The sequence below is a fragment of the Argentina anserina genome, chromosome 2 (assembly GCF_933775445.1).
Source record: "Argentina anserina chromosome 2, drPotAnse1.1, whole genome shotgun sequence".
Taxonomy (NCBI): Eukaryota; Viridiplantae; Streptophyta; class Magnoliopsida; order Rosales; family Rosaceae; genus Argentina; species Argentina anserina.
In genome coordinates, this window is record NC_065873.1 from 6,575,565 (window position 1) to 6,639,280 (window position 63,716).

General features: G+C 38.0%; 3 protein-coding genes across 5 annotated transcripts; 2 read left to right on the plus strand and 1 right to left on the minus strand.

Moving 5' to 3' along the window:
- The first annotated feature begins 11,265 nt into the window (after window positions 1–11,265).
- Window positions 11,266–15,297, plus strand: LOC126782973 (uncharacterized). Of its 3 annotated transcripts, none has more exons than XM_050508341.1 (4): window positions 11,266–11,381; window positions 11,684–13,072; window positions 13,309–13,334; window positions 13,655–15,297. In XM_050508341.1, exons 2-4 carry the CDS (start codon window positions 11,746–11,748, stop codon window positions 14,432–14,434), a joined length of 2,133 nt encoding a protein of 710 aa, XP_050364298.1. In that variant the 5' UTR covers window positions 11,266–11,381; window positions 11,684–11,745; the 3' UTR covers window positions 14,435–15,297. The 3 variants fall into 3 exon arrangements, with proteins under 3 accessions (XP_050364298.1, XP_050364299.1, XP_050364297.1); XM_050508342.1 differs by having other exon boundaries at window positions 11,285–11,464; XM_050508340.1 differs by having other exon boundaries at window positions 11,285–13,072.
- Window positions 15,298–25,797: 10,500 nt separating this feature from the next.
- LOC126784411 (uncharacterized) lies at window positions 25,798–26,928 on the minus strand. Its single transcript, XM_050509877.1, has one exon. The coding sequence runs from the start codon at window positions 26,605–26,607 to the stop codon at window positions 25,921–25,923; it is 687 nt and encodes a 228-aa protein (XP_050365834.1). The 5' UTR covers window positions 26,608–26,928; the 3' UTR covers window positions 25,798–25,920.
- A 17,106-nt stretch (window positions 26,929–44,034) lies between these two features.
- On the plus strand, window positions 44,035–48,934 carry LOC126782162 (glucose-1-phosphate adenylyltransferase large subunit 1-like). Its single transcript, XM_050507344.1, has 14 exons — window positions 44,035–44,725; window positions 44,922–45,044; window positions 45,136–45,306; window positions 45,568–45,660; window positions 45,766–45,849; window positions 45,932–45,987; window positions 46,451–46,544; window positions 46,921–47,106; window positions 47,342–47,422; window positions 47,725–47,811; window positions 47,886–47,990; window positions 48,091–48,197; window positions 48,294–48,354; window positions 48,460–48,934. Exons 1-14 carry the CDS (start codon window positions 44,510–44,512, stop codon window positions 48,559–48,561), a joined length of 1,566 nt encoding a protein of 521 aa, XP_050363301.1. The 5' UTR covers window positions 44,035–44,509; the 3' UTR covers window positions 48,562–48,934.
- Window positions 48,935–63,716: the final 14,782 nt, after the last annotated feature.

Below are 63,716 nucleotides of genomic sequence, written 5' to 3' on the forward strand. Positions count from 1 at the left end.
TAGTTAAAATTGGGTTTTTTTTTACTAAGTTACCTTTGATTAAAGTAAAACTGATAAAATCATTTAGTAAAAATAATAGGTAACTTAGGATAAAACCATAAAACTGTAAAACAATAACTTTCTATCAAGGGCAGAAATGTAATTTCACATTGACGGTAAAAACTATAATAACCACAGAATAAGGTAAAAACCAAGGAAAATTACCCCATCTTCTCAGATCAAGGATTTCGGCCTAGAAATCTAGGGCTGGGACCGGTATAGGATGATACAGGATTGTGCTCATACCGATATCATACCTATTTTATATTTCGGTATCGGTATTGGTTTGGTACTTTTTCGGTACCAAACTGGCAAATTCCACAAGATCTACATATACATAATTCACTACAATAATTAGGATCAATCATGAACAAAATTCACATAAAAGATACAATTGACACACTTCACACTTTCACAAAGCTGCAAGATACAAACTGAGAACAATTCCTACAACTGCATATGATATACTTCTACACAAATTGGGAGTTTTACACTATTCAAATTTATACTTCTGCACAAACAAAGTAAATACAAAACCCAAGCTCCGTCGATTTAAAACGAATACGAAGTCAAATCATAACTCAAAGAAAGTAAAACCCAAAACCCAAAACCCAAACTGCATATATGATTCATACTTTTAGAGTTTCACTTAAGAATTTGAGATTGAGTTAAGGCTTACCTTTAGTTTTCCCATCAAGATTCTGAGAGACTACGATTGAGACTTGATATTGAGAGTGATGGGGGAAGTTAGTGATTAAGAGAGAAATACGAAGACGCGAAGTGAATAAGGGCGATAAGTTTTCGATGTAATGGGTTCGGGTATATGGGCTTTTGTGAACCCTAAACCAAAAAAAAAAAAAGGTTTTTATAGTTTCAGGGTGGTTCAGTATATTCGGTATGGATCTAATGAAATCGACCCATTCCGATTGTATGCTTTCGGTATCGTTATCGGTTCGGTATCAGAATTTTTTACCGATTCATCCTGTCCCATCGGGATTCAGTACGGGACGAATGATTTCAGTACCATTTTTCCCAGCCCTATAGAAATAGCCAAACCAACAAGTAAAACAACAACAACGCTAGGAGACCAAAACTACAAGAATTCGAAGGAAACAGTTTGGTCTGCAACCTCAATTGAGTCTTCAACACAAATTGGAGCTGTTGCACCATGTGCGAAATTCTAGTCACTTGTGTTGCTCCAACATTGCTCCAAAGCTCCTGCTTCACGTCTGGGCCATCCTCAAGCTCGTCTTACATTCGAAGAAGGAGAACGAATGATCGTCGGAGTCGTGGACGTCACAGCAGAAAGGGACAGAGAAAGGAAGAGACATTTAGGTTTTAGGTCATTGAAAAGATGAATTGACTTACCACAAGAAGCTAGAAAAGCTCACTGGAGCTTTGAGAACTATTGGAATTTCACCGACTGCATACACATGCCTCTATTTCAATTTAGGGGGAAAACACTGTGGAGGAGTCATCCATAGACATGGTTTTGAAGAGGGAAGAGAGGGTAACTTAATGGTGGAGTTGCATGTTGCAGCTCTTGCTGGACAGCAGCTTGAAGGGGAGGAGAAGGGTGATGGCAGTGTGTTCGGTGGAGGAGGCAGAGAGAGTTCTCTCTATGTCGAGTTGGAGAAAGAAGAAGAAATGGGAGGTGTAAGGTAAGTGAAAAAGAGAATGGGACCGGGTCATGGGTTTAAATGATTTGGCTTACTTAAAAGCCTAGAAACCAAAACCCAAGCTGAAAATAAAGTCTCCCACAACATTTTTCTTAAAACAAAGTACAATTTTAGAATATTGTAAAAACAACACCGAGCGTCGGAAAAATATTTTGAGAACTCTTCCGCTCTCGTGGCGACGTGTAGTTTAATATCGATGTATTAAACTACGTTTTCAAAATTGAAGATGTATTTCGATTAGTTAATCATAATGTGTCGATTAAACGAGATGAAAAGTCTCTGGTATTACAATACCTTACCTATTTCAATAAAAATGTTTGGCATGTCTTCTTTAAAAAAATGGTGAAATAGCTATATGGTAATACCGCGTTGAAGCTTTCATTTTTAATATATATAATACTAGAATCTTGACCCATGTGATGCACGTGCAAAAATCTGCAATGACATTCCCTCAATTTTGAATGATAGTGTTAAGTTATCTCCTACATGGTTACTAAACTTTTTCGTTATTTTTATATTGAAATTTTGTTATTTAATTAATATTTTTTTCATGGATTAACTCATTTATAATAAATGGACTTAATAGGAACTTTAGTTTATTGGTGAAGCTTTGTATGACACTAAAGATAAAAAGAGGGTTTCGTATCGCATTATAGTGGTGAAGTGATAGGAGCACTTTGTGCAATGCGCTTAACATGTTTTTACCTCAATTTGTACTTTGTTTAGCCCTTATTGTTTTATTATTGAGTCATTGAGTCGTAGTAAGAGTCTTGGGGGTATTGGATGCTGTTTGTGCTTACATAAGTTAAAAACGCATAATTGGTTTAGAGTCCTAGTTTGACTAGGAATCCTTGTTAGGTTTTGAAACTAATTATCTCTTACTTATGATTTTATTTTCTTATTTTCATATTGGATTGAAGAGATAATTAAAGAAAAAGAGATGGAGCCAAGTCATGCAACAATTAAATAGAAGATGATCATTAAAGACATAAAAAATTTCATGATTTAGGGAATAAAACATGGCATGATTTAGGGAATAAAACATGACATGATTTAGGGAATAAAACATGACATGATTTAGGGAGATCAAAGCATGGCATTATTATAGGAAGAAAGAGGCAAGTTCAAACCCTTCCTCTTTCCTCTATATATACATGGCTTCACCTCTCAAATAAGATAACTTCTCCTTTGCATTCAAGAGCCAAACCTTTGCCAAAATACTACCTCAAATATCCTTCACCAAAACAGCAAGTCATTCTCCCCCATATACAAGTTCTATCTCCACCGAAATCACCATTGAAGACACACCTCCAAGGTTTCTACAACATGTGATTCTCACAACTCTTCATGGGTTTGTTCGTTTTTGATTTTTTACAATACTTTGTCTATGAAGATTGTAGTATGATATTTGTGTGGGATTATTGTTTTGTATTAAGAATCGAAATTTTCAGATTGTATTTGATATGTTTTTGAGTCTTTGCCGAATTGATGGTTTCCTATAATTAATGAGTTTGTATTTCTATTGTTGTGTTCTAATCATCTTTCTCATACTTTTAGATAATTTTCAGATATGTGCATATGAACTTAGTGCTTGGATGCAGTCCCTAAGATTGTGTTTGAGTGCTAGATTCATCAATCATATTGACACAAATCGAATCATGCCATAAGTAGGTTCGGTTTGTGTTGATTAAAAAAGTGGTAAAAATTCTGGAAATTCGCATGTGAAACCATGGTGGGTGACGCCATACATGAAACATGTCTCCAACAAAGATTTTGTGCTTAAATGTAATCTTGTTTGATTTCTACTCTAAGTGTTATTGAATTCGATTGCATGCAAATTTAGATGAGGCCGTAAGTCAATCTAAATGTTAGTTGAAATCTTGCATGATTAGATGATCCCCTAAGGCTCTAATTGTATTGGTGTCTAAAAAGTATGTAATTGGTCGAATTAGAATGCATGATAGGTTCAAACTTGTAATTATGTGGTGTAATGGTAAATTTGGTTTAAGTTTGTTAAAGAGAAGTCGATCATGTAAATAATAATTTAGGTTTTATTTTAGTAGTTAATAATCAATCTCAAATCCCTCATTATTTGCTAACAGTAAAAGTTTAGAGTTCCCTTTAATTTCCCGGACTGAACGATCCCTGCTTATTCTATACTAAAAATGACATTTTACAGGGTTTATTATAGACGTTTTAATTAACGCTCTATCATGAAGATATGAATCAATCATGTGATTGATGGTTTTAAGGCTCAATAATATATCCTAGGAAAATCTTATAAACTTTTATAGCATTGTGAGTAGGATACTAGGATTAAAGACCAAAATTGATAGATACTTCACATGAGGCATGATATCTCTCATTGATGTACATGACATTAACAAAAAGACTCCACAGATGCTAAGTTGGAAGTAAAATGAATTGTTTCTATTCAATTGAGATAAAATGAGAAATTCTTAAGTGCGACAACTGCACCACGTGACTATGCGACCACCCTCTTGTAATTAGACATCTGTTGTTTTTCTTCCAACATCAACCATCACTGAAACTTGCTAGAAAAATCAAAACACAAGTCGACTATTTGTCGAAGAACCATGGTAGGTTGCTTGCCTCATCCCTCACTCAAGGATATATATACATATATTTATCTTTTAAAAATTCAATTACTTTGAAAAACTTTATATGGATTACTCTGGAGCACGCCTAAAAATTACTGCATCTATTGAATTCAATTCTCATTAAATATACTGAAACAATGATCTATTTATTTTCACCAATATCTAATGCTCTGTGCTTTATAAACAAAATGATTTGTGGAGTAGGAGGGAGAGAAGACAAGGTGGATTTGGGATTCAATCAAGACTTGGATCTCTTCTTGGGGTTTGGAGGTATATCGTTAACATTGCAGCCTTTGTCATGAGCACAACACAACACAACAAAGAAGAAAAAGAAGAACAAGAAGAGAGTGACTTAGGCATTTCATAGTCGCGCTAGGGATTTGGAGGAACTCGGGTTTAAAATGGAGATGGAAACGTAACATTCTTCCATTCTCAAGTAAGCACATTTTTGAGCCTCAGGCTAAGGCTACGCCCGATCTGATATGCAAGATTTTGTTGCTACGGACTTTTGATTAGTCAATCTATTTTGACAATGTTTTCTGTTTACTATTTTTCAAGTATGACGTTGGCATTGCCATGTTTCTTTCTCGACTTTCACTTAAGTCGTTTATTAGAATTCGAAGTTTGGTTGTGTTGTATTAAATATTGGCATATCCAATAAAATTTCTCGTATTTCTTGTTTACAAGATGAACTCGTGAGAATTTTATTTGCCTTAAACCTAGCATGAATGGTCAATGTTTGCAACTCACGTGGTTTTTAAATTGGCCGCTTTTGGGTTACATGGGACCCCAATAGCACTACATTATGAATTTAGAGCTCAAAATTTGGAAAACAGACCTCAAAACGTCAAAATTGACGTCGTTTTTCCTGGTTACTGTTCCGGCGTATTAGCCGCCTTCCGGCCACTTGCCGGAGTTTCCGGCGCCACCATCCGGTTTCTCCCGGCGTCCCTTGTCGGACAGCAGCCCCGGCCTCCTTCTCGGCCAACTCCGACTGCCACCGGCCAGTTTTCCGGCAATTGGCGCCGCCGGTTCCGGCGTGTTTTTGGCGATTTCTCGTCATTTTTTCGGCATATTTCCAGCAGTTTTTAATGCCACGTTTTCCCAGTCCAAAATTTCACCCGGTTTTGAGTTCTTTTGACATGGTTTTCCGGTTAATTTTCCGGTATTCTCCAAGTCGTTTCATAGCTCAAACGATTTTATATTATTGGTGACCACCCGCACCAATTGGATGGTTTTTTCACCCTAATTGTTTGGTATTCAACGGCTCAAATACCATATTTTTCCAACTCTTAAGTTGAAGAATATAGTTCTATTGCCATGTGATACATTCGATGGAATTGCCATTTGTTTCAATCCCCCCTCTTACAATATCCTACGGCGTATTGTCTAGAGAAGTTCACCGTATCGTTGACTCTCTTAATTTTATTTTGAGCATGTCCCGCAGTGAAATCGAGTGTCTTGCTAATTGCGTAACCACCCACACTGTCCTACGACGCATGTAGTTGTTTTACGAATCTCATGCGGAGATTGTGTTTTATATCTTCGTGCCTTGCTAAGTTTCAAGGCCCTACATGCCAATGATGAATTTTCATCTTGATATTTGTGTTAAGAATGGAGAGGAATAAATCTGTCTGATTTCATTGACAGTAGCTTTTTCAAGCTTAGAATAGTAGCTTTGTTAGCCTGCAGCAGTAACTTTATGTAACTCAAGATTCTTTGAATCATGGGTTCGACTTTGCTGTCTTCTCGGTTTTGATATGATCATTTTTGGGTCATTTTGAACCAGATATGATGATTCGAGTTCTTTTAAATTCACATGATCATCTATTTTTCATGTTCACGAAGCGATTGGAGGATCACCTCATCCGTGCTCCACACGGTGATGCCGTGCCTATCTGTGCCATACACGGTAAGGCCGAGCCTGCCCCTCTCGGCGGCTCCATGGCATTCAGGCCGTCGGTGGCGGCATCCCCTCCTTCACAGGAGCTTGTGATGCCTCTCGTGTTTTCTAATGCCTCCATAAGAATCTCTGATGCCCATCGCTCATTTTGCAAAGCTTATTATCTTGCTAGATTTCAAGGAAGTCCTTATTTTCTAAGGTTCCAACCAAGAACATTCCATTCTTACAAAGTATTTAAGGTGACATTAGTGGACCCTATCCAACCGAAGCAGACATTTTCGGTATTTTTATGGTATAGGTTAAGAGCATCGACGCGTTGGTCACACGTCGCTTTGCTTTCCACAAGGAACACTGCATTTGCTAATTTAGCTATGATCATCATACTAAGGGCTCACCACCATTCCCATCCTCTAAAATCTATTTGATTGGATACCGTTGGAGAGTTCACTTCCACGACTTTGATGATTTCGTTTTGCATATCTACTGGGATCGTCGTTGAACATATTATTCCTCATGTTCATTAATTGCACGATCCAGCAGAGCTCAGACTTAGTTATGGATACTAACTTGCCGATTTTTGCATGGGGATATGTAATAATGTTGCATGCAGCGACACTTATTCATTTTAGACCCACAACTTGCAAAGCGTTTAATGCGTACCAGATGGTTACTGGATATGATCTCAACGTTCTTTTCATTAAACGCCTATTTGGTTAAAGTTTTTTATGTGCCTCTATTGTAGTTATCTCAATGGGTCTACTTGAAACGATTAAGTATTTTGGTTGGTTATGATTTATGAATCACCAACACTTGTCCGCTATTTCCAATCTACAACCTTGAATCTCTATCCTGCGATTTTAGCAGACGGTCACTTTGTTGAGACATACTTTCTATCGTTAGGGGAAGATATGGAATGCTCTCATTCCAGTTTTAACGCCAGAATTAACGTGGTGTGACACTATGTCTCATTAAGATCCCGCATTACTCAAAGTGAGGAAAAGTGCAACGCATTATCAACTTCCAGAAAGTCAAAGATTCAATGCTCAATGACTTTACTTATATTGCGAAAGTGATGAGATCACACATAAATGTTGTGATGTGCCGGTAAGGTTGGAACTCTCAGAATATGGGATAATTTCATATGACCTGGTCCTAGCACCGTTGACACCATCCCTGGCAGTGGGAAGGAAGCCGGTGATGGCACCATCGTACGCTGTGGTGTTGTCGTCGCTCGTGGTATTGCACCACAAAACAAGGGCTGCAAACGCAAAGATGGACTAGTAAGGGTCATAGCTTCGGTCTTTGCTCCTACCTAGATGAGGGGGAGACCATTATTCTCTGGAATCAAAACCAGAAAGAAGCGAGGTGTGTAGGCACAAGTATTTCACCCATCATCAAGAGATATTCTCTAAACATGTGTATCAACTAAGTTTATGTGGGACGCTACAGACTCCTTTTGTTGATGTTAGAGAAGAATAGAAATCTCACGAATTGATCGTATACAGTGCGTGCGTGTGTTTAATGGATTGATCTCCCATGATTGATGATGTATTCACTTTTGCTCTTATTCCGTTGTAAAGCATCAACGATGAGCAATTTGACCGAAGTGGAAAGAATCAATACAGGCTGAACTAGACTTGTTATGTTGGTTGCTGTTCGTAAGTGTAATGAGAATGATGAAGTCATGCGATATTTGCAAGACTTATGGCGCAAAGATTGTCTCATTATCCTAGTATTGACTACGATGGTTATATTCTCTCGTTATGGACATAATTGCTTTCCCCTACTTGATCAGTAGTAGTGTCCATGAAAACTTATTTGCAGCATATGATAGTGGTCATTGCATATCTGTAAAGGAATCTTGACGCAGATATGAGAATGCCCGAGGGACTTTAAATGCCTCCAGGCCATGTAGAGCTTATGTAATCAGATTGCGACGTTCGAGAGAACGTAGTACAATCGATTGCAAGAACTCATACCCATATGTGTTCATATGAAAGCTAATTCTTGATTCTCCATTCCGTCTAAGTAAAGATGATGAATGGATTCAATGAGCTATAAATTCATACATGTTGGTGTTGTTGGGACACTATTGCTTTCATTATGATGTGATTAACTATGCGCATATGCATTGTTATTGGACTTGTATTGCTCCCTTGACATGGGTTTAGTTCTACACTTAGTGAACCAATACAAATCCTATCCACACCAACGTCGCCAGTAGGTCCAGCAACATCAACGTATGCCTTGGTGTAGTAGTCGACACTGGTAGCGTAAATGATGCGTACGGTTCCGTCTCGGACTAAAATTAGTGTTTCATTGGTCTATTCCCCCATTCCTTTGTGAAAGACACATTGAATGTGACAAATCAGAATCTGTTCAGTTTCGTAGGTCAACTTCAATGAGACTTATAGGACATCCGCTTAATGAAATAAGGTGAAATTGGTACCGTTAGAAAGGTCTATGTGTCTACTTTCCAGGGACACCAACCATTTGTTCATAGCTATCATATTGAGTGAGTTATGGCCGTTTTAGCAAAGTAAGATGGTTCTGTCCGGAAATTTGCAAGTCAATCAACTTCGACAGAGTACTGTGAACTGCTCCGATCGAATTAGGTTGTGAACTTTATGTCATTGGAAAGACACGGGTGTCTACTTTCCAGAACATTTTACGGTTCGCTGATACCTATTTTAACGAAGAAGTTGTGGCCGTTTAAGTGAGTGAAGGTCATTCTACCCGAGAATCTGATTTTCATTGCAAACTCTTGTTTTGAATTGTTATGCAATCTTGTTTCCTCAGATCTAAGTTTGGCTAAATATAGCATGTATGATCTAAGGATGTGTGACTAGATTAATGATTAATCATTGGCTCAAGACTACGTTTGAGAAGCATGTAATGAACGTTGTTGTTCTTTGTACTCCATGATTATGGTACTAATCAGGGGGAGTTATTTTATAGACTTCAGAGGGAGTCTACCTCATATGATGCTATCAAATGTAAACGGTGCGTTGTGCTCTTTTTCCCTTCGATCAAGCTTTTGTTTTTACCCAAGATGTTTTTATTTTGCTTGACAAGGTTTTTACCAAGGCAACGATGTGTGTACCATGCAACCTAGGCATGTGACACAAGGGGCAGTGTTCCGGGAGAATTATTATTATACCCTTGTGTGTGTCTTAGCCTTATTAGGTTTCCTGTTAGAGATAGATTTTCATCTCTGTAATAGATTAGGACTCCGAATCTTGCGGGATTCATGTGATGTAATGCCTATATATATATATGTCCCCATATCATTCAATAATACACAATTTTCATCCTGCAACAATTAATTATATATTTTTAGGATTTTACTTTTAGGCTAAAATTTACAATTAATTATCTTTCCATATTAGTTTACGTCTACTTATTTTTTAAGTACTCTAAACCCTATATATATCGGTATTATAGTCGTTGTAAGGGAACTTATGTTTTATGATAAAAATCAATTTATTTGTGGCATGTATTTTTCCTGTTATGTGAGTTTGTCGCTCCATATTTCTGGTGTCTTTTGAAGTGAACGTTGGAGTCCCGTGTTTGATACCAATACCCCATTAACTTGTGTATGTGGCCACTGGTCAAGTGTAGATATAGTCATATGTAGTGTTTAGAAAGCTTCTGCATGGTTGTAATTAGGGCAAAGCAACTTCCATATCAACAAAAGAGGCAATTTTGAGCATGAAAATAATAATCATCTTTGTTTTCTTAAGCGTAATGTAATTGCGTTTCATCTCATGCATTTGATATGTTATATTGCCTTTTCATATATTTTTAGCGTCTCGAATAATTCATTAATACAATATTAATAAATTTTAAATGTGAGGCTATGCAGACCCGCGTTGATTTAGTATAGTTTCTGAATTTTTTGAAAGATATTTAGTTATTTTTTAAACGTCTTGAAACCAAGCATAATTATCTCATGAATTCGGTAATTTACTAATTTGTCATTACTCTCTATTAACTCAAATCATTCCTTAATATATTTTGTAGAGATGGCAAAAATACCCAGCAGGCAGGATACCCATGGGTATTCGACCTAATGGGGAATGTTTCGGGTAAAATCAGGTAGCAGGTACGGGGATCCCCACATTTTGGATAGCGGAAACAGGTAAGGGGCAGAGATGTTATTTCGATCCACATCCCCATACCCACCAAATAATATATTATATTTCTAATATAATTTATTAATATATATTTACTCAAATAAATTAGTATACAAATTAAATAAATAGAAAAATATCAAAATATATTGTGATTATTTGTACGTACAACAATCTTTGACGTAATGATATTTGATTTTTATTTCATTCTTTTATATATCTCGTATTTTATTAGAATTGTTTTATATTAAAATAAATTATTTCATGTATGAGAACTTAATCCCCTAAGAGCATGGATACATGGAATACCAATATCCTATTACGGGAATCGGGACGGGAATCGGGACGGGTACGGGGATGAAAACAGACTTGAAATATGAGTATGGTTTTTCAATCCTCTAACCCTACTCTATCCATTGCCATCCCTAATATTTTACTAAACACTACCACAAACTCATATCTAGTCATAATATAAATTTAGCACGTTGTCCACATATCATCATAGATATTTATACAAGTTCTTGAAGCTTCTTGTAACTACAGTGCAATGTCTTCCAGACACATTCCCTATGCGTTACAAATTGCATCCAATACATGATCTTGCATTTAGATATAAAAGGCTCATTTTGTCCCAATCCAATTGTACATGATCTGTTCAGGAAGAAAATCAAGAAATATAAAAAACACTACACTTAAATGGCTGAAAATTTGACCAATTGGAAAAGTGCACAAAATGGGTCCCAAGTTCGGCCACGGCTCGGAGCTAAGTCTCTCCTGTGTGTGTGGCTCTGCCACATCCACCAAGCCTCGGCTCTTACCTCTCTCCCTCTCTCTTCCGCTCCCTTTTATACTTCACCTTTTGTTTCATTTCTTCCTCAACTCTTCTACAGCTCTCTCTCTCTCTCTCTCTCTCTCTCTCTCTCCACTGTACGGTGACTGTGCACCTCTTCCTTCAAATGGTTTCTGTGCTCAAGTCATGACTACCAACTTCACCCATTTGATGGATGTATGAGTTCAATTCTGTTTTTATATGTTCTTATGACATTATCAGTTTGAATAGCAAGTACCCATGTTGGAAGACTTGTAAAGGTTGTTTCTTTCAGCAGAACTAGTACTACCCAGATACCCAGAAGAGTTTATTTCTTATTTTTTGTTTTAATATATGTCATTGGAAAGTTTAATTAGATACTTGAAATACTTTAGTAAATGCTTAGATGGTAATATGTCTAGTATTCATGTAGATGGGAATGTTTTCAAGGCAGAAAATCTAATTTTCTTGATGCACAAATTTTGTGATGGTTTTTTTAGGTGATTTCTGAGGAGACAGAAAGTTGTTTATAACGAATTGGGGATAGTGGGAAAGTCTGTTTATGATGACTGATTGCGTAGTTAGATCATATCAGGAGAGTGAAGGAACAAATGACCAAGCTTCTTATCCTGGTGAATCTGTTTATATGGCTCATTGGATGTGTACAAGCTGCAAGTCAGAAACCAAGACATGTGGTCATCATGAGGAAGCCTCGAAACACGATGATGATATTCAGAAGCATCCCTTGTTTCGGAGATTTGGAGAAGTAGCTGCATCGGAAAGAGTGAGGAAAACTAATGAGGGTGTCACTTTGATAGAGAGTTCAAAGAAATTGAGCAGGGAAAGATTGGAATGCCAGTCCTTTCCCATGTTCAATGTTGCTCCGGAAACTAGTTTGGCTAAACGGAATCAGCAAGCTTTGACCGGCAATAGGAGATTACTAAGTGAGAGTAACTCATCTGCAATGCAGGGATGGGCGCCCACTGATGTGTGGCCTCTGGAAGCCAGCCCACCCCAAAAAGAACCACAGGTGAAATGTCATAAGTTTCTTGAGGACAGCAACTCATCTGTTCCCAAGCCTTTTCAGGATGGACCGATGAGACTAAATTCTAAACTTGGTGTACATCAATTTAAGTGTGGGAGCACTTCTATGCCATTCTTCAATTTTAGAGGCAAGGAAGTAAATCAATACAGCTCTCTTTTAGCACATCAGCATGTTGCGAGCACTTATAAATACACTAGTTCCACATTTTTGATTCATGAGAAGAATATCAATAGCAAGTTAGTTTCTAGAAGATCTGGATGTTCATTGTCAAGGCAGAATGATGTGATATTTATACAACATAATCCCTCAACGTCCTGTAAGCATGTCCAGGAAGAACGAAGTAAGTCTGGAGAGGGATTGTTTTTGAGCCAGAGTGCTTCCTCAGAGGTCCCCAGACATGAAAAAGCATATCGTGATTTTTGTTTAGCCCCAAGCCTGCAACATGCTGTTTATAACACAGAGACCATGAGAATATGTGCTGTTGTTGATGCTGAGAAAGAATCATCCAGAGATGTTCCCAATACAATCCCTTTTCCAAAAAGGACTGCTGGTTGCTTGTCGGAAGGAAGTCACATGTTTCGAGACACAAACTTAGCAACAAAACTAAAAGGAAAAGCAGTTCGTGAGCTCCTTGGTTCCCCAGAGCATGCTATCCCTATGCAGACCGGACAAGCTATTCCTATGCAGACCGGATTTAAATTGCTACCATACATGAGCGCTAAAGAAAGTGAAGAGGAAGGTCTAAGAGATGTCAAGCGTCACACAAATAATTTGGATGATGAATCATCATCTGAAAATGATACTTTGGACATGGATGCCTTCCAATTCCAGGATAATCTTCTTGGTATTACACCTAACTCATGTATTCTGGCTGTTTAAAAAATGTTTCTGTTTTTTTTTTTGTGGGATAATTGGCTGTTAACTCATTTGCACAGGATGATGAGTGTGTAATTGCAGGACCATTCTCACTTAAGTTTATTTACTAGAAACATATACCTAGTCCTTGTTTTTATTTATCTTTTTTTTCGTTATGTGCTGTTTATCTTGTATTTTGGCTAATGGTTCTGCTTGTCTTATCAGGTGTGGTTTCATCCCCACTGAATGAGGTAACTCTCTTTGTTTTCATTAGATAATGCTGCCATTAACAGTTTTGGAATCACATGATTTTTTTTCCACAATAGCAACTTTATGTTAGGAAATATGTATACCAAAGTTACTATGTTTCTCCAGAAAGCAGTTTGATGGTTTAAACACTATGATGAAACTTACTTGCCCATTGCCCATTTTTCCATGTATCTATTTTTCCTTTCTTTTGTACTGGCAGAACTCATTAACATTGTTGTCCTTGGTAATATGCAAAGGTTTGACCCTAATGATAATACTCAGCATAGGACTAGACTGAATGATTTCATTTTACGTTTTGCAGCATACTGAGGGTGGCCAGAAGTCACCAACATCTCAACCTGCCTTTACTGCAGCTAGAGAAGATGTCAGAGGGAGACCTTCATTCACCATATTACCTGATATGAACCAAGAGCTTCCAGAGCTTGCAGCTTATGCAAGTCTTGCTGATGAAAGAGAGACAAGCACTTCAAGCACCCAGAGTTTGGACGTGGAACATCTCCTTGCCCACGCTGGCCAGCCCACAAATTCTAAATCCAGTGGAAGTCCAGATGGCCCTCAGGAACTAGATCCAAGCATCAGGTGGGTTAAGCGCCTCAAATTGAGTGATGCTCACTTTGCTTGTGGTACAAAAAACACAAAAATGGGAGAGGCCTCTTCCCATGGAAAAGTTGAAAAAGTTGCCGCACTTTATAAGAAAAATATGAAATGCAGTCTGACTAATTCACAGTCAGCTGTGGTTAGATTTCATGGTAGGGAACAGATGGCATTAGATGAAACACCAATGTTATTAAGAAATGGTGAATCGTCCTCCAGTGACTCAGCAAGGACAAGTCAAAATATATCACTTTCACATCCTTGGATCAGGAGGTGGTCCCATAAAGTACTTGCACCCAACATGAATTCTGAAGCTGCTGTGGTTTCTCAACCTCAAAGTTCAAAAGCAACATTCAATCAATTTCAGAGGAAAAAATTTCCAAGCATTGCTGCTATGGCACTAATGGGGAAGGCCATGAATGGTTTCAATCCATGCGAGTTTGCGAAAAAGGGGTCTTTTGTGGTCTGGAATACGAAGGAATTTTGAGTTTTGAAGATGTTCTTCAGAAAGGAGGGTAAGATACACCTACAAAGCATTGAATGATATTACGATGATGGGACTCTGCATCTACAAGAATCAATCGAGAAAGTTAAATGTGGAGTTAAAGTTGTGGATATTGCATCGATATGTATCACTTGTAATCTTGGTTTGTTATCTAGATAGAGTAGGCGATAAGTGGAATTTAAGAGGGTAGCCATGCTAACCTCTTGTACTTAATTTGAATAAATCATTAAGGGCTTTGCTTGACATGCTCCTTTGTCTTTGCCTAAACTTTTCTCTTATGCAACTAAATTCTGAAACTATAGAGTGGATAACGAGTCATTCGTAAATGTGTAAGTAGAATAGATGATGCTTCTCTGGAGTGTATCTGAGATTGAACCCAGGGTTCTGCAAGAGTTATGTGTCTTACTGTCATGCCACTGATCTGTGCATCCTTAACGTTCATCGAGCTTTTATATATTGGTATGTTACAATGATTTGGAAAATTATATACTTGTGCGACTGATGAAGTTATGGTTCTGTGCTTCAATTATAGTTGAAGTGGACAGTGGAACCAGTGCCACCCACAAGGGAGATAGTCTGGACTTGTTTAAGACCACATATACACTGATGAAGAAGAGTTGAGGCTGAATGACTTGGAGAATCACTTTCATCTTCATTTTCTCCAGATATGGTGTACCAAGTACATCGTGTTTATGCTAACAAGGAGAACCAGTAGCTGATGTACTGCTTCCACAGTCCAGTATTAAAGTTGTGAGCAAATTAACCAGTTCTTGTGCAATCTCAGTTTGCATTACCTTTTATACTGTTGCCTTAATTTGGTCTTTGGTTGTTTTTCCCGTGCTTAGTTTGACACTTGTTTGTTTCTGTAATAACATGACACAAATTGAGAGATGATATTCATTTGAGGTATCTAATATTAATGAACTCCTATTGCTAAGAAAACAAAAGATAAAGAATCAATCTATCAATTCCATTATCTCTTCAATCCAATCTGAAAATAAGAAAATAAAATCATAAGTAAGAGATAATTAGTTTCAAAACCTAACAAGGATTCTTAGTCAAACTAGGACTCTAAACTAATTATGCGTTTTTAACTCATGTAAGCACAAAAATGCATCCAATACCGCTCAAGACTCTTACTACGACTCAATAACTCAATAATACAACAATAAGGGCTAAGAAAAATACAAATTGAGGTAAAAACATGTTAAGAACGTCGCATAAAGTGCTCCTATCAACTACCTCACACTTGGCTTTTGCTAGTCCCTTAGCAAAACAAAACTAAATAAGACACTATTGCCCCTAAATGATTGCCTCAAAATCTCAAAACACATAGCTTTCAAGTTTAAGCATTTGAATGTAAGCACATAAATTCCAAGTTTCATAAACATGCTTCATAGTATGAATAAGTCAGATACGAGACAATAAGCATTTAACATGTTTAGTCAATCCAATCCTCCTCACAAGGCATACTCTCTTCTTTTCACTCAGATTCATGGTTATCATTCACACACAAGTATATGCAAGAGAACTGATATTAAGGCCTCAAATAACTTGCATATTTCAAAAAATGAAAGCACTTTGTGAATAACATAGGAAAACCTTATTTAACAACTAAGTGCACAAATAGACCAAAACCATATGCTCAACTCTTGTGATCATCTCCACAAACCAAGATTTGCTCATTTTAAGAATCATTAAGATCATTAGATAAGGTAAATGTTTAGGCGTAGCTAAAGGCATGGAATATCAAGGAATCACAAAGGTAATCCTATAGACTTAGCAGAGTAAACATCATCCTTATGACATCACACACCATCAGGGGTCGAATATAACAAGTTGGGCACAATCATCATTCTAATCACAAAGTGAACATGGACAAAAGTCAAGTAAAAATTTTTAGACATTCAATTACAACTCAACTCCAAATCACAAATGGAAGACAACATAACATTTTTTTTCTTTTCTTGCCGAGTTCTTCATTCCTTTTTTTATTTTTCTTGTTTTTTTCTCGGCAATGCTTGTTTAAAAGCTTGTTGATTTTTTTTTCAAATGTCTTCCACCCCACACTTATTTCATGCATCATCACAACATCATCTCAACAAGAATTCTGCCAATTCTATAGGACAAGGTAGAAGTAACTATACTAAGCATGGAGATAAAATAGGTGATGAAGAAAATGCTCAATGTAGGCTCAAATGTGATTCAACTAAGGGGTCCTAAACATGGCATATATGGATACTTGGTTGTTTGGCTAAAGTGGTGGTATTCCTAGAAATGATCCATAAATCATTTTCAAAATCAGAGTATTTTATGACTTAAAAGTTTCAACAATCACAAAAGTGAGTTCTAGTAAATTCTAGAGTCCATTAAAAGCTATGACACATAGTTATTGAATATGCAAAGAATAGTGAGGTTTATGAACAACCACGAAATTTCAAATTACATCTCATGAAGAAAGTAAATGTAGGCTCAAAAACTCACAAGTTGTTATGGACTTTAAACTGACCAAAACATATATGTCATAATCAATCAATCTAAATCTGACATGTTCATACCAAATCCACATTATCAATGAAACTTACAATTCAATTCGTATGAAATGCAAAACCATCATCTATGCATTTAGAGACATAATCATCCTAGACTTTAGGGACATCCTAAGACTCAATAAAGCAATAATTTTTTAAATTCATTTTTCGGATTTTTTTTATATCATGACAAACAATCAATGAACTTGCAACCCTACCCCACACTTAGAAAATTACATTGTCCTCAATGTAAGCTCAATAGTAAGAATGTAATTCACAAGCATAAAATAAGATCACATATCAACACATATACAATTCAACCATAAGAGTGAAGGGATTAGAAAATTCAAACTCCCGTAGACGACTCCTCCACAGATACGGTTGAAATGAGTTGTCTCCCATGTAGCGCTTGAGTTTTATAGTCTCTCAGCCTAGACTCTCTCATGTTCATTCTTCGTTAGGCGCATCTCTCACAATTGTCTCCTCATGCGTGTGCTCCTCAAATGACTCATAGTAGGGTTTAAGTCGATGCCCATTCACCTTGAATGTCTTCCTTGTTGTATCACTTTGAATCTCAACTGCACCATGAGCAAACACGTTAGTAACAACAACTTGGTCAACCCAACCCAACGCGAACGAAATTTCTCTGGAAACAACTTAAGCCTCAAATGGAATAACAGAACTTTCTGACCCACTTAGACTTTCTTTCCTCTAATCATTTTGTCATGGTAAGCACGGATTTTCTCCTTGTAAATCCACGAAGCATCGTAAGCCTCATTCCTAATCTCCTCAAGCTCATTGAGTTGCAACTTTCGATGTAAACCTGCTTCATCTAAGCTCATGTTAAACTTCTTCACCGCCCACCATGCTCTGTGCTCTATCTCCACTGGAAGGTGACATGCCTTCTCATACACCAATCTAAATGGTGACATCCCAATAGGCGTCTTGTACGCGGTCCTGTAGGCCCATAATGCATCATCCAACCGATCACTCCAATCCTTCCTTGTTGGACCTACAGTTTTCTCCAGCATTCCCTTGATTTCTCTGTTGGACACTTCTGCCATGCCACTTGTCTGAGGATGATATGGTGTCGAAACTTTGTGGGTTACTCCATACTTCTTGAACAATCCCTCAATTGTCCAGTTGCAGAAATGAGAACCTCCATCACTTATCAAAACACGTGGTACTCCAAACCTGCAAACTACGTTAGTTCTCAAGAAACCTGCAACCACTTTTGAATCATTAGTCCTGGTGACCTTTGCCTCCACCCACTTCGACACATAATCAACAGCCAATAAGATATACAAGAATCCTCTAGATGAAGAAAATAGACCCATGAAATCTATACCCCACACATCAAAAATTTCGACAGTAATAATAGGAGTAAGGGGCATTTGATCTCTCAGACCAATCTTACCTGTTCGTTGACACCTATCACAAGAAACACAAAACATGTATGCATCCTTGAAAATAGTAGGACAATAAAATCCACATTCTAACACCTTCAAAGCTGTTCTACGAGACCCAAAATGACCTCCACATGCCTCATTATGACAGAAGTTAAGAATTGACCTATGCTCATTTTCTGAGACACATCTTCTAATGACTTGATCACTACATTGTTTCCATAAATACGGTTCATCCCACATATAATGTCTAGCCATTTTCTTCAATTTAGCCTTATTAGCATGCGAAAGTGTACTAGGAAAAGTCGTAGTAACTAAATAATTCACAATGTCTGCATACCAAGGCACACTTCCCTCCATCCCAAAGAGTTGCTCGTCTGAGAAAGTCTCACGTAGTGGCTCTCTTTCCTCATCTCGCACGATTCTACTCAAATGATTAGCCACCACATTCTCACTTCCTTTCTTATCTCGAATCTCAAGGTCAAATTTTTGAATCAACAGTATCCACCGGATCAACCTGGGCTTAACATCTTTTTTAGCCATCAAATATTTTAAGGCTGCATGGTCAGAATACACAATAACTTTAGAATGCAAAAGATATGATCGAAATTTTTCTAAAGCAAAGATTACAGCCAAAAGCTCTTTTTCCGTAGTCGAATAATTTATCTGGGCCTCATTAAGAGTCCTAAACGCATAGTAAATCACTGCAGGCTTCTTTTCTCTTCTTTGGCCCAACACTGCCTCAATTACATAGTACAAAGCATCACACATCAATTCGAATGGCAGGTTCCAATCCAAAGGACAAATGATTGGTGGACTAGTCAACCACTCTTTCAATTTCACAAACGTTTTCTCACATGCATCATCCCATATAAACGACACCTCCTTTTGCAATAGGGTACACATAGGTCTCATCACCAAGGAAAAATCCTTGATGAATCTCCTATAAAATCCTGCATGACCAAGGAAAGAACGAACCTCTCTCACAGTTGTGGGAGAGGGTAAGTGATGCACAATATCAAGCTTAGCCTTGTCTACCTCGATACCCTTAGTAGATATAATATGTCCCAAAACTATCCCTTGATTCACCATGAAATGACTTTTTTCCCAATTAAGCACAAGGTTAGTTTCTACACACCTTCTCAAGATTAACTCTAAATTCTCTAAACATGCATCAAAGTCTTTTCCATAAACACTAAAATCATCCATAAAGACCTCAATGATATTTTTGATAAAGTCAGAGAAAATAGCAAGCATACATCGTTGAAATGTACCTGGTGCATTGCACAACCCAAAATGCATGCGTCGATAGGCAAAAGTGCCAAATGGACATGTAATATGTCGTCTTCTCCTGATCCTCCGGATGAATGCATATCTGGTTGTACCCACTGTACCCATTTAGAAAACAATATAACTCGTGTCCAGCTAATCTCTCCAACATCTGGTCCATGAACGGCAAAGGCATGTGATCCTTGTGTGTTGTAGCATTCAACTTCCTATAATCAATGCACATCCTATGACCGGTCACCAACCTCTGGGGTACCAACTCATTCGCCTCATTTTTCACAACAGTCACCCTACTCTTCTTAGGCACAATTTTCACTGGTGAAATCCACCGACTGTCCGAGATAGGATAGATCACTCCACAATCAAGCAGCTTGATCACCTCATATTTCACGATTTTCATCATTGGTGGGTGCAATCTCCTCTGAACATCACGTGTAGTTTTGGCGCCATCCTCCAAAAGTATCCTATGAACACAAGTTGTAGGGCTGATCCCCTTGATAACCGCCAAAGTCCATCCAATAACGGTCTTGTTCCTCTTAAGCACATCAATCAATCTAGCTTCATGCTGCTTGTTTAGTGTTGATGACACAATAACTGGAAGAGTATCATCCTTTCTAAGGTACACATACTTCAAATGATCTGGAAGCTCCTTCAAATCTAACTTTGGGGCCTGTACCACAGATGGTAACAATTTATTAGTGGAAATAGGAATTGACAAGAAAGAGGGATACCTTTTGTATGGTTAAGCTTCAAGCTCATTCACTATTTCGAAAATTTTGGGTTCAAAGTCAGCCCACTCCTCTCTTGGGACACGGTCCCCATGCTTGTCAAATATGGCCCCTTGCTCCATAGCTAATTTATATGCTTCCAACGTCTCTGACATAACATGTGCAATAGAATCATCCACATAAAAGGACGAGTTAGGGTCAAAAACTGGGTACTTCATTGCCTCAAAAATGTTGAAGCTGATAACATCTCTATCAAATTCCATCGTCAAACTCCCATTTGCAACATCAATGCATGTCCTTGCAGTTCTCATGAACGGTCTCCCCAAAATCAGTGGAGTTGTCTCCAAGGGTGTTACCTCCATTGCTAGCACATGAAAATCTGTAGGAAAAATCAAGTGACTGACCTGCACAAGGACATCCTCAACATACTCTTTAGGGTACTTGGTAGATCGATCTGCTAATTGGATAATCACATTATCATTCTTCAAATGTCCTAATCCTAGTGATTGATAAACATTATATGGCATGACATTTATCGAAGCACCTAGATCAAGCATAACATTATCAAATAATGTGTTACCAATTTTACATGGGACAGAGAAACTTCCCGGATCCTTCATCTTAGGGGGTAGCTTCCTTTGTATGATAGCTGAAACTGTATCATTCATCTTCACTACCTTTTCTTCCCTAATTTGTCTTCTTGAAGTGCAAAGCTCCTTAAGAAATTTCACATATTTAGAGATCTGCTTAATACACTCCAACAATGGAAGGTTAACTTGCACCTTCGTAATGACCTCTAACACCTTCTCATCAGATTTATCTTTCTTGCTCTTTGCAAACCTAGAAGGGAAAGGTACAAACAAAATATGATTAGTTTTAATTAATTCATTTGAGTTAGCATTTGTACCTTTGTGTGCTTCATGGAATGGCACACTCTCCTTTTTTGAGGTAGCTGGATCTTTCTCCAAGACATTCATCATAGTCATCTCGTCACCCTCATCAAGAACATGGGCTGTTTGGGCCTTCCTAGCAATACTAGGCCGCTCCTTTAGCTCGAGCCCACTCCTTGTCATGATAGCTTGGGCTTGCTCATTCTTTGGATTAGGTATGACAACACTTGGCAACTTTCCTTGCTCAGAAAAACGGCCCATGAAGTCTACTACCTGGCCCATATGTGTTTTTAGCTCCGGAATGTCCTTGCTATTCGCTTGTTGACCCACCACCAAAGTTTGAGTCACGGTATTCAATTGACTTTGTCCAGCAACTAAAGATTTCAACATCTCATCATAATTAGGAGTACTAGCCACGTTCGGAGGTGGAACATTGAGTGGTGGAGCTTGTGGTCTAAACAAACCAGCCGGACGAGGCCCAAATTGCATAGCATTTTGATGTGGCCTTAGTACATTCTCATTATTGGACCACCGAAAGTTTGGATGATCACGTAGGCCAGGGTTGTAGGTATTCGAAAATGGATTGTACCTCTAACCTCCCTGATAACCAAGGGCATTGACTTCCTCATACCCTCCACTAGAAGTAACTTGAGGACATTGATTAGTAGGGTGCCCATCCGTACAGATTCCACAAACTTGAGCTCCACTAGTCTTCATGAAATGACTCATCATCTTGGACAACTTATCAACCTTGTCCTCTAGAGCAGAGCTTGAACTCGAGTTGGTCTCATGTACCTGCCGTGTAGAACTAGCAGATGTTCCAAATTGTTGGTTGTTCATAGCTCTCTTCTGCAAAAGATCCTTTGCTACTACATTGCTCTGGTCCAAAAATGATCCACCAACAGCTTAATCAAGGAACTCTCTTTCCATTTGTAGCAATCCTTCATAGAAATACTGAAGCAACATACCTTCTCTAATCCCATGGGCTGGGCATGATGCTACAAGAGATTTGAACCTCTCATAATAATTGTAAAATGACTCATCCGGCCCTTGCTTGATACCAGTTATCTGCTTCCTTATGTGAGTCACCCTTGATGAGGGAAAATAGTTCGACAAAAACTCATTGACCATTGTTGTCCATGAAGTAATCCTACCAGCAAGTACCTTAAACAACCACTTTTGAGCACGATCCTCCAATGAGTAAGGAAACGCTCTCATCTTCACAATCTGAATGTCTGCTCCTCTAGGGCACATAGTCTCACAGTTGAACTGGAACAGAGTGAGATGTTGATTGGGGTCATCTCCTGAGAGTCCATGGATCTTAGGCAAATGATGTAGGAATCCACTCTTCAACTCAAAATCACTCGTCTTGCCCTCCACTGGAACATGGTACGCTATGTTAGAGGATGATGTCCCCCCAACTGCTCCTTCTACGTGGCCATTCTGCTCTCTCATCGATGCCATTTCTGGTTTTAGAACTGAGTTTTCCTCTGTTCGGCTTTGAACTGTGGGCACTGGATCAGGTAAATCGAAATTCAATTGGCCCAAAGGACACGGACTTGCCAACAATTCTAACTCTGGATCATCAAAGAACAATGGATTGAGCCTACTGCAACTTGATGAACCTGGAAATGGCGAAATGACCCCAAAGTCTCTCTCTTCGTGAAATGAATATGACTCAATGAAAACGTTATCAAACTGAGCTTGAGGCTGAATTCTTTTTAGGCGTGCACTAAACTCTTCGGAGCAACCACTAATCTTGGACATTCATAAGCCTAAAAAGAACAATTATTAGTAACTTTACAAAGTATGAAATACAAGTATAAGTAAATACAATTTTTTTTCACTTTCGTTTTCTTTATTTTTTTTTGTTACGGATTGATTGTTTTTTTTTGTACGAAATCTACAATTGTAAAATATTACTAAGTCTAATTGATTTTATTCACACACAATCCTAACATTTAAGGTACGTGGAGCAGAGGAGCTAACTGTGCAATGGACTGAAATAGTCTCAGGTAAGGGTCTTGTTTTATCCGATATACCTTAAAAGTTACAATATCATTTTCTTTTGAAACTATATACATCTAATTATACAAAGTTATTTTCTAAATTATAAAGCGAGGTGGACGTGCGGTCTAAGTACGTCGTCTAGACACAAACTCATTTCTTTGTTTCAGAATGCTGGATAGCTAGAATCAGAGATAGTAACAAGGCATGACTCATTTGTTGGACACCACAGGGGCCACATCCTCGAAATGATACTTTCCCAATCGACTCCATCACTGAGATGTATGTGAGTCTATGGGCCTCTGAGATCCAATTTTGTAAACCTTGAACCAGGGTAATGAAAATAGCATGCCCTTACTCAGCTCGGAATAAATTTGTGTGTTAGAATACTCGCAAAGTGTTAATAAAAGCCGTTTTCAACCCCAAGTGACCTTACCAAGATACAAATGGAGAGTTAAGGCTAATATTAACAAAATGGACTTTACATATTCCGTTCACTTTATAACTTACAATAAACTAAACATAAATAACTATTTTAGTTTCCTTAAAAATTTATCTAAGTGTAACAAGTATCCTACATGCATACTACAACAAAATTAAAACATTTATCACAAAAATATAAAAACAAAATATTTTAATTTTTTTACTGTGCATACTTTACTGTTACATATTACTGTTCACATACATTTATTATTCTTATTTTTTCGATTTACTAATTACGGTACACAAACTTTATTTTTACAAAGGTAAAGTTTTTTTTTTACTTCTTATTTTTAGTTTTACAATTTACAAGTATTTTTACACTTTATAAAAAAAAGAAACAAAATTACAGAGATTTACTTTTTTTTAAAGATGTAAAAAAAACTTATAATTTTTTTATTGACTGTTACTGTTCACCGTACTATTCACAGGAATTTATTTTTACAAATATACAATATAGTACAAAATTAACACTTCAAATAATTGAGATTTTCTCAATTCCCCGGCAACGGCACCAAAATAATAGGCGTTTGTTAAAACGTCTATAATAAACCCCATAAAACATCATCGTTAGTATAGAATAAGCAGTGATCGTTCTTTCCGGGGAATTGAAGGGAACTCTAAACTTTTAGTATTAATAAATAATAGGGGGTTTGAGATTGATAGGTACGGACGGTCAAACTATGTTCAAAACGGATGAAATTTTTGCAGGGTCCCTATATATATGTATATATATCGATCACATCTATTGGTGTCAATCGACAATATTTCGAAACTAGAATTTATTTGTGACTTTTTTTAGAATGTTTTATAATAATTCTTTTATTGTTTCAAACCCTTAAATTAGAGTATTATTTTTTCCTAATACAAGCCCGCAAGACCCGGCCCGTAAAAGCCCGCAAAAGCCCGTAAGGCCCGCTTTAGATGGACGGGTTTGGATCTTCGTATTTATAAAAATACCCAGTCCGATCTGACCCGACCCGCTACTTATTTAAATTTATTAAAACCCAACCCAGTCCGACCTGGACCCGTCACTCATCGGCCGGGCCGGTCCGGCCCATTGACGAGCCCTAATTATGTATGGTTCAACCTATCTGCCCTTCAATGTTTAATTAATTAATCACTCACGTACTTTTAGGTGGTGAAAAGAAAAACGAATGCTTTCCTTTTCTTCTTACAAAATAATATACTAAGTAATCTTTTCCTACAGTCTTATCTTAAGATATAGATAGGAGCCCAATGGGGTTAGAGGGTAGTGGTTATAGTGCTACACCAAGATTTACTACCACAAAATATAAGATTTTTTTTTTAAAAATTTAACTACATGAATTAGTGCTAATGAAAAAGGCAATAGGTTTAGTGCTCTAGATTCAGTGAAAATTTGTTGTGCTTGTAAAGTTGTATGCCCCAGTGTAACTCTTCATCTGGTCTGTGCTTTGAGGCAAGGGAATAGATGCTCAACTACATCAAATGACTAGTCGAATTTAAACTGCTCTGCTGGAAGGCTTTATAGTTTGTTCTATCTGTTTCAATGCAACTGGAAACTCCTCAGATTTTATACTGCTGATTTATTCTTACCGCATGATAAAATAAAGTAAAAAGGAGAAGGAGAGTTGTATTGATGCATAATAACTTGTAGGAACAGAATGTAGAATACATTCTTTGTTATTGAGCCATTTGATTCAGCCATAATGGGAACATCTCTGGGAAATTCTCTTATCTGCAAATTTATACTTTAAATGTTGCATTATAATAGATTTGAATTACTCATTCGCTTTAAGCGTATAGGCATATGCTTGAAATTTTATTCTAAAACTAAGACTTGCTAGTCATTTCAGACATATTTGTCTTTGTATTTTTATTCTTTGTAAGGGATAGGATGAGAATTAAAATCGTGTAGTTATGCTCAATGCAGGTTTCGTCCAGAAGTGTGAGGTGGTACTTTACCACACTAAGAGAAATCTTAAGTTTATTACATACTTTGTAGTTCTGCTAAAAAGCAACTGCACACCAGTATGAACAAAACTACAAGAATTTACATTGCAATTTTAATACAGTAATGTACAGATATATGTAGAAACCCAGAAAGCTAACGCTGAGAAGAAGAAAGCAGTAACTGAGATTTTCAAATCCTTAATCTTAGATCACAGAGTATTCTTCTTGTAGTCGAAGCTTCTGCTGCCTTGCAATGAAAGCCTCAACCTTGCAGCGAAAGTCCTCATTGCTCATGCCATCTTCTGGAAAAACAGGTTCTGGCAATCTCTTCTCACCAGACTTGATTTGTTTTTTTAACTTCTCCGTCCCGGAACGCCTCAATTGGCGGCATGATTTCTGGCTTACCTCGCGTTCTAAGTTCTCTGATTGACTCCTTGTGAAGTTCTTCACTTCCATAACACTATGAATCTGTGCAGGAACTATAGCACCATCATATGTGCTCTGATTGACCTTGTACTCAATTCCATCTCCGCGAATCTTCTGATTTTTTTCACTGTTCTGAACAAACTCATCGTAAAAATCACCCCCTGAGCCAGCTGAGCTTGAATCCTTTGCTGAAAACCCGCCGGACTTGGCAAAGAGGATGATGACTATAATGTTTCCAATGACGAAAACAAAGCGAGGACTGAACATGATTCCTGATATGTCTCGGAAGTAGAAGCTAGAGTTCATGACAGCATTAGGGAGTTGAAGAGAAAGCCTGGAAATCAGGAGCAGAACCACAAACACTTCTAGTAACCGAAATAGGTTTCCAATCTTTCTAAGCTGGCGGTACCTCAGTACTGCATTGGCCTTCTCAGCTTTGATGTCATAAAAATTGATTGAGTCCATCTTGTTATATGGGATCTGAAAGAGATCAAAGAAAAATCTTTCCGAAAGGGTTTTGGACGTCTGATTCTTCGTTTCTCACTCGAAAGGGAAGACGGTTTTGCTCAAAGCTTCGTCGCCGACCATGTCCCTCAACAGAGGCAGCAGGAGTACTACTATCACAGTAGTAGATTTTGTGGGGGAGTTGATTACAGGAAGCATGAAAATAGAGGAAACAGAGTCAATTGAATGAGCTCTGTCTTAGTAATTAGTATAGATGGAAATGGAGTGTAAGAGTAGTAATAACAATTTCTTTATGTTGTGTTGGAATGGAATGGAATGTGAATGCTGAATTGGACCTCTTTGTGCAGGCTTTGTATTTATAGGCCATGAAACATGGAACAATTTCTTTTTTTTTTTCTTTCTGAAAATTTTAGACAATAGCCTTTTACTTTATACTATATTCCATTCCATTCATATGCTTTATTTCAAATTTGCAACTTGAGCCTTTTATCCAAGCACCATTACAGTAAGGCTATCTGATCCATAATTGCATGGAATATTGCACCAGAATCGGAACCATGTGCGTTGTATCTTTTGGAGGTATGAGGTTGTGGATTAGGCTGCAAAACAATGGTAAAAAAAAACTAAAAACTTTAAGAGCTATTCCATTAAATTTTGTATATTAGAGAAATAAAAATTATTGAAAGAAATGTACCTCCGGTTGGGAAATAGAAGTTAAATTTGGAGGGAAATAAAACTTAAAATCAATGGAAAATAAAGTGACGAAAATGCTTTTGAAAATGGTGGGAAATAAAGTTAGAATAGATAATAGTTAACTGTGAATGGTGTTAATTGACAGAATGAATTAAAATTAGGTTAAAATAGAATTTGAAGTACCAATGCAATAATTTCTAAATATTAAGTACTAAAAGTTAGAATAGATAATAGTTAGAACACTGTTGGTTGAAAATCTCCATATATCTAAAAGATTATGACCAGAATATAGATTTAAGACATGAAGAAAATTGAGCATATGACAAGAAACTATACAGAGATTGAAATTGGAAGATATGACACAGCTCCGCTAACCTTCCTACCATCTAAATCTTGCGTGTACAAGATACAAATTAACTCTTAAGCTTAAAACATAATACGATTGATGTCTCTTAACATAAGCAATACTCTCATTTTGTTCGATTGTGATTTACTTAGACATAATTTAAGATATTCGGATGCAAATCCGATTACATTTTATATGTGTTTGCAGCAATGTTTTAAAAAGCGAATGCGTACCCTAATGCGTTTTTTTGAGATCCTTGAGCCTTAGAACTTGAGGCGCATAAGGCGTAAGCCTTATGTTATAAAACAAATTAGTAGTTAAATGTGTAAATATATAATTATACACATACAAAAAGAACATATATACATAAGAACTTACTAATTTATTGCATGTAGATATAATGAAATTCATAATCCAAACGTTTTAGATAGTTTTCATCAAATTAAACACATTATATAAACAAATATAAAAAAATATTTAAAAAGATTATTTTCTAAGGCGTAGTAAAATGCGTAAAAAACGTAACATAAGGCGTAAAAGGCGAGCCTCGGTGTCCAGACTGAAAAATAGAGGCGTTATGTAAGTAGCTTTAAACTTTTTAAGCCTCAAACGAACCTTGAGACGAGTTTTTTAAAACATTAGTTTGCAGTTTTTTTTCTAGTTTTTAGAAGAAGGCACATAACTTAACTGCTACGACCTCCATAAATGTCATTACAAAACTATCTTCTTGGATTGTGATTTTGGTAAAAGACCTAAAGATGGTTAAGAAGGAAGAAAATGTTTAGATGAATCTAGAAGTTATTGCCTGTCGCTTTAGAATCCCACTAGGTTGAGCCAGGCGGCAAGCTTTGATTTGGTAACATCACTCTCATGTTGATTCCAAGCTCAGTTTCTTCCTCACTAAGAGTTTGCCAAGTATGACCTACTTCCATTTGCTTTCTAATTTTCAATTTCCAAATGGCTTCCTTCTTTTGTTTGGCACCATCTTTCCCCTAGCTTTAATCTGGTTTCAGTTGCTCTCTCTGCGCCTCAAGTGACCCACGCCAATAATGGCAGATTGCCCTTTTTACTTGTGGTACAAGATTGCTATGTGGCGCATTGTGAGCTTGAAGAAGCGCTTCTCCATCAATCATGGAGACAAAGTTACATGAAATATGAACCCTAGTCGTGACACGATGGAGTTATTGATCTTGACTCGAGCAAAAGGTAATACTTTGAGATTGGGTACTTCGGTACGTTAGAGTCTACGACTCGATATTAGCATGTTTGAACCTGCACAATATAGAATTCGGAACCTACAACCACAATGAAGGAAGCCCTAGCTAGATTGAAGTAGATTCGAGTAAAGATGATAGTACGTCATGATAGTAGTGCATGTTCAGGTGCATGTAGTATGCTGATTATGGTTTTGTGTTTAACAGAATCCCAGTTTGTTAGTCGCTCTTAACAAATTAGGTGGAGGGCATTTTCTAATTCGATGATACAAGCTAGGGGGCACTATGCAACTTCATTCACAACCAATGAATTGAAGAAGACTTGGAGTCTCCAACACAGTACCACCTTGAAGGGTTTTCGTGAGTTTATTAACATTTGATTATGGGATAGCTAACACTACTAATACATATTTTGTGACCACTAGGCATAGAAGGCAGACAAATTTTAATTATCGATGGGCTGCCACTTTAACTTCATACGTCTTTTGATTTCTGGGCTCCATTTTCTTTACATAATTTGGAATTATCCGATTATCTGTGTGAGTGACTAGAGAGACGAGTGCCTAAGTGCCTTTAGAATCTAATTATTAGTGCCTAGTCCTGCTCCTGCATGTAAATGGAAATTGCACTTTTCTTTGGAATCCTTGAGTTGATTGCTAGATTCAGGTACAAGCTTCTTCTGTTGTTAGTGTTGGTGCCACTAATTCCCTCTCTTTATTTCACCGGTAAAGGCTTCTTGAGAAGAGATAAGGTTCGGGCTTAAACAAAGCTACATAATTTGATTAATAATTCATTGTTATTTGGAAAACTAATGCTCCTTTTAGTTGAATGGAACACCCTAAAACTGCTGCTCTTGAAAAGATTATCAACTTTTTACATTTCCGGCCTTTATTGGCTACGGTTCTATTTGCTGAACGCGTCCAGAATTAATTTATGGTTTAAAACTTGGTGAAGTCACCGTTAAAGGTAATAATATAGTTGAAGATTGAGGAAGAAAAAACACAAAATGGGATTGGAGATCTGCACATTGATGATCTAAAGCATCAGAAAGACCCATATATCGTAAATTTTGAGGTACTAACTAGATCTCCTCAAAGAACAAGGTCGTCAAATCTTATATAACAATTTAGACCACCTTTTGATGTGGCTATGTTGATTATTGGTATGATAGATAAACAATTGCACCAGGAACAAACCCAGCAGAGTAAAAATCATGTGCCATGTCTCTTATCAGCTTCTTAGGAGGAGTAGTATAGATCTGGAACGGCCGATCGACCACTTTGTTGAGAAGATCAAGCAAGCTCTGAATCTTTTCCGTTGGATGAAAAGTGGCCTCCAACAATGTCTTGTCACTATCAGGACATCGAACACTAATCACTGCCTAAATGATCCTTGACCTGGAAGCTACCTGTTCTTCTGCTCCTATCATCTTCCTGTTATTCAAGATCTGATAATAATCTTCAGGGGTGAATTCATATAGTTCATCGTTCTCTACCTCCTGATAGTCTGAAGAATATGGCGCCGGAGCTTCAAAAACGTGAGCGTCTATATTATCTTTGGCGGTGAGCCTTCTTCTCTTGAAGGGTAAAGAGGATGAAACATTAGTCATCATTCCCGTCAATAATCATATAACAGTGTAAGGCGGCAGTAATAATCAACAGCACAGCTGCAAACTTACATAGATGCCGATTTATAGACGGAAGTTTCTCCAAGTCGGTTTAGGAATTCTTATCAAGAAGGGATATAACTAAATCCATTAATTCATGGGGGATTATTAATTCGATTCCTCTTCAAATATTAATCGTCTTTAGCTTTTTACATCTTGAAATTTCCATTCCTTTGCTACCCTCGTCCTCCCCCCCCCCCCCCCCCCCAAAAAAAAAAAACAAAAAGGATACGCTCAGCCATCTTTTAACAGTTTGATGGGTCAAGGCAGGTCTAAGATTTCTTGAAATTTTCAAGTCTGAAATTAAAGAGTATGTGTCTAGTCCTAAACTGAACTCCTAATCGAGTTTGCCGGTCTTGCCTTCTTGGTCCAATTCATACCACGAGAGGCAGGGTAGAATTTGCATAAACAACATAATTCGGACAGTTTGCCGGTCTTGTTGAGGTATGGGTACAGTATATCTACTATGTCTATCATAGATTAGAATAAACAACATAATTAACCGAATTAGACGAAGTTGCATGATAACAATTCCTTAATTTGCAAACTTTTAATTGAGCTACGTACTTAACATTTTGAGTTAGTGAACCATTATAACGCCTCCAGTAGGATACTGATCTAACCTTAGGATAAGGAAATGTATAACGTGCAATCGTCCTGTTTTCCAAGGAAAATGTACCTAAAAATTGTCATGGAAAGAAACAAAATAGATGCAGTTTCTTTCAAAAAAATGTCGTACGTCTTGCCATTGCGACTATATTTATTATTTAACAGTTAAGACCCCTATTAGATGGAAGGAAGAAAGAGCTTATGTTTCTCAAAAACAAAATCCGATCACCAGGGTCGGTAACTTCTACCCATCGAGGACCAATTTCCTTCGGTGTACGTGAACTTCATCGATCATTCGTAGGTCAAAAGTTCTCATTATCTACCAAATTGGTAACAAAGCTTTCTGTACGTAACCAAAATCATAAACGTACGTACTGTTCTTTTGATGTAGAATATCTCTGCGTAGTTGAATAAGTAATTCACTTTTAGATATGTGCACGAGTCCCTGCGCGCTCTTCCGCAGGCACAGTAAAAAAAGAAGTGGCCTAGGGTGAAGCATAACCAATCTTCGGCCGTGTAGGTATGAGGGCCACCATTGTCATCTAAGTGTATGTGAAACATGCATGATAAAGAATCTATACGCTTTCTTAGTGATTGCATATAGTTTTCCATCATTTACTTCAATATCGTGAACCTTGTTGAGCTCTCTGGTGACTTCCCCCTCGGCCTTGATGAGCGTCCGTGATTTGTCCATTGGTCTACAAAAAGCCAGAGAACCAAACATATGATGACCAGCAACAAAGCAGTGTAGGCATCGTCGGAACTGAAGATGCTACTAATTTGTTAAACAATTGGCGAGCGGTACGGTATTGCTGTAACGGCTTGGGATGGTTGATTGTGATGGCAACATGACTCTTGCACCAGAAATTGGATTCAAGAAGAAGTTGGAAATAGTACAAGTGGTATGATCTCGATCAACAATGGAAGTGGCATTGTCAACCATCAACCACCCCTAATCGAATGGATCCAACACAGACCAGACTTTGCATATTGTAAGTGGGATTTGTCTTAAAAAATTCTCTGATCCTCAGTTAGATTTGAGAAGTAATGGTCCTTTACAGATGAATGAAGAGCTGTGAAGAGAATCCATGGAAGTTGAGGATAACTAAACGAAATCACGCCTGCTCGTAGTTTCCATATCAATAGCTGCTGATCGCCATGAACGACATACTGCACGAAAGCAAAGGTTATTAATCAGACGTGCACTGTCGCTGTAGAAGAAATTGAAGAATATCTTGTGGGAATATTTGTTCAGACCATCGGCTATTTCGCATGCAGTTTATCTCATTGCATGCTCCCCTCGACGTACATGTACGTTCGCGCTCTGGTTTCTTTGTCAGCATATATCATAAATGGATCTCGAATTTGACAGATGATATAACATGGTTGGTTTCTATCTGTCAGAGCTAATTAACGAGGCTGCTAGTGCAGCTTATTACACCTATTTAGGCTGACGCGATCCGTCTCGGCTGAAATCCAAATCATCCAAGGAAAAGGTATACGTATCAACTTTATTATAATTGATCATCTCATCATATTCTTCGTTTGCATACATACGACTGACAACTTATATGTAATTTTTTGTTATTTTTGTGATAATTAATCCATATGTTTGTAAGAAGGTATTTTTGCGGTGTGACTAGGCCCAAAATTGATCGAGGAAAAGATCTAAGAATGATTTTGTTGTGATTGATCTAACTTGATAGTAACAACAACAATTCACTTGTAACAGCATCGATTCACTTATAACAATAGTGATTCACTTATAACAGCAGCGATTCACTTATAACAGCAGCGATTCACTTATAACACCAGCGATTCACTTACAGAGATTTGCTTGACCTCGCCGTGACGAACTTGACTGTAACAACAGCAAATCGAGCTCACAATGATGAACTTACAAAAGACGTGGTAAGGGAGCTGGATGCTTGTGAGTTCAGTAGAGATGAGATTGCATGATTTGGGGGAGGATTAAGACAAGGTGGGTGATGGTTTGAGTATGAGAGATGTGACATGCTCTCTTGCTTGAAGTTATTGGGTTTTTTCTGGGTTGAGGTTCGATGGAATGAATTGGGATGAATCTCCCCTCAGTTGGAATGAGTTCCTTTTTCCTGAAACTGCAACTCACTTTCTCTTTATGGTAGAGCCGAGGAGGGAAGAGGAACCTCAAGAACTGTTGGTTCTTGGGATTCTTTTTCATCGTGTCAGAGAGTATAGGACAATGGTGATAGATGAATAGGCTGGTGCTGCTTAGGCATGGCTTTTCCCCAAATCCCCTAAATCACGCTCTAAGAAATGGTAAGGGTAGGAAATCGAAGAAATCTCTAGAGGATTTGCACTCCCTGGTTTTCTAGTGTTGTTGGAAATGGCTAAGCACCAGTCACAGCAGCAAAAGGAGAGAACGTGCCTTATGTTTGAGGAAGAAACTGCTGGGATGGATTTGTGTCATGGGTTATATGATGGGTTTTGGGCCAGAAATGGGCTTGGGCTTCATTGGGCTTAAGATCCATTTCTCTACTAGCCTAATGTCGAATTTAAAGCCACATAATGCATGAATTTTAGTTTCCAAGCCCAAAATTTGTTTACGTACTTTATTTCGACGATGGGTCTCACAAGCTCCGTTACCTTCCATACCACGACCCTTATATAAACCCCAAAGCGTAGATTGGTTCTACGAGAATTGAATGACGTGTTTTAATTTATGCTTGAATTGATATTAAGCTTGACATGATTTTAGGACTGTAGATTCGGTTCTTCGCATGTCGGGTCTTGGCTTTGGGCTTGTGAAAAAAGAGGCATCAACAATGTTCTGCTCAAAATTATAGTTAAGTAGTTCGAAGCTCTAGGCTTCTAGCTAGCATTCCTCGTAAAAGTGCAATACCTGTCGGCATATGTTGGCACCCCTACTAGCACAGAGCTAGTATGGCATGCCACCGAGCATAAGCATCACTCTCTAGGCGGATCTACAAGTCACTATGTGGCTCAACCATGATATTCATAGCGTACCTCGTCATACAAGCTTTCCAATGATAGTCGGAACTCACCAAGACACCACCGGGAAGTCACTTTTCCGACCTCATCAAGATGACTCCATAGTAAGCCTAGAGGGGCACTTGTCCCACATTGAAGAATATGTAAATGAGAGGGGTTCCCTCACCTATAAAAGGGACCCCTCATCCCACTTAGAGGGGGATCACTACTTGTATAACTCAAGACTATTTGCTTATACTAGTGGATTCAAGTGGACGTAGCCTACCCCAAGAGAGGGTGATGAACCACTATACTTCTTGTGTCAAACTAACACTCAGTAATAGCTAACCGTGTGATCAGCCACCCATCTGGTAATCACTACGTTAACAGCATAGAAACCCTAGATGCCATATACAACATCAATAGATTATAGAAAAATTGCTCGCACCAGACTCCTAGTGTCCCTCCTTGGCCTCCGATCGATGGGGGCCGGAAAATGTCGAGTAGTTGATGTGCGACTGGTGTCACTGATTCGGTTATTTCAGATTATATATTATTCCACATGAGGACGCACTCCCTAAGCAACTACCATGCATGAAGATATATTAAAATTAATACTCGATTAATTAATAATTTAGTTAAAATAATAATTTTTGTCGGTCCCGACTCGGGGCTAACATGTTAAATTAAATTGATAATTCACTAAATTTATAAGATCATAGAAATTTAAGAATTCATATAGACCTCATCGAATATGTAAACTAATAGTGCCATAATTTATATAAACAATTATAAATTTATAATGATTTCATTAAAGAATTTTCTTAATATAATCATCATCAAACAAGGAAGTAAATTTGTCGCCCACCCAATGCCCACTTCACAAAAAAATACCAAGTACCATTTTTCTAAACAAATTTATAACTATAATTATTCTAAAAGACACTTGTAATTTATTTGTGAGGTGGGCATGCGGTGGGCACAGTAAGGGTGAGTGACAAATTTGTTTCTATTAAATAATATAATATTTTAAAGAATGTAATATATATAAAAAACAGTATGTTTATTAAGATATACATCATAAATTAAACAATGTAGTGCATAGACAAAGTAAAACTTTTTAATCTTCAAAAAAGTGAAACAAAAAATTTATTATACCTTGATAAATTAAAATTTTATTAATTAATCGATAACTTAATAGATAATTAATTTATATTAATTTATCGATATATTAATATCTCGTTAATTTAATAAATTTCGTTGGTCCTAAAATTATTAATTTTTATAGATTTTACTGTATGCATAACCAATCAGAAATAAATACATAAAAATGGATTAATAACACTAAAAAGACACGTTACGTAAACTATGTACTATGTACATATAATAATTTTTCTGCATGCTCGATAATTTTTCAAGCAATAACTTCGGTATCTCTCATTTAACATTCCCTGATCAACAAACCCATCATGACCTCATAAATCTATGATAAACTTGCGCCGGGAAAAATCATCAAAAGAGTTGTTCAATTTGCATAGGTACGTACTCATCATCATCGTTGATTGAAAGTCTCAAATTTTGCCGAACAAAACACAAGAGAACGTTCCCTTTCACAAACACCATTTCTTAAACCTGCAAAATGTGTTGGATCCTAAATCATTCCTCGGCCCACAAGTTTCGGGATGAGCTTTCCCACAGTGCTACCTTCTCCTTTTCTTCTCTATTATACAGGTCTGAAGTTGACAGCTCCTCCGCCACAGACCGTACACACACATAGAGGTCCAATAACCGTGGGTTCCACCAACAACAAAACCCTAGACATTCAGGCCGATAACTCGATAAGGGCCACGCGGTCCAATCTGAGTAGGGCTTCTGTGGCATTAGGCATGCATGCAATAAGAACCGTCCATGAGGTTGGGTTAGGTGCGTGCGCGTCCAAAAACATGAGCAGGTGATCGCATGAAACTCCATGATTGAATGATTTGAATCATATCGATCTACTTGTTTTTGAACTGGTTTATATATGCCTTACCCAACCAATTAAGGTGGCACTCGATTCATTCGGTTACGTTTTGCACAAAAATTGAAAATTGAATTGAATTTGAACTTTGGTTCAATTCAATTCAGTTCATGGTTTTTTTGTAGCTAAAATTAAAATTGAACTAAATCGTTTCGGTTCGTTTTTTTTAAATATATTTATGTTAAAAAAAATTGTAAGCATAATAATTACAAACAAGGATTATGGGTTTCTAAATTCCAAGTAAAATTACATTTCAAGTTAAAATGGTAGCACAACTAGGAGTACTTTCAATTTCTTCATTATGAAATGCTGCTTTTCTCTTCAAACTAGTGTCAAAAAACTATGCTACAACGCTCAGAATCTTATTATTCAAGTCAATAGTATTTAAATTTCTCAACGAATAGCATTTTTATCATAGTAGCAAAAACCAATTTAGTGAACAAACAACTACAATGAATATCTGCATGTTCATCACAGTAGTATTTTAATTATAGTGGCATTACCACGATAGCAAACTTGGATTAATAAAAGAAATCAAACTGGGGTATACAACCAGTCTATCACAAGCAAAAATCTGAGACTGTCAACTATAATCTACATTAAGAATTATTGGCAGCAAAATGGTAGAACGCATGTAATATAAGTGCTACACAAATAAACACAACAACCATGAAACTTATTAGCCAAGAATCTGGATTCTACCTCAAAGTAACAGTAGAGATGAAACCTTCGATAATATTATCTCAACAATCATGAAACTTATTAGCTAAGAATCTGGATTCTACCTCAAAGTAACAGTAGAGATGAAACCTTCGATAATATTATCTCAGCAATTTGGCTGCTCAAAGTAACACAAATCCAATTCTATGTTAGTATACTAGTCCTAGTAATACAAGCAAACATTAAACCTAACAATTCATACCTATAACAAAGCCACCGACTTTATCCTAATTAATCCTACAGATACTTTATAGCTAACGTAAATCAGCAATAAATATAAAACCAAACACACTCCAAATAATCAGTAGACAAATCACAAAATTAGTATAATCAAACTAACTAGCACATCTCTCATTTAATGGATATTTAAATTGATATCGATATTTAATAGAGCAAAATTGATATCGAATCAACCTATGAAACAATTAAACAGAACATCTCATCCAAAACAAGTCAGAAATGTATACATTAAAAGGTCAAAAACATACCCTTCTAATTTGTTCCCTTTCGGCCTTCTAGCTAGAACGACCTGGTGAATTACCCAATTGGCTACATTCAAAGTTTGACATTCAAACAAGCTTCTTTCAATTTGGCTCCTGAAAATACAAGATCAAGACATCTTAATTCCATTCTATACAAAACATCGAAATTGAAATCATATTAACACATATCAACGAAGGGACATTAATGGGTTACAGACCCAAGATTGAGCGAGACATAGAAGAGAGTCTGAGCGAGAGAGACTAAGAGAGCACCAAGTTGGCAAATGGCAAACGACGCTGCGGGGTTGAGGATTGAATGAAGAGAGCGATGTGGAGGGAGATCACGCCGAGCCGGGCCGAAGAGAGATTAACTGAACGACATGAGGTGATGTGAGGTGAGGTCTGAGGTGAGGAACGACGGAAGAGAGATGGACTGAACGAGGGTTATGAGGGTTTTTTCCAGTTGTATACAGTAGAAACGACGTCATTAGGTTTAAAGTTCAGTTTAATTCGGCTTGTTCGGTTAGGTTTGAACCCAAAACTTCTCGATTTTTTTTCCAGTCCGGTTTTTTGTTCAGGTTAGCTTTTTCGGCTTTGGCTCGATTTTTTCGGATCAGTTCTTAATTTGGAAGTGCCACCCCTACAACCAACCGTACATATACCTAAGGTCCTCGCAAAATATCACACAAGAGGTAATAACATTCATATTTGATTTTCTTTTTGTCGAAAAAACTATCATACTGATTTGTAAAAGTAATTTTAGTACTGCACGGAACTCATATACACTTCATTGATATTTTCCTCTTCCCATTACAGGTTCGAAGGTACAATGAGTCAATTCTAAATTATATCGCACCATATTATTGAAAGCAAAAGCAAAACAAATATCCTGAATTTGAGAGTACGTTCAATTACCTCGTCGATCAAATTGCTATCTGATTGAACCTCCTGAATTCTTTTGCACGTTAATATATATGTATATGCCACATGATATTAAAAACAAACATTGGTAGCTAGATCACGGTGATCGACATTGTCATTGGTTCTCACTTAATTCTCAATATGTCGATCAAAACTTGCAAGGCGTCCGTGTGAAAATTTAGATTCTTGGCATGGCCTCATGAACTTGTTGGAGCATTATAACACAGAAATCTGGAATCCTAATCGAAACTTGCATGTGGCATGTGTTCAACACTAACACGTATATATTCCAGCCCTCAATGGTGAAAGGTCCCTATACATCATTACCTTCCCCCCTTTTGGAAAAGATGAGTCATCTTGTTTTGCAAATTATGGGGATGGGTCGAGACAAACATGCACTACATGATTCACGTAAACTACAGATCGATCGATACACGTCTCTTCCATCTTCATCTCTCAAGTTTTGTTTGGAAGGTCGCAAGCATGTACCATAAAATTATCAAGGACACAAGGTAGGCTCAACGAACCGAAATGTTTTTTTACGTTTTTCCTCTCTCACGTGGCAGGTTTGTGATCGTTGTATAGGAATAGAAGTGTCCGTAGGACTCATAATATTGATATGAACGTGGACGGAGAAGAGGCTGCGAATTGATCAGTGTTCTGAAAATCACTCTGAGCGGCCGTTAGGTGGTAGGGTGTTAATTAATTAGTTGGTTCGTGTTCATGCATAAAGATATATATTAACCTAACCTAGCTAGAAAAAACAAAAAGATATGTATCTATTATTATTATACGGCAATGGTATATTATAGGTCTATGAGTCTATCACTTAAATTGAGTCGACAAGTGGCCGGATTCTTTACTATGGTTCTTGTTCTTACAAGATTGTACATTGAATAAGTTAAGTTATTGCTACAAATTTTTATCTATGTTTCTTTTTAAGACAAATTAGAAAAAAAAAGTACCATCTCCAATCATTAATTAAGAAAAAAACGCACTTTTTTCTTAATTATAAAAAAACTTATCTAAATTGATTAGAAATTAAAATATAGTCAATAAGTTTTAAAAAAATTAGAAAAAAGTATATATTTTTAAATATTTTTCGGACTGTTTCGCCCTTTCTCACTTTTTTTTAAATTCTTTTTCCTTATTCTTATAATTTCAGCCATAATTTTGTCGTCGGGTGATGTATTTGAGAGTGGTTGGTTCCGTTGAAAAGATCTATTCTCCTCTTTCATTTGATACCCTACCCACTTCGAGCCGACCACCGTACAAGATGCAGCAACCCTCGCAAGGTGTTGCCGTCGTCCATGACGGTACTCCAAGCAATTCCGACGAAAGAAGAGCTTAAGTTTCTGTAATTCTAGCTATTATATTTATTATGAGCATACTCAAACCAATATCCTTTGAATTTTGACATCATTTTGTATATTTAGATATTTGCTCTTGGCATGTTACACCCGATGTCACACTACCTATCACACTCGCTGTCACAATAATTATCACACCACCTGTCACACTAATCACACTAATTGTCACACCCCATGTCACATATGCTATCACACTACCTATCACGCTCACTGTCACACTATCTATCAAACTAGTTGTCACACAACCTATCACACAAACTGTCACACAACCTATCACACAAACTCTATCACGCTCACTGTCACACTATCTATCACACTAGTTGTCACACAACCTATCACACAAACTGTCACACAACCTATCACACAAACTGTCACACAACCTATCACACAAACTGTCACACCCTCTATCACACTAATTGTCACACCCGCTGTCACACCCATTATCACAGCTACTGTCACATTACCTATCACACCCTGTGTCACACCTGCTATCACTCACGGTCACACCTGCTGTCACATTACCTATCACACTCGCTATCACACCGACTGTCACACCCGCTGTTACACTACCTATCACACTAGCTGTCACACCACATGTCACACTGTTTTATGCGACTATGTTATGACAAGAAGAAGAAGAAGAAGAATGACGGGAAATAACGTACATTTATTTTCTATTATGTGATATTGAACTTCTTGAATCAACTCATACGATCCAAATATCGATATTAATGTGAAATCACACCCCAAGCCACACTAGCTATCACACTATTTATCACAGCAAAAAAGTTAATGTGACTAGTAATGTGACAGTAAGTTTCTAAAAAAAAATTCTTATTTTGGGCACCTAGAAAAATGATATGGGCACCCATGAGTAAAGACATTGCCAAAATTTAGCTTTTGACGCCCACGCTAGCAACACAGGGGACAACTCAGAATCTTGATGACCCGGCATTGCTGCTGCAAGCATTGAAGACAACTAGCGCCTTCACTGCAAGCATCGATGATGACTCAACAAGCTTAATGAAACTGATCCAAGATAAGAGATTCAAAGTTATGGGGTAGTTTACAGAAGGCTTTGGGTACCTTGGATAAGAGTACAACATTTCATCCACAAATTGATGGGCAGACAGAAAGGGTAAATCAGGTAATAGAGGATATGTTGAGAGCTTGTATTCTTGATTTTAAAGAAAGTTGGGAGGACCACCTAAGGTTGATTGAGTTTGCCTACAACAATAGTTATCATTCTAGCATCGACATGGCACCTTATGAGGTTCTTTACGGTAGACCATGTAGATCATCTATCTGTTGGGTAAAGTTGGTGATGAAGCACTAATGGGTCCTGAGGTAGTTCAGGAAACCTCAGAGAAGATCTCGATTATTCGAGATAGGATCCGAACAGCGCATAGTAGACAGAAAAGCTATGCAGACTCAAAGAGGAGACATGTCGAGTTTGAGATTGGTGACCATGTGTTCTTAAAGGTCTCTCCTAAGAAGGGTGTGGTGAGATTTGGCAAGAAGGGAAAGTTATCTCCGAGGTATGTTAGCCTTTCGATATTCTTGAGAAGGTATGAGATTTGGCCTATCGGATAGCATTACCTACCAGCATGTCAGGTGTTCACAACGTCTTACATATTTCCATGTTGAGAAAACATGTCCCAGATGAGTCACATGTGATTGATCACAACTCCATTGAGATGAGGGAGAATGCCACCTTTGTTATCGAGCCGGTTTGTATTTTGGATAGGTCGACAAAGAAACTTCGTAGGAAAGACGTGGAGCTAGTTAAAGTTTTGTGGAGTCACCATGATGAGGGCGATGCCTCTTGGGAGCTAGAGTCGGATATGAGGACAAGATATCCGCAGTTGTTTGTTGAATAGAGTACTTGAATTTCAGGACGAAATTCCTTTAAGAGGGGTAGAATGTAATACCCTGAATTTTCGGGTTTAATTCGTATAATTCTTGTAGATTATTAAGCTTGGTAATTTGAGTAAAATCGCATTTTTACGCCTTATCGTCGATATCTTGCGAATCGAAACTGATTTGGAAATTTAAGTTCAAAAACATTACGTATTATGTGGCTCAAGAGTCCTTTAATTTCGTCACTCATCTCCGAAAATTTCATTCACGGAAGTTGTAGAGCTCATCGATACGAGCTCGTGGACGTGCGGTACACCTTAATCGGATGTCGTATGTGAAAGTTATTATCAACGGAAGTTAGTTTCCAATTTTAGAAGACTATAAAAGGATTTTTTTTGGAATATTTCAAAAAAAAAAATCAGATATTCTCCCGATTTTCTCTATCCTATCCCCCGACCCTCATTCCCGTCGCCGATTCCTTCACCGGCAATCTCCCTCCTCCGGCTACCGTGCACGACACTGCCGGTGTCGTTGGGACCGCACGGTCGAGCCACGTCGATCTGTGGTAGCAGCAAACCACCGTGAGGGAGCAGCTGCTACACTGGCGAAATCGGCGTCGTCGGTGTACACAGTTGGGGACTTTCTAATTAATTATTAATCAGACTTACTTTTCGTTCACAGTTTTTCATCTCAACTGTTTAGATATTAGATATATATAAGTATATTATATATACAAATTTTCAGCTAATTTAGTAATCGTTAAGGTATCAAAGTATGTCAAATTAATGAACGAACCAAAAGTGTTAAACATGATCCGTTCAAGTTCATAATGACTAAATCACATTTATGAATATCTTAACAATTGTCAATTCTAATGAAATCTTGCAGTGGTAATTTACTCATGTAAAGATTTAAATATGAGATCGAAAACTTAGTGAATCAACGAGATCTTCAACTAGTCCTTAACAAGATAGTTCTCATTGGAAAGAGCCCCTCATATAATGTACTTCAATTTAGTTGGCAACTTGGCATGGTGGTTTTGTTCAAAACCCAACCTTCCCTTTTTTTGTTTAACCAACATTTATATTTGTTATTTGTGATCCCTAAGCCATAACTTCTATCTTTAACCAACACAAATATAAGTGATCCCGCAGAAGTGCCTCCTGATTATTTGACCCACCCAAATTTTTTTTCCCTAACCTCTCTTGGTAATGATTAGTAATAGTTAAATTTTTGAAATTTGGTATAGATTCTCAAGAAGTTCTTGAAATTTGTCGGAGATTCTCAGTTCATAGTTAAATTGATGGAAAGTACATATAGTTTTTTGTTTTATTTTTATTGTGATTTTGATAATAAATGATTGAATACCAAGAATTATTCACTTTATTTATGATGTTTGAGTTGTTCACTGACACTATATGAGTTGATTGGATGACGATTACATATTTTTTTTAAAAATTATTTCTATATAAGACCCATTTTAATTTTTACACTAGGCGTTTCTATGCTCAGGACCGGCCCTCCTCTGATGCTTCAAGATCAAAGTGGTGTTATAGTGGTATTGCTCTCGTTTGCCACATTGATTTCCTTCATTCCAATCATTGTTTGATGCCAATGTTTTTTTTTATTAATATAACTAACAAGCGGTGATATCAGTGTTTGGTTGTTAACTTTTATTATTATATGTGTGTAACACAATCATATCAAATCATCAATCAGTTAAGTATATGATACATATTGTGCAAACAAATTAATGAAAATAACAATGAAACATCTAATCGAATAAAAGACCATTGGATTAATTACACTGCACAAATACTATTAGATATCTGAGAGAAATTGACCTTGTTTTTTTTATGTGCATGAAAAAAACTTCAAGATAGAGGCAAAAGTGTCAAAATCGGAGGCAAAACCTTGTTTTTTACCTTTGTATTTTGCCTATTGGGGTGCATTTGCCCTTATCAATATGTTATCTTAGGAATTTTCAGCCACTCTAATCACTAATTATTCATAAGACACTAATATTTGGGGGTGATAAAATTGGAAAATACTGTTCACAATCTTTTCATGAATCGCAATATTAGAAACCGCAAGATTGTAATAACCCAAACATTGATGCGTTAAATAATACCAACACGTTAAATAATACTAACAGAGTTGAAGAACTATCAACATACAACATACATGACTTTATGTAAGTCACTTGCACACAATTAGTACCAGTGCACTTTGAATCCGCTTTCTTGTTAGAATAGATATGTACAAGGAGTTGACATACTTCTCAATTCACCCTTCCCTCAATTTAATCTAATCTTCTTTCATGATTAAAAAAAAAAAATTCGTGCCTCTATTTTAACCATTTGGGGTGGTGTTTGGCTGACACTGATGCAAGAGTAGAGCCTAGAAGCTCGGACTCGGGCATGGTGAACCGTCCATAACACTTCTTCTTTGATTTATTAATAACTATATAATATTTGTTTTGGTCTAAATAATAACTATATAGTACAATAGCAATTAGCAACATTATGGACACTTTCACAGTATTCACATCTCAACTATAAATACTAGATTTTGCAGGTTTTCTCGTGAAGGGCTCACAGGCCAATAAAGCTCAATACTTTCTCTCTTTCAAGATCACTCACGCATTTCACTCGTCTTTCCGCACTTCCCTTTTGAACAATCTAACAGACTCACTCAACCATTTCTATTCTTTACCCCCACTCCCCAGTATTTCGGTGCAACACCCACAAAACTAGTATCTTGGTGTTTTCTCCTGCTCTGCTTTGATCGGCTTCTGGGTACTTGAATCATTGTATGTCTCTCAGTTTGCCGATGACCCTTTACCGCATTTCCTGCGGTTGACGACTTTGAGTGTGTGTGTGTGATTAAGTGTCACTTAATTTATATCTTTGTGTGATCCATACTTCACTGGGTAACTTTGAATTGCAGTTCCCACTTTACGGGGATTTGAGTTTACATGTGTGTGTGATTAGTTTATCACTTATCAGTTACAATCCAAATTGAGACAAAAATGGATTCATGGTGTGCGTCCTTGAAACCAAACACCCATTTCGGACAGCCCACTCAAGCTGGGCTTTGTAATGGCTTTAATGGCTTTCTGGGTCAGAGGATCAGACAGAGTTTCGGTAACAGGTGTTGCGTGAGTCCAACTGAGAAGAGTGACAACAAGGCGAGACCTGGTGCTGTTCGTTCTGTTCTTACATCCAAGGAAATTGAGGAGGCTATGGTGAGTTAATCCCCCTTTTCTTTGATCCAGTTAATACTTCTTGAAATTCCCATTTGCTCCGCATCAATCACATGAGTTCTTAAAATGTCATGATCATTACCATTTGTGTATTGTAATCATAAATTTAAAGTTTTGTTTGATTCCACTGTGACCCCGTTTCCTGAATACTTCAATGTTTGATCTTGGGTTGGATCAGACCCTGAATATCCCAACTTACCACAGACCAAGAGTAGACCCAAAGAATGTTGCTTCGATCATATTAGGAGGAGGTGCAGGGACTCAACTGTTTCCTCTAACCAGGAGAGCAGCAATACCCGCAGTAAGAAATAGTTATTACAGTAGGCTTTTACTAGTTCCAGTTTGTAAGTTTTATCCTAGTTTGTGAATTGATGTTAAATACCCTATTGCAGGTCCCAGTTGGTGGATGCTACCGGCTTATAGACATTCCGATGAGCAATTGTATCAACAGCAACATAAACAAAATTTTTGTGCTAACCCAGTTTAATTCTGCTTCTCTCAATCGACACCTTGCTCGCACCTATTTTAATAATGGCATCAACTTCGGGGATGGATTTGTGGAGGTAATGAATACATTCTACATGTATAGTCTGTGAGCTTATATTGGTTGACAGTCTTGAGATTGTAGTGATACAATGAAGAACTATTTACTTTAGTTCTGATTGATAAAGTTATGATTCTTTTTTTTTTTCTCTTCTTTTACTAAATGCCACTACAAAGTGTTTACAGACAACAAATTAGTCAATGATACAAGGAAGCTTCATATTTTGTCTTCATGTTCAAGTCCTTGATTTTTCACGACTGACATATAATTTCATAAGCAGGTTTTAGCAGCCACTCAAACACCAGGGGAAGCAGGAATGGATTGGTTCCAAGGAACAGCAGATGCTGTTAGGCAATTTTTATGGGTATTTGAGGTGTGTAAATTAAATGGTGGAGGAAGAGATATAAATTATAGGAATTTATATTTGCTTTTGTTAATTTGCACTGGATCTGTTTTCTTAATGCATTGGTTCCTGTAGGATGCTAAGAATAGGAATGTTGATAACATACTCATTTTGTCTGGTGATCATCTTTATCGAATGGACTACATGGACTTTGTGCAGGTAACGATTCAACTAGAAATATTAGTTCTTATTGTTGTGATTGTTGTTGAACTTTGCTGACTCTTTCTCTATTATGTAACAGAGTCACGTTGATAGCAATGCCGATATCACACTTTCATGTGCAGTTGTGGATAATAGGTGTGTTTTGTCTACTGATAACCTTCATAAAACACTAACTTCATCACTTTCTGTTTCTTCAATTTGTTGACAATAAAGAGTGTCGATTTTTTCACAACTTCCAAAATGTTATTGTGTTTGGATGTATTACAATATTATCTGTTCATAAACTAGAGTCTATATCCTCGAATTCAACAGAAATTGGATGTTCCTTGGTATCTCCTGCTTTTTATTTCGTGCCAAGTTTTTCTTGTTTGGGTGTTCACTATCACAGGGGAGTGTCCTAACTTTTAATGATTCAAGTTAATGGAATATAAACATTTGCAGTAGTTTCCTTGTACAACTTATATTTTCCTTAGCTAACATCTGATACCAAGAATTAGATTAGGTAGAGGTTTTGCTAGTTCACATTTCACCTAATCCCCTTCTTGTCGTCCTAAGTAGATCTTTTAAATTGTACTAAACCGTAATCCACATTTTCCAGTCGTGCATCTGATTTTGGTTTGGTGAAGATAGGCAGCAGAGGTAATATCATCCAGTTTGCTGAAAAACCAAGGGCTGCTAATTTAAAAGCAATGGTGAGCAAGAACCAGCGATCTTATGCTAACCCCATTTATATTTCTCATTTTTAGTGAGGCACTATGCCCTAATACTGTTCTCCAGCTTCCGGAACACACACACACACATATTGTATAATTATATATTCCTATCGTGCACTTGAAGTACATAATTGTGCATTGTTGAGAGAGCATAATGACTGATGATTTGGAATCAATCTCTGGTTACAGATGAATTGGCATCATCAAGTTATTCAAATGAAAATCTATTTTCATATTCATCTTGTTGGATGTTCCTGTGTTCAAGCATCACTCGTGCATTTAGGCTTGTAAGATTACATGAATATATGATCATTTATATTACTTACAAGTTTTACCTTTGGTGGATGTTATACAGCAATCAGATACAACACTTCTTGGATTTTCCCCACAAGATGCTGGACAATCCCCATATGTTGCATCAATGGGAGTATATGTGTTTAAGACGGCAATTTTACTAGACCTTCTGAAAAGGAAATATCCAAAATCAAACGACTTTGGATCTGAAATTATTCCTTTAGCAGTGGAGGAGCATGACGTCCAAGTAAGAAAAGTAGAACAGTTTAATTGACTTATTCTCAGTTTCTCCCTTTTCTGGCAGAGGGGTTTTTTTACCATTAGGGCTTGACATTTGGGATGAAAGGGTAGAAACTGAAGCCTAACTATTGGACCATTCAAATTAGGCCTAACTATTGAGTACTCGCCTGTTGATAGTGAATTAAAAAATTAAATAAACGTTCACAATGTGAAAAATTATATGCATACCTTTGCTCCTGCAGGCATATATATTCAGAGACTACTGGGAGGATATTGGAAGTATAAAGTCATTTTATGATGCTAACTTGGCCCTCACTAAGGAGGTAGGTTTCATTGGTTCCTTGAGTTTTATATTCAAAACAGAATCATGTAGACAACAAACTGTAAATTTGCATTTAAAAGAAAAAACAAACTGTAAATTTGATATTACTCATGCTTATTATGAAAATAGCATGCCTTTTCATTTATATATCCGGGGCGTCCAGTCTATTCCAAACCCCATACAGGATAAATGAATCCTGTAGAGGATTATAAACTTAGGAATTATCTTACTAATAATCTGTGTAAGCATATTACTAGTGCCTTTTGCTTCCTTGACATGTAATTAATATCTGCAAAATTGCAGTTTCCGAAGTTTCAGTTTTATGACCCAAAGACACCTTTCTTCACTTCTCCTCGGTTCTTACCACCAACCAAGATTGACAAGTCCCGGGTATGGTAATGTCCTTAGTTGTATTGGCACTTCATCAAGCATCATGGTTCTCATGCTTTGTGTTTATTTTGCAGGTTGTGGATGCAATAATTTCACATGGATGTTTCTTGCATGAATGTCTCATTCAAAATTCAATAGTGGGTGAACGCTCACGGTTAGACCATGGTGTTGAACTCAAGGTGAATTACCATCATTCTCCAAATGAATACTTAAAGACCGAATGTTTTTGTATACTTTTCTCTGATGACATGCTTTACTGAGCAGCCACATTTGTTACAGGATTCCATAATGATGGGTGCAGACAGTTACCAAACTGAATCTGAGATTGCAGCTCTGCTTGCACGAGGGAAGGTTCCGATGGGTATTGGAAGAAATACAAAGATTAGGTACACTTGCGACTTGAAAAACAGTGCTTAACTTTTCAATATTTAATTAGAATGTCAGGTTGTCTGATTCTATATATTCATTGCTCATCCTTGAAGGAAGTGTATAATTGACAAGAATGCAAAGATTGGAAAGGATGTGGTGATAATGAACAAAGATGTAAGTATGGTGACCCATGGTCTAACTTGGATGCATTCTAAATTTTCTTTGATTAATAAGTTTTCAATGAAGTATTAAATCTTGCAACTCATCTTGGTTGTGCAGGGTGTTCAAGAAGCAGACAGGCCAGAAGAGGGGTTCTACATCCGTGAAGGAATCGTTATTGTTGTGGAGAAAGGTACAATAGAAGATGGAAAAGTTATATAAATGGCTCTTACTTTCTCAAGTACAATGACAGCAGAGTTAAAGGTGATTTTGGCAAAAGAACCTGGAACACAATTTGCATTGGCAGCGAGGCTGATAGCTTATACCAGACTTTGTCTTCGAAATAGGCAAGTATCACCTTTTTGTTCATCCTGTTCAACTGCAAACATCCTTCAGTTATGGTAGAATGTGAAGCATATGCTCATGGCTCATTACTCCATTATACATAAGTTTTGCCCGAGATGTACAAAAATAAGTTAAAGAGGGCTGTGACGCGGTGGTCGTTTCCATCCTATTGTAGAGGCTTTCAGTAGTAGTATTGAACTATTGATTATAAACAATGCAATGGCAGCCAGTTCGGGAAGTAGAAATATCATATTCGTTTTTTTTGTTTTTTTGAAAGGGATATCATATTCGTTATATATGCCAAAAAGTAGCCTAAACTCTATATGCGTGTCTCTGAAGGCTGTAGGCTTACCCAGTAAGTTTTAAGAATTCGAAATTTAAACCACTCCCAATTTATTGCGTCATAATGAAGATGACGGGGAAGAAATAGAAACCGAACAGAACTTGGACTGCAAGTTTTCAATAGTTATTAATAAGTACTACCGGACTATCGGTTGCAAACCAGGCTATCTTTGTTTCTCTCCCGTTCTTTGAAACCCTTGAGGATTTGAGACTCGAGTATAAGGTATCTTTGAAATTCCTGAACGAGCTGCATGTGTTTGTTTTCAGGAAATCTTTGAAAGCCCTAAAGATTTCTTTCTATCTGGAACTCACATCTCCTCTACATTCTTGATAAAAGATTGTTCCTCAGTTCACTTTACTTTCCCGTAATTTTTCTCCACTCTTTCTCGATCTTGATTCTAAGATCGATTCCATCAAATACTCCATCGGATTGATCTTCACTTTTCTTTACAAGAGACCAAGTTGAAGACATATTTAAGCGGTTCAAGAAACCAGTGCCAGAGAAGAATCTATCCATGGCGGCTTGTGTTCCTGTCCTTGATCTTCCAGTCGGTTACAAGAGAAAGTTTATTGTTGATCAGGATGCTCCAGAATTCCCCCACAACAAGGTTCAAAGGGTAGAGCATGAATTTTGTTTCATGTCTGAGGTAACGCATATGGAGAGTACTCGTCTCGATCAACAAGAACTCGTTCAAGATTCGAGTAGTCTCACACATGCTGCAAGCTATCCTGAGTTCAGTGACATACAATTCGCGCAAGATCACAACCAACTACATTTTGCTGACACCTTGATGGATTTCTCATCTTTGGATGAAACCAGTATTAATCAAGATAGCAGCGCGGCACCATTGCCTTCATCTGTTGAAGATTTTGTTGTGAACGCTAGCGCTCCTGATCTTGTTCAGCCACACATTCCTAAAAACCCAACAAAGCTCATTGACAACAGTATCATCAATCTTGATGATGAGGACGACCACGACGGAGTGTGCATAGTGATCAATCTTGATGATGAAGAAGATGATGATGATGATGATGAGGAAGCCAGTTCAGTACTGCAGCAGTCCTTAACAACAGTACAGACAGTTCAATCCACTAAGGAAGTTAAAGACAGCAGTCTTAAGGGCAACAATGATGTTCAACCTAGTCCAACTACAATGGATTCTTCTTTTATGGATAGCAGCATTCATGATCAAATGCAGCATGCAGATAATGATCAAGAAAGGACATGTGATAATATTCATGATTCTCATGATAGTCATACTGTAGGGATCAGTGATGACTTGGATTTTATGAAACTCGTCGAGTTTGAGAAACTAGACTTCTATCAGGATGAGTTCAGTCATTCTCTAGGAAAGAGTGATGCCTTAGATTTTATGAAATTCATCGACTTTGAGAAACTAGAGTACTACGAGGATGAGTTCGACTCGATCAGATTTGGTATTGATGCTCTGGAATCGGGTGGAACAGATTCATTAGCGGATGCACACTTGCAGCAGCCCGGAGTTGAAGTCAAAGAGAGCAATGGAATTGAGGTGGTGATCATAGATTGATAAAGTCCATCTCTGATCTATTTTGTTTTCTAATGTAAACAGTTTTTTAGTGCTAAACTGCTAATGCAATTAGTTTATGAATGGCATTATATTTGACTAATTTGAGAGATTGAAACAACCCCATAATGAATGTCGTTAACCACATCCCTGGTCTCTAGCTAACATTGTGTTTCATATCGATCTCCTGAAAAGGCTTTCGCAATTGCAAAAGTATCAAAATGGCGAGCTGAGGTTGTGTATGCAGCATATATGTAAGCTCAAGTTTTTAGCAAAAAACTTTTAAGACTCATGGCCAAATTAATTTACCATCTTTTCAAAAGCTTTTAAGTAAACCATCTCTTACTAAAGGATTCATTTATGGAACCCACTGTAATACTCCGAATTTTCGAGTTTAAATTCGTATAATTTCTTATAAATTATTAAGTTTGGTAATTCGAGTAAAATCACGCCTTCTCGTCGATGTCTTTAAGGTTGAAAAACGTTATGTTTTTATTGGCTCGAGAGTTGATTTTTCTAGCGTCGCTCATATCTGAAAACTTCATTCACGGAAGTTGTAGAAATCGTCGATACGACTTCGTGGACACGCGGCACACCTTAATCAGATGTTGTATGTGAAAGTTGTTAGCAACAGAAGTTTGGTTTCCAATTTTGGAAGGCTATAAAATGACATTTTTGAAAACTAAAATCAGATAACCAAAAATAGAAACCCGAGCCGGCCCGACCCCGACCCGAGTTCCCCTCCTCCGATTTCTCTCCCTCCAGCGATCTCTCTCCTCTGGCCGCCGTGCTCGACACCGCCAGTGTCGTTGGAATCACACGGCCGAGCCGCGTCGACTGGTAGTAGCGACGACCCACCCTACACCGTTCCTCAGCCGCCACCGAGGGAGCACAGCTGCGACATCGGCGAGCTCGACGTTGCCGGTGACGCTTGGGCTCAAGGCTGCAACGACGAGTCTTTCTTCCTCCTCCTAGGCAAGAATCCACCGGCGGTGAAGCCCGAATCAAGCCGGGCCACCTCCGATCTTCAACCCCTGATCCGGTTCTTTGCGGCGGTGATTCTAGCGGTCTATGGCTGACTTGGAGTGAACTATAGGTATGGTTACGATCTACACATCATGTCTACATCTTTTATGTTGGAAGTTTTGTGAATTGTGGAAGTTTGGGCGGAGGTGGTGGTGCGCGTGCCGCCGTCTAAGGCAGCGCGTGGGAGCAGGTGAAGGCGGCAGAGACTAGGTAATAGGCCTAGAACGGTGTAGGAAGGAAATTGCTGGGTTTTGGGGGCTGCGAGTGAGGTCACGCGCGGTTGCCCGCGGCCGTTTGTGGCGGCGCGTGAACAATGTTTTCATGAACAGTGTTTTTACTGTAATTAATAATCACCTGTTATTTTGTGGGAGTTCATCTAAGCATGTTGTTATGCTACTAGGTGACCGATGAAACGAGTGAGGGAATCACTCTTGGTGTCGTAGAAGTTGCGCGCTGGAAATAAGATGAGTATATCTCACTATGACAAGTATACCCTTGGCGGTGACTCATATTTATGATTTCTTTCAATGAGTGAACTGTGACATCGATATAATATAGTGGGTTGTGTAAGTGTACAAAAATGGTAAATACAATACATATACATGAATTTCTATATTATATAAAGTTAGGGTTTTTATTTAAATTATAAAATTTTATTGTTTGCGATTAATTGTGGCAGATGAGACCGGAAGGGAGATAATGTACCTTCAAGTATAATGGATTATTGGAGTGACTTTATATATATTGTTGTGCAAAAGTCGCTTGGTTGTAGTACATAAACATGCGTGAATTGTTATATTGTATGTGGTTTTAACGTTGAGTCGTGTTAAAACGTTTTCTGGTCTTCGGACGGTGTTGGCATTAAATCGGAACCAAGCCTTGGCCGGGTGTTGGTTACGATCAGTTAGAGCTCTAGTATGTCTGTCGTTGTATTGCACGAGGGGTAACCATATGGGCTGCCTGGGTGTCATGAGTACATATGTTTTGAAATGATATTGGGTAACCAGATGGGCTGCCCAGTGTCTCATAAGTACACACATTTTAAAATAAATATTGGGTAACCAGATGGGCTCCCTAGTGTCTCATGAGTACACATGTCTTAAAATGCTATATGTTCCATTGCATTTGTATGTGATGTATGTTATAATGTTGGTTTACTCATACGGGTTGAAAAACATACCTGGTTTGTGTTTACAATCCCGGTGCACCAAATCGATGGTGTAGGGGATAGTTCTACAGGTGAGGATTAGCAGGGTCGGAGAATGTGCTCGGAGGATTGAGTGAATATTACATTTCCAATTATTTTAATACCTGAGTGTATAAACTAGTAATGTATTATTCAAGTCAACTGAGTCGTACTGTGAACTCAGTTTTGATACACTGTTGTTGTAAGATGATTTCATTATAGTTGAGATTTTTTTTAGAGTTATCATGGCTTCGAATTCGAACTTTTATCATTCGAAATTTCGGGGTCGTGACAGTTGGTATCAGAACAAGGTTGCGTATTTGCTGATATATCAATATCAACCATGAGCGATGGCCCGATTGCAGCGGATCCCCATAAAATGTTCTTCGGTATTGATATGTCACTGGGTATGCATAAGTGTTAGGAGCCTCACCTTAAGGTTTGGTCCTCTAAATAGAAGTGTTGTGATGATACTTCAATGATTCTTCTCCCCTCTAAATATCTTGGTTAATATATGTTGGATCTATTTTATTTGGGTTCAAGATTATACATGTATTGACTAAATGTTTAAATGTTTCAAAGTGATGAATTTAGAGAAGGGATGTGCGAGAGGCCGAGGTCGAGCTAGGGGTGGAGGCCGAGTCCACAACGTGGAGAACCTTTATGAGGAAGAGGCACCATCTGTCGAGCAGGTTGACCCAGACGTCGTCGTTAGAGACGAGGTTCGTTTGCTTAAGCTGATCAGGGACATCAGTAGTCTGTCAACGCCATCATTTCATGGGGGTTTGGATCATATGGTGGCGGATCATTGGATTGAGAGTATAGAGTCCTACTTTTGAGATGGTGATGTGCTCGGAGATTGAGGAAAGGATGATAGCCACATTCTTCTTAAAGGATGATGCTATGGATTGGTGGAAGAGTACAAAACGGATTGTGGATGTGTCTGCTCTGAGTTGAGAGGGTTTTGTGGAACTCTTTCGAAAGAAGTACTTTCCATCTACGGTGAAGGAGGAACTTGAGATTGAGTTCCTTGCTCTGGTACATGTAGATATTACCGTCAGGGAGTATGAGGCCCGTTTTGCACAGTTGTATCGGTTTGTTAGGCCGATGGATGTGGCCTCCTTAATTGAGAACTTCCTACGGAGACTTAGGCAAGAATACAAGACCATCATAGCATCACTTTGTCTGACTACAAAGGAGCAGATGTATGAGAGTGCCCTGAATTTGAAACAGGTGAATAAGACTCGAGGAAACGATGTGGAGGCTAGAGATGCTCGAGGAAAATGGAAGGCAATCACTTCAGGTGGTGAGTCTGCGGGACCGAAAGGTGGATCTTAGAAGAAGCTGAGAACCTATCACGAGACTCTTTATGTTAAGGTTGCACCTGTCAGACATTTGTCGTCAGTGAAGTGTTTTCGTTTGCGGCGAAATGAGTCACTATGCCTCAACTTGCTCAAAGCCGAGGAAGGTGGGATGTTTCAGGTGTGGGCAGGCGGGACATATAACTAGAGACTGCCCCAACCTCAGCAGGGTAGACAAGAACATCAACAAAGGCAATTACCTGCGGGCCAAGTTAGAGTGTTTGTGGTGGGTCAGCGGGACAGATAAGTGGAAGGTACCATATCTAATTTTGACTACCTTGCTAGAGTATTGTTTGATACGGGAGCATCAAACTCTTTTATTGCTAGTTTGGTAGTGGAGGTGTTAGGTTTGATCCCTATATCTCTTGGAAGCTCTTTATGTGTCACTTCACCTCTTAGAGTGTCTCTTGAGCTTGAAACAATCTGCAAGGCTTGTCCTGTTGTGATCAGTGGTAGAGAATTCTCTGCTTCCTTGATAGTGATTCCGAACCATACTTATGATGTGATCTTATGAATTGATTGGTTGAGGCCACAACATGTTTTGATTGATTGTTTGACATGGTAGTGTTTTTCCATAGTCCCGGGGAGCCCGTTTTTCGTTATCGTTACCTCAAGTCAGATAATGTCATGATAACAAGAGTCTTGGCACATGTGGAGTCTGTGGATAAGGAAGTAATTATCGTAGACATTATTGTGGTGTCCGAGTATAGTGAGGTGTTTTAGGAGATTCCGGGTTTACCTCCTTGGAGAGTTGTTGATTTCTGCATTGATGTGGTACTCAGTACAACACCTGTGTTGAAGGCACCTTATAGGATGGGGCAGAATGAACTTAAGGAGTTGAAGGTGCATATAGATGGGTTATTGAACCAAGGATTCATTAGACCTAGTGTCTCACCTTGGGGTGCACCGGTGTTATTTGTGAAAAAAAAGGACGGTTCAATGCGGTTGTGCGTGGACTATAGGGAATTGAACAAGGTGACCATCAAGAATAGGTATCATTTGCCTAGGATTGATGACTTGTTCGATCAGCTTAAAGGAGCTACGGTATTCTCTAAGATTGATCTGAGATCCGGTTACCATCAACTCAGGGTGAAGGAGGAGGATATCTCTAAGACGGCTTCAGGACCAACTATGGACACTATGAGTTTGTTGTCATGCCCTTTGGTATGACAAATTCACCTGCCATTTTTATGAGTGCGATGAACCAAATCTTTAGCCAATACTTGGATGCGTTTGTAGTAGTGTTCATTGATGACATCCTGATATACTCTAAGTCCTAAGAGGAGCATGTGGTACACTTGAAAATTGTGTTGCAAACTCTAAAGGAAGCAATGTTTTATGCCAAGCTCGAGAAGTGTTAGTTTTGGAAGGAAAAAGTTAAGTTCCTTGGTCATGTGGTCTCGAAGGATGATGTGTTAGTGGACCCATTAAAGGTGGAGGCAGTGAAGAGTTGGAGTCGTCCAAAGACTCCTACAGAGATTCGTAGTTTCCTTGGGTTGGCAGGTTACTACCGGAGATTCATTGAAGGGTTTTCTAGTATTGCTTCACCGTTGACCAGATTGACCAAGAAGGATGTTCAGTTTGCGTGGACAAAAACATGTGAGGATGCCTTCAACAAACTAAAGACTAGATTCACTACGGCTCTAGTGTTGACAATTCTCATTAGTGGGGGTGGATATGTCATTTATAGCGATGCTTCACATCAAGGCTTAGGGTGTGTGTTGGCAGCATAAAGGTGTGGTTGCTTATGGCTCTAGACAGTTAAAGGTTCATGAGAAGAACTACCCCACTCACGATCTAGAGTTCGATGTAGTTGTTTTTGCCTTAAAGATTTGGAGGCATTAGTTGTATGGTGAGAAATTTCAACTAATTTTTGATCATAAGGGTTGGAAGTATCTGTTCTCATAGAAGGAGATGAACATGAGGCAGAGGAGATTGATGAAACTCCTTAAAGATTATGACTTCACTTTGAAGTATCATCCTAGAAAGGCAAATGTGGTTGCCGATGCCTTGAGTAGGAGTCCTAGGAGTATGATAGCTTCCCTCATGGTTCAAGAATGACTTATGCTTAAGACCACATCTGAGTTTGATCTTGTGCAATCCGGAGGAGAACCAACGGTCTTTCTTGGTAGTGTCTCAATGCATCCTACACTACTTTCAAGGATCATTTAAGGTCAGGCACAAGATAGATTCTCACGAGCTAAGTTGGCAGATCTCGTGGTAGATTCGCTTGATGAATGTCCATTTGGGTGGAGAATTGGATTTGATGGGGGTTTGAGGTTTGGGACAAGATTGTGTGTTCCAAATTGTACAGATCTCAAGAAAGAGGTCCTTCGTGCAGCACACCGATCACGTTATACAGTGCACCCAGGGAGCACCAAGATGTATAAAGCCATTCGTACGCAATTATGGTGGAATTGGATGAAGAAACACGTGGCTGAGTTCATATCAAAGTGCCTTGCTTGTCAGCACGTGATGACAGAGCATCAGCGACCCGCTGGCATGTTGAGCCATTGCTTATTCCTCTTTGGAAGTGGGAGCAAATTTCTATGGACTTTGTGACAGGATTGCCTAAGTCCAGGAAGCGTCACGATGCAATGTGACTTATTGTTGATCGATTGACGAAGTCAGCACACTCTCTTCCGGTATCGATGAAGTACTCAGTGGATGTGTTAGGGAAGTTATATGTGGATGAGATAGTGAGACTTCATAGTGCTCCTGTTTCTATTATTTTTGATCGAGATGCACGTTTCATTTCGAAGTTCTGGGGTAGTTTACAGAAGGCTTTGGGTACTACCTTGGATATGAGCACAACATTTCATCCACAAACTGATGGGCAGACAGAAAGGGTGAATCGAGTGATGGAGGATATGTTAAGAGCTTGTGTTCTTGATTTTAAGGGAAGTTGGGAGGATCACCTGAGGTTGATTGAGTTTGCTTACAACAATAGTTACCATCCTAGCATCGGCATTGCACCTTATGAGGTTCTTTACGGTAGACCGTGTAGATCACTTATTTGTTGGGCCGAAGTGGGTGATGAAGGACTAATGGGTCCTGAGGTTGTCCAGGAAACTTTGGAGAAGATCTCGATTATTCGAGATAGGATCCGAACAGCCCAGAGTAGACAGAAGAGCTATGCAGACTTAAAGAGGAGACATGTCGAGTTTGAGATTGGTGATCATGTGTTCCTAAAGGTCTCCCCTATGAAGGGTGTGGTGAGATTTGACAAGAAGGGAAAGTTAGCTCCGAGATATGTTGGGCCTTTCGAGATTCTTGAGAAGGTAGGAGATTTAGCCTATTGGCTAGCTTTACCCACAAGCATATCTGGTGTTCACAACGTCTTTCATATTTCCATGTTGAGGAATTATGGACTAGATGAGTCACATGTGATTGATCACAACTCAATTAAGGTGAAGAAGAATGCCACATTTATTGTTTAGCCGGTTCGTATCTTGGATAAGTCGACAAAGAAGCCTCGTTGGAAAGAGGTGGAGCTGGTTAAGGTTTTGTGGAGTCACCATGATGAGGGTGATGCCTCTTAAGAGCTAGAGTCAGATATGAGGACAAGATATCCGCAGTTGTTTGTTGAGTAGAGTACTTGAATTTCAAGACGAAATTCCTTTAAGGGGGTAGAATGTAATACCTCGAATTTTCGAGTTTAAATTTATATAATTTCTTGTAAATTATTAAGCTTGGTAATTTGAGTAAAATCTCATTTACGCATTCTCTTCTATGTCTTTGCGAAATAAAACTAATTTCGAAAATTTAAGGTTGAAAAACATTACGTTTTCAGTGGTTCAAGAGTTGACTTTTATTCCGTCGCTCATCTCTCTGAAATCTTTCTTCATGGAAGTTGTAGAGTTGGTCGATACTTGTTCGTAAACACACGGCACACCATAATCAGATGTCATATGTGAAAGTTGTTAGGAACAGAAGTTTGGTTTCCGATTTTAGAAGGCTATAAAATGAAATTTTTGGAAACTAAAATTAGAAAACAAAAAATAGAAACCCGAGCCGGCACGACCCCGACCCGAGTTCCCTCTCCTCCGATTTCTCTCCCTCCGATGATCTCTCTCCTTCGGCCGCCATGCACCGCGCCTCAGCCGCCACCAAGGGAGCACTGCTTCGGCATCGGCGAGCTCGATGTCTCCAGCGACGCTGGGGCTCAAGGCTGCGACGACGAATCTTGCCTCCTCCTCCTAGGCATGAATCTACTGGCGGTGAAGAACGAATCGAGCCGAGTCACCTCCGATCTTCAACCCCCGATCAAGTTCCTTGCGGCGGCGATTTCGGCGGTCTCCGGCCGAATGGAGCGAACTATAGGTATCTATACGATCTACTCCTCATGATCTATATCTTTGATGTTGGAAGTTTTGTGAATTGTGGAAGTTTGGGCAGAGGTGGTGGAGGTGCGTGTTCCGCCATCTACGATGGCGCGTGGGAGCAGGTGAGGGCGGTAGGGACTAGGTAATAGGTGTAGGAAGGAAATTGCTGGGTTTTGGGGGCTGTAAGTGAGGTCACGCGCGGTTTCTTGGGCGGTGTGTGAGCCCCACGCGCGGTCGTTTGTGGCGGCGCGTGAAAAGTGTTTTCGCAAACAGTGTTTTTACTGTAATTAATAATCACCTGTTGTTTTGCGGGTAGTTCATTTAGGTATGTTGTTAAACTTGTTATGCTACTAGATGACCGACGAAACGAGTGAGAGAATCGTTTTTGGTGTCGTAGAAGTTGCGCGCTGGAAATAAGGTGAGTAAATCTCAGTATGACAAGTTTACTTTTGACAGTGATTTATATTTATGATTTCTTTCAATGAGTGAACTGTGACATCAATATAATATAGTGGGTTGTGTAAGTGTACAAAAATGGTAAATACAATACATAGACATGAGTTGCTATATTATATAATGTTATAGTTTTTATTTACATTATGAAATTTTATTGTTTGCGATTAATCATGGCGGATGAGACCAGAAGGGAGATAATGTACCTTCAGGTATAATGGATTATTGGAGTGACTTTATATATATTGTTGTGCCAGAGTCGCTTGGTTGTAGTACATAAACATGCATGAATTGTTATATTGTACGTGATTTTAACGTTAAGTCTTGTTAAAACATTTTCTGGTCTTCAGACGGTGTTGACATTAAATCAGAACCAAGTCTTGGCCTGGTGTTGGTTACGATCAGTTAGAGCTCTAGTATTTCTGTCGTTGTACTACACGAGTGGTAACCATGAGTACACATGTTTTAAAATGATATTTGATAACCAGATGGGCTGCCTCGTGCCTCATGAGTACACATATTTGAAAATAATATTAGGTAACCAGAGAGCATACTCAGAGGATTACTGAGGGTTTCATTCTTCGTTTGCGGTGAGGATTGAGTGAATATTACATTTCCAATTGTTTTAATACTTGAATGTATAAACTGATAATGTATTATTCAAGTCAACTGAGTCGTACTGTGAACTCAATTTCGATACACTGTTGCCGTACGATGATTTCATTATATTTGAGATTGTTTTAGAGTTATTATGGCTTTGAATTCGAACTTTTATTATTCGATATTTCGGGTCATGACACCCATATTCTTTCTGTTGTAGAATCTGCATTGCCAACGTTTGAGCGAGTTAGATGATGATGGAAGGTAGCAAATTGTGAATTTTTGTTGTTGTTTAGCTTTTGTCGTACCATATAGAACTAACACTACAAAAAATAAGGGCTGAGGGAACATAACAAATGTCTTCTTTGATATCTATAGGAACATATATAAGTCTCTATTTAGCTATATGGACATTTAGCACATTTGTGAATTTTTGTTGTTGTTTAGCTTTTGTCGTACCATATAGAACTAACACTACAAAAAATAAGGGCTGAGGGAACATAACAAATATCTTCTTTGATATCTATAGGAACATATATAAGTCTCTATTTAGCTATATGCACATTTAGCACATTTGTGACTTTTGTTAGTGTTCCTATTGCTAACTTGAACATTTAATTTATGTGTCAGCCAAATCTTTTTGTAGACCCCACTTATTCAAAGATTCTTATATATGTGCATTGAAAAGATACTATACTATTCATTTATACAAACATACATATACAAATACCTATGAAAATTAAATGGGGACGTTTACAAAAACTGTGCCTACATTACAAATCCAACCTGAGCACATATATGGTGCATTCAAAACATAGTAGTTTCCATACATCCAATCCTTTAAACAATCAATCCAAACCATCAAATTTATAACAATTTGAATATTAGATTTACTACATTAGATTACTACACATTTCATCATTCATTGAGCAGTATACAAAAATGGTCATTTCCAGACCACAATAATGGATTGATTTGAGTACTTCCTAGTCATAATCTAAGTTAATATTGCTATATCTAATGTAGCAGAAGTCATTACCCAAAATATACATAATTCATCTCCAAAAGGACCCTAATAGATACTAATAGAGTCTAAAATAATGAGATGAAATATACATTCTAGCAATATTCCCCAAAACAAACTCCTAAAGCCTTCTGTCCAAGTAAATGCACATACCCTTCCATTGGAGTTGATTGCATTTCTGAGATTGATAAGAGAGGAGTGCTTCTCTGCAACTTCAATGAGTGCTGCTATTAACTTCTTAATGCTATCAGGTCCACCAGTCAATATTGCTTGCAGAGGATTGTCAACACGAGTCTTGATGTTGTTAACTTTAGTTTGCAAGCTGTCCAATTTCTCATCCTTCTTTGCTGCTTCATTTGTCAACTTGATGATCTCACCACACGATACCTGTAGTTCAGACTACATCAAGGGACAATGTTGGATTTGCAGTTTCTATTCTAGGAACAATAATTATGAATTTCACACATCATTAAGCTAGCTACCAATAAATGTTCAATAAATAATAACAAACATATGAAAGCTCTCTAGTCAGATATTTAAATGAATGATAACACTTAATTAACTCTATACATAAAACGTAGCAATGAAGCCATTACCTGATAGTTTAAGATTAATGAAGGCCAACAATCCTTATGTGGAAGCACAAAAAGGATTGGTTAATAAAAAAGAATATACAAAAAGCTATGCTCACTTAAAGTGCATGTATACAAAATCCAATATATGTGTTCTGAATAAATTATAGGAATCAATTTACCATATTATGGAAATCGATATATACTCAAGCTTAACATATAAATATGTAGGCAACAACAAATCCATCTTATATATTACCTAAATCTTGCAGCAACAAAACCCAAAATAAGCAAAACTGAAAGAACGAACAAACCCACCAAATTGCAAAATCCCTAAATAGAAAGAATGAAAAATCAAAAGAATAGAAGCGACAATTAAAAACAACACAGACCCTAACTTCCCCATCTGATCAATGTCAGATTAAACCTAAATTAGGTGTTAATATGACTAAAAATTGAAGATCTGAGTTGAATTTAACCTAAGTGATGGATGTCGTCTTCCTCCACTATGGCTCAATTCCATGGTCATACAGTACGACGGGTCGGCGAGTTGGACTGGCCGGGTTCGGGTTCTGGAAATCGAAAATGCAGAAGAACTAGTTAGGGTCAGTGATGCAAACGACATCGTTGCCGCACAAGACGCAGTCGACGACGCTGTGCTCGAAGCACTCTTTTCCCATGGAGATGCTCAGCTCGATGATCTCGGCGTGGAGGCAAGCTAGGGTTTGGTCGTCGGTCTAGGACATGCAGATTAAATGGCCGCCAGGGTGTTTCCAGATGGTCTCGCCGAGAAGGAGGCCGGAGGAATTGAAGATGTTGAGCTACACGATCTTGGAGTAAAACGAAATCCCAAATATGTAATGAGATGAAGAGCTGGTGTGCTTTAGCCCCAAATTTAGAACTAGGTTTCAAAAAATCGGAACTTTTCTCAATCGGCTTATTGTTTTTGTTTCTCAGGTTGAGGGGATTGACAGTAAATAAAAAAGATGAATTCGTGATTTAGGGAAAGAATTTCATACCAGGGCCGCAATCTAGATTGCTATGTCGGGAGAGAAGACGATGCCCATTCTACTCGAGTGATGAGAGTGTGCGTAGAAACTGTAATATATTTCGTATACTATTCCCCCATTACACTGTAAAATGTGCTAGTTTTTTCATATTGTTACTATTTACCATCAATGGGGACACTTTTATGTCCCTAGACTCAGACACTTGTTATTATTTCTCTATTTGTTACTTAATATGGACAAATGTATATTGTCCCTATTATATATGTCTCTATAGCCCCAATTTTTAGCTTTATAAAGGAATAAGATACGAACTTATAGAAGGATGGCAATCACTATTATTCATGAATCACAAATTTAGTGGCTCAAATAATCATTTTTCGGTTTTTTAATGATTGAGTTTTGACCATGACCATCAGAATTACATTCAATCAATATCTAATTACACGAGAAAATTCATACACCAGAAGTATCTCTCTTAGTTTTAATCCATCTTCATTCTTTAGTAAAGTAACCTTGTCATTTGTGTTCTACACAAACTAAAATTAAAGGAAAAAACAGGGGAAAATGTTGTTTTTTTTTAAGAAAGCCCAACACCGTAAACTAACATGAGGAGGTCTGTGCTTTCGACATCTGTCAAGCCCATGACACCTAAGGGACAAAGGGGTGGAAAGCTTTGAACGGAAGGAGATCATAGAGGTGAAAGAGTTGGTTTAGAGGAAGGAGGAAGATGAATTTGAAGCAGATACAGGATGTTGCAGAAAGCCCACAATCTGGATTGGTGGAAAGCAAACAGAGCACCCAACCAACTGATTCGGGCACCACTCTCCAAATCTTTCTTAATCGAATCCCCGTCATTGATATCCCAGGCATCAAAAACTCACCTGGTATTATAGCAATGCTCCGTTGCCTATTTCCTTTATTTTCATTATGTTGCGTGTGATGTATCGTGTCTGATTTGAACACCCCATGTTGAAAACTGAGGATAGTGTAAGAGATGCCATAAATTTGTTGTATGAGAAGAATGTCTGTGGTGCACCCATTAAGGATTCTGCTTCAGGAGGGTTTTCGGAACCCTTCATCGGTTTCATTGATTTCGAAACCATTGTTCTCTGGTGTCTTGAGGTAGGCTATTTTATTTTCTACAGAAAGTTGATGCACAGCCCCAAATGAGCAGTTATAGATAGTTATGTTGTTTACTTATTCATGAAACTGAATACTAAGTTGTTCTGATGAAAGGGTTTCATGTCTATGAATGTGAAAAAGAGGAAAACCGCAGCAGATACACTTGGAAGGAAGAGGTTGGGAACTATGGTTTTTTTACCATGCAAGCAACAGCATCGTCAAATTGCCCAACCTAAGGTTTATCTCTTTATTTCTTTTGTCTACTATGATAATTAATTAATCAGTACCAGCGCTGCCCAATAGACTATTTGTATACACTTGTGGGATTGCATAACACCGTGATGATCAATATGAAACCTTTATAGGTTTGCAAAGCGTATAAATGGAGTGTTACTGGTTTTCTTTGAGTATCCAAGTACGTACCTTTTATTCTTAGAGAAAATCTGTCTAGCTATAACATCCCT

Coding starts and splice junctions, on each gene's coding strand:
- LOC126782973 (XM_050508341.1), top strand. CDS start 11,746: ATGATGACTGATTGCGTAGTTAGATCATATCAGGAGAGTGAAGGAACA. Junction 13,073..13,308: donor ATTCCAGGATAATCTTCTTG/GTATTACACCTA, acceptor TTGTCTTATCAG/GTGTGGTTTCATCCCCACTG. Junction 13,335..13,654: donor TTTCATCCCCACTGAATGAG/GTAACTCTCTTT, acceptor TACGTTTTGCAG/CATACTGAGGGTGGCCAGAA.
- LOC126784411 (XM_050509877.1), bottom strand. CDS start 26,607: ATGGACTCAATCAATTTTTATGACATCAAAGCTGAGAAGGCCAATGCA.
- LOC126782162 (XM_050507344.1), top strand. CDS start 44,510: ATGGATTCATGGTGTGCGTCCTTGAAACCAAACACCCATTTCGGACAG. Junction 46,545..46,920: donor CTGCTAATTTAAAAGCAATG/GTGAGCAAGAAC, acceptor GATGTTATACAG/CAATCAGATACAACACTTCT. Junction 47,107..47,341: donor TGGAGGAGCATGACGTCCAA/GTAAGAAAAGTA, acceptor TTGCTCCTGCAG/GCATATATATTCAGAGACTA.